Source organism: Triticum urartu, chromosome 2 (assembly GCF_003073215.2).
Source record: "Triticum urartu cultivar G1812 chromosome 2, Tu2.1, whole genome shotgun sequence".
Classification (NCBI taxonomy): domain Eukaryota; kingdom Viridiplantae; phylum Streptophyta; class Magnoliopsida; order Poales; family Poaceae; genus Triticum; species Triticum urartu.
In genome coordinates, this window is record NC_053023.1 from 661,197,807 (window position 1) to 661,268,842 (window position 71,036).

At 44.9% G+C, this 71,036-nt stretch overlaps 4 protein-coding genes and 1 pseudogene across 10 annotated transcripts; 1 reads left to right on the forward strand and 4 right to left on the reverse strand.

Annotated features, from left to right (window-relative positions):
- Positions 1-15,415: 15,415 nt before the first annotated feature.
- On the reverse strand, positions 15,416-18,284 carry LOC125539530 (putative RNA methyltransferase At5g10620). Of its 4 annotated transcripts, XR_007296892.1 has the most exons (8): positions 18,098-18,278; positions 17,923-17,963; positions 17,398-17,540; positions 17,058-17,124; positions 16,882-16,959; positions 16,583-16,728; positions 16,252-16,362; positions 15,650-15,783 (listed from the first exon to the last, which is right to left on the reverse strand). XR_007296892.1 is itself a non-coding variant. In XM_048703009.1 (7 exons), exons 1-7 carry the CDS (start codon positions 18,183-18,185, stop codon positions 15,600-15,602), a joined length of 747 nt encoding a protein of 248 aa, XP_048558966.1. In that variant the 5' UTR covers positions 18,186-18,284; the 3' UTR covers positions 15,416-15,599. The 4 variants fall into 4 exon arrangements, 2 of the variants coding, with proteins under 2 accessions (XP_048558966.1, XP_048558967.1); XM_048703009.1 differs by lacking the exon at positions 16,252-16,362 and having other exon boundaries at positions 15,416-15,783; positions 18,098-18,284; XR_007296893.1 differs by lacking the exon at positions 15,650-15,783 and having other exon boundaries at positions 16,130-16,362; positions 16,461-16,728.
- Positions 18,285-19,887: 1,603 nt separating this feature from the next.
- On the reverse strand, positions 19,888-25,728 carry LOC125539532 (leucine-rich repeat receptor protein kinase HPCA1-like). Its single transcript, XM_048703011.1, has 19 exons — positions 25,306-25,728; positions 24,794-24,926; positions 24,639-24,710; positions 24,419-24,493; positions 24,241-24,312; positions 23,972-24,133; positions 23,812-23,886; positions 23,666-23,737; positions 23,507-23,575; positions 23,333-23,401; positions 23,172-23,246; positions 23,016-23,087; positions 22,798-22,935; positions 22,271-22,689; positions 22,047-22,178; positions 21,734-21,873; positions 21,421-21,640; positions 21,004-21,239; positions 19,888-20,890 (listed from the first exon to the last, which is right to left on the reverse strand). The coding sequence occupies exons 1-19, from the start codon at positions 25,412-25,414 to the stop codon at positions 20,324-20,326; spliced, it is 2,907 nt and encodes a 968-aa protein (XP_048558968.1). The 5' UTR covers positions 25,415-25,728; the 3' UTR covers positions 19,888-20,323.
- Positions 25,729-28,494: 2,766 nt separating this feature from the next.
- Positions 28,495-30,279, reverse strand: LOC125539535 (probable plastid-lipid-associated protein 8, chloroplastic). The gene is made up of 4 exons (XM_048703017.1): positions 30,032-30,279; positions 29,709-29,832; positions 29,103-29,279; positions 28,495-28,936 (listed from the first exon to the last, which is right to left on the reverse strand). The coding sequence occupies exons 1-4, from the start codon at positions 30,197-30,199 to the stop codon at positions 28,746-28,748; spliced, it is 660 nt and encodes a 219-aa protein (XP_048558974.1). The 5' UTR covers positions 30,200-30,279; the 3' UTR covers positions 28,495-28,745.
- A 468-nt stretch (positions 30,280-30,747) lies between these two features.
- LOC125539533 (glycosyltransferase BC10-like) lies at positions 30,748-36,268 on the reverse strand. 4 transcript variants are annotated; one of them, XM_048703012.1, is made up of 12 exons: positions 35,933-36,266; positions 35,402-35,838; positions 34,788-34,886; positions 34,450-34,550; positions 34,298-34,369; positions 34,110-34,200; positions 32,344-32,424; positions 31,781-31,843; positions 31,559-31,681; positions 31,407-31,445; positions 31,186-31,283; positions 30,748-31,097 (listed from the first exon to the last, which is right to left on the reverse strand). In XM_048703012.1, the coding sequence occupies exons 2-12, from the start codon at positions 35,720-35,722 to the stop codon at positions 31,043-31,045; spliced, it is 1,143 nt and encodes a 380-aa protein (XP_048558969.1). In that variant the 5' UTR covers positions 35,723-35,838; positions 35,933-36,266; the 3' UTR covers positions 30,748-31,042. The 4 variants fall into 4 exon arrangements, with proteins under 4 accessions (XP_048558969.1, XP_048558973.1, XP_048558970.1 ...); XM_048703016.1 differs by lacking the exon at positions 34,298-34,369 and having other exon boundaries at positions 35,933-36,268; XM_048703013.1 differs by having other exon boundaries at positions 35,402-36,267.
- On the forward strand, positions 32,519-34,103 carry LOC125539534 (annotated as a pseudogene).
- Positions 36,269-71,036: the final 34,768 nt, after the last annotated feature.

Genomic DNA, 71,036 nt, shown 5'->3' on the forward strand with positions numbered 1-71,036 from the left:
CGTGGCTCCACCGACCTACTTCTTCCTCCTATATATACCTACGTACCCTGAAAACATCGGAGAGCACCACGAAAACCTAATTCCACTGCCGCAACCTTCTGTACCCGTGAGATCCCATCTGGGGCCTTTTCCGGCACTCCGCCGGAGGGGGATTGATCACAGAGGGCTTCTACATCAACACCATAGCCTCTCCGATGATGTGTGAGTAGTTTACCTCAGACCTTCGGGTCCATAGTTATTATCTAGATGGCTTCTTCTCTCTCTTTGGATCTCAATACAAAGTTCTCCTTGATTCTCTTGGAGATCTATTCGATGTAATCTTCTTTTAAGGTATGTTTGTCGAGATCTGATGAATTGTGGGTTTATGATCAAGATTATCTATGAACAATATTTGAATCTTCTCTGAATTATTTTATGTATGATTGGTTTATCTTTGCAAGTCTCTTCGAATTATCAGTTTGGTTTGGCCTACTAGATTGATCTTTCTTGCAATGGGAGAAGTGCTTAGCTTTGGGTTCAATCTTGCGGTGCTCGATCCCAGTGACAGTAGGGGAAACGACACGTATTGTATTGTTGCCACCGAGGATAAAAAGATGGGGTTTATATCATATTACATGAGTGTATCCCTCTACATCATGTCATCTTGCTTAAAGCGTTACTCCGTTCTTATGAACTTAATACTCTAGATGCATGCTGGATAGCGGTCGATGTGTGGAGTGCTACCTCTTGAGCACTGCGCTGGTTTTCCCTTGAAGAGGAAAGGGTGATGCAGCAAAGTAGCGTAAGTATTTCCCTCAGTTTTTGAGAACCAAGGTATCAATCCAGTAGGAGGCTACGCGTGAGTCCCTCGCACCTAAACAAAACAAATAAGTCCTCGCAACCAACGTGGTAAGGGGTTGTCAATCCCTACACGGTCACTTACGAGAGTGAGATCTGATAGATATGATAAGATAATATTTTTGGTATTTTTATGATAAAGATGCAAAGTAAAATAAAAGGCAATGAAAATAACTAAGTGTTGCAAGATTAATATGATGGAAGATAGACCCGGGGGCCATAGGTTTCACTAGTGGCTTCTCTCAATAGCATAAGTATTTTACGGTGGGTGAAAAAATTACTGTTGAGCAATTGACAGAATTGAGCATAGTTATGAGAATATCTAGGTATGATCATGTATATAGGCATCACGTCCGAGACAAGTACACCGACTCCTGCCTGCATCTACTACTATTACTCCACACATCGACCGCTATCCAGCATGCATCTAGAGTATTAAGTTCATAAGAACAGAGTAACGCCTTAAGCAAGATGACATGATGTAGAGGGATAAATTCATGAAATATGATAAAAAAACCATCTTGTTATCCTTGATGGCAACAATACAATACGTGCCTTGCTGCCCCTACTGTCACTGGGAAAGGACACCGCAAGATTGAACCCAAAGCTAAGCACTTCTCCCATTGCAAGAAAGATCAATCTAGTAGGCCAAACCAAACTGATAATTCGAAGAGACTTGCAAAGATAACCAATCATACATAAAATAATTCAGAGAAGATTCAAATATTGTTCATAGATAAACTTGATCATAAACCCACAATTCATCGGTCTCAACAAACACACCGCAAAAGAAGATTACATCGAATAGATCTCCACAAGAGAGGGGGAGAACATTGTATTGAGATCCAAAAAGAGAGAAGAAGCCATCTAGCTAATAACTATGGACCCGAAGGTGTGAGGTAAACTACTCACACATCATCGGAGAGGCTATGGTGTTGATGTAGAAGCCCTCCGTGATCGATGCCCCCTCCGGTGGAGCTCCGGAACAGGCCCCAAGATGGGATCTCGTGGATACAGAAAGTTACGGCAGCGGAATTAGGGTTTTGGCTCTGTATCTGATCGTTTGGGGGTACGTAGGTATATATAGGAGGAAGGAGTACGTCAGTGGAGCAACAGTGGGCCCACGAGGGTGGAGGGCGCGCCTGGGGGGTAGGCATGCCCCCCTAGCTTGTGGCTTCCCTGTTGGTTGCTTGACGTAGGGTCCAAGTCTCCTGGATCTTGTTCGTTCCAAAAATCATGTTCCCGAAGGTTTCATTCCGTTTGGACTCCGTTTGATATTCTTTTTCTATGAAACTCTGAAATAGGCAAAAAAAATAGCAATTCTGGGCTGGGCCTCCGGTTAATAGGTTAGTCCCAAAAATAATATAAAAGTGAATAATAAAGCCCAATAATGTCCAAAACAGAAGATAATGTAGCATGGAGCAATCAAAAATTATAGATACGTTGGAGACGTATCAAGCATCCCCAAGCTTAATTCCTACTCGTCCTCGAGTAGGTAAATGATAAAAATAGAATTTTTGATGCGGAATGCTACTAGGCATAATTTCAATGTAATTCTTCTTAATTGTGGTATGAATATTAAGATCCGAAAGATTCAAGACAAAAGTTTAATATTGACACAAAAATAATAATACTTCAAGCATACTAACTAAGCAATTATGTCTTCTCAAAATAACATGGCCAAAGAAAGTTGTCCCTACAAAATCATATAGTCTGGCTATGCTCTATCTTCACCACACAAAGTATTTAAATCATGCACAATCCCGATGACAAGCCAAGCAATTGTTTCATACTTTTAACATTCTCAAAAAATTTCAATCTTCACGCAATACATGAGCGTGAGCCATGGACATAACACTATATGTGGAATAGAATGGTGGTTGTGGAGAAGACAAAAAGGGAGAAGATAGTCTCACATCAACTAGGCGTACGGGCTATGGAGATGCCCATCAATAGATATCAATGTGAGTGAGTAGGGATTGCCATGCAACGGATGCACTAGAGCTATAAGTATATGAAAGCTCAACAAAGGAAACTACGTGGGTGTGCATCCAACTCGCTTGCTCACGAAGACCTAGGGCATTTTGAGGAAGCCCATCATTGGAATATGCAAGCCAAGTTCTATAATGAAAAATTCCCACTAGTATATGAAAGTGATATCATAGGAGACTCTCTATCATGAAGATCATGGTGCTACTTTGAAGCAAAAGTGTGGTAAAACGATAGTAGCATTGTCCCTTCTCTCTTTTTCTCTCATTTTTTTATTTGGGCCTTTTCTTTTTTTATGGCCTCTTATTTTTGGGCTTCTTTGGCCTCTTTTTATTTTATTTTATTTTATTTTTCGTCCGGAGTCTCATCCCGACTTGTGGGGAATCATAGTCTCCATCATCCTTTCCTCACTAGGACAATGCTCTAATAATGATGATCATCACACTTTTATTTTCTTACAACTCAAGAATTACAACTCGACACTCAGAACAAGATATGACTCGATATGAATGCCTCCGGCGGTGTACCGGGATATGCAATGACTCATGAGTGACATGTATGAAAGAATTATGAACGGTGGCTTTGCCACAAATACAATGTCAACTACATGATCATGCAAAGCAATATGACAATGATGAAGTGTGTCATAATAAACGAAACGGTGGAAAGTTGCATCACAATATATCTCGGAATGGCTATGGAAATGCCATGATAGGTAGGTATGGTGGCTGTTTTGAGGAAGGTATATGGTGGGTGTATGATATCGGCGAAAAGTGTGCGGTATTAGAGAGGCTAGCAATGGTGGAAGGAAGAAATGTACGTATGATCCATGGACTCAACCTTAGTCATAAAGAACTCATATACTTATTGCAAAAATTTACAAGTTATCAAAGCAAAGTATTACGCGCATGCTCCTAGGGGGATAGATTGGTAGGAAAAGACCATCGCTCGTCCCCGACCGCCACTCATAAGGAAGACAATCAATAAATAAATTATTCTCTGACTTCATCACATAACGGTTCACCATACGTGCATGGTACGGGAATCATAAACTTTAACACAAGTATCTCTCAAATTCACAACTACTCAACTAGCATGACTCTAATATCGCCATCTTTATATCTCAAAACAATCATCAAGCATCAAACTTCTCTTAGTATTCAACACACTCATAAGAAAGTTTTTACTAATCTTGTATACCTAGCATATTAGGATTATTTAAGCAAATTACCATGCTATTTAAGACTCTCAAAATAATCTAAGTGAAGCATGAGAGATCAATAGTTTCTATAAAATAAATCCACCACCGTGCTCTAAAAGGTATAAGTGAAGTACTAGAGCAAAACTATATAACTCAAAAGATATAAGTGAAGCACATAGAATATTCTAATAATTTCCGAATCATGTGTGTCTCTCTCAAAAGGTGTGTACAGCAAGGATTATTGTGGAAAACTAACAAATAAAGACTCAAATAATACAAGACGCTCCAAGAAAAACACATATCATGTGGTGAATAAAAATATAGCTCCAAGTAAAGTTACCGATGGAAGTAGACAAAAGAGGGGATGCCTTCCGGGGCATCCCCAAGCTTTGGATTTTAGGTGTCCTTAGATTATCTTGGGGGTTCCATGGGCATCCCCAAGCTTAGGCTCTTGCCACTCCTTGTTCCATAATCCATCAAATCTTTACCCAAAACTTGAAAACTTCACAACACAAAACTTAAAGTAGAAAATCTCGTGAGCTCCGTTAGCGAAAGAAAACAAAACACCACTTCAAGGTACTGTAATGAACTCATTATTTATTTATATTTTTGTTAAACCTACTGTATTCCAACTTCTCTATGGTTTATAAACTATTTTACTAGCCATAGATTCATCAAAATAAGCAAACAACACACGAAAAACAGAATCTGTCAAAAAAAGAACAGTCTGTAGTAATCTGTAGCTAACGCAAGATCTGGAACCCCAAAAATTCTAAAATAAACTGCTGGACGTGAGGAATTTATATATTAATCATCTTCAAAAATAATTAACTAAATATCACTTTCCAAATAAAAATGGCAGCAGTTCTCGTGAGCGCTAAAGTTTCTGTTTTTTACAGCAAGATTAACAAGACTTTCCCCAAGTCTTCCCAACGGTTCTACTTGGCAAAAACACTAATTAAACACAAAAACACAACCAAAACAGAGGCTAGATAAATTATTTATTACTAAACAGTGGAAAAAAGCAAGGAATAAAAATAAAATTGGGTTGCCTCCCAACAAGCACTATCGTTTAACGCCCCTAGCTAGGCGTAAAAAGCAAGGATAGATCTATGTATTGCCATCTTTGGTAGGCAACCCATAAGTGGCTCTCATAATAGATTCATAAGGTAATTTGATTTTATTTCAAGGAAAGTGTTCCATGCCTTTCCTTAACGGAAATTGGAATCTAATATTTCCTTCCTTCATATAAATAATTGCACCAATCGTTCTAAGGAAAGGTTTACCAAGAATAATAGGACATGAAGGATTGTAATCTATGTCAAGAACAATAAAATATACGGGCACATAGTTCCTATTTGCAACAATAAGAACATCAATAATTCTTCCCATAGGTTTCTTAATAGTGGAATCCGCAAGGTGCAAGTTTAAAGAGCAATCATCAAAATCACGGAAACCTAACAAATCACACAAAGTCTTTGGAATCGTGGAAACACTAGCACCCAAATCACACAAAGCATAGCATTCATGATCTTTAATTTTAATTTTAATAATAGGTTCCCACTCATCATAAAGTTTTCCAGGGATAGAAACTTCCAACTCAAGTTTTTCTTCATAAGATTGCATCAAAGCATCAACGATATGTTTGGTAAAAGCTTTATTTTGACTATAAGCATGTGGAGAATTTAGCATGGATTGCAACAAGGAAATACAATTTATCAAAGAGCAATTATCATAATTAAATTCCTTGAAATCCAAAATAGTAGGTTCATTAACATCTGGAGTTTTGATCCCACTTTCATCAAATTTAGCATCAAAATCTAAAAACTCCAAATTTTTGGAATGCCTTCTAGGTAAAGGTGGATCATATTCAGTCCCATCATTATCAAGATTCATATTGCAAAACAAAGATTTAATAGGGGACACATCAATAACTTTTAGATCTTTATCTTTATTATCATGGAAACTAGAAGAACACGCTATTATAAAGGAATCTTTCTTAGCACGCATCCTAGCGGTTCTTTCTTTGCACTCATCAATGGAAATTCTCATGGCTTTGAGAGACTCGATGATATCATGCTTAGGTGGAATAGATCTAAGTTTCAAAGAATCAACATCAAGAGAAATTCTATCAACGTTCCTAGCCAACTCATCAATCTTAAGCAAATTTTCTTCAACCAAAGCATTGAAATTATTTTGCGAAGTAATAAATTATTTAATATTAGATTAAAAATCAGAGGGAATCTTATTATAATTTCCATAAAAATTGTTGTAGGAATTACCATAATTATTAGAGGAATTACTAGGATAAGGCCTAGGATTAAAGTTTCCTCTATACGCGTTGTTACCAAAATTATTCCTACCAACAAAATTCACATCCATAGATTCATTATTATTCTCAATCAAAGTAGACAAAGGCATATCATTAGGATCATAAGAAACACTCTTAGTAGCAAATAATTTCATAAGTTCATCCAACTTTCCACTCAAAACATTAATTTCTTCTATCGCATGCACTTTTTTATTAGTAGATCTTTCAGTGTGCCATTGAGAATAATTAACCATAATATTATCTAGGAGTTTAGTAGATTCTCCTAAAGTGATTTCCATAAAAGTGCCTCCCGCAGCCAAATCTAAAAGATTTCTAGAAGCAAAATTCAATCCGGCATAAAAAATTTGTATAATCATCCACAAATTCAAACCATGTGTTGGGCAATTACATATCATTAATTTTATTCTCTCCCAAGATTGTGCAACATGTTCATGATCAAGTTGCTTAAAATTCATAATATCGTTTCTAAGAGAGATGGTCTTAGCGGAGGAAAATACTTAGATATAAAAACATCTTTGCACTTATTCCAAGAATCAATACTATTTTTACGCAAAGACGAAAACCAAACTTTAGCACGATCTCTAAGCGAAAAAGGAAATAGCTTCAATTTAACAATATCATTGTCCACATCTTTCTTCTTTTGCATATCACACAAATCAACGAAGCTATTTAGATGGGTAGCGGCATCTTCACTAGGAAGGCCGGAAAACGTAACTTTCATGACAAGATTCAGCAAGGTAGCATTAATTTCACAAGATTCAGCATCGGTAAGAGGAGCAATCGGAGTGCTAATAAAATCATTGTTGTTGGTATTGGTAAAGTCACACAATCTAGTGTTATCTTGAGCCATCGTGACAAGCAAGCAATCCAACACACAAGCAAACGAGGAACGGGCAAAAAGAGGCAAATAGAGAAAGAGAGGGAGGATAGAGAGAGGGCGAATAAAACAGCAAGGGTGAAGTGGGGGAGAGGAAAACGATAGGCAAATGGCAAATAATGTAATGCGGGAGATAAGGGTTTGTGATGGGTACTTGGTATGTTGACTTTTGCGTAGACCTCCCCGGCAACGGCGCCAGAAATCCTTCTTGCTACCTCTCGAGCACTGTGTTAGTTTTCCCTTGAAGAGGAAAGGGTGATGCAGCAAAGTAGCGCAAGTATTTCCCTTAGTTTTTGAGAACCAAGGTATCAATCTAGTAGGAGCCTATGCGCGAGTCCCACGCACCTACACAAAACAAATAAATCCTCGCAACCAACGCGATAAGGGGTTGTCAATCCCTACACGGTCACTTACGAGAGTGAGATCTGATAGATATGATAAGATAAGATTTTTGGTATTTTTATGATAAAGATGCAAAGTAAAATAAAACACAATGAAAATAACTAAGTGTTGGAAGATTAATATGATGGAAGATAGACCCGGGGGCCATAGGTTTCACTAGTGGCTTCTCTCAAGAGCATAAGTATTTTACGGTGGGTGAACAAATTACTGTTGAGCAATTGACAGAATTGATCATAGTTATGAGAATATCTAGGTATGATCATGTATATAGGCATCACGTCCAAGACAAGTAGACCGACTCCTGCCTGCATCTACTACTATTACTCCACACATCGACCGCTATCCAGCATGCATCTAGAGTATTAAGTTCATAAGAACAGAGTAACGCCTTAAGCAAGATGACATGATGTAGAGGGATAAATTCATGAAATATGATTAAAAAACCCATCTTGTCATCCTCGATGGCAACAATACAATATGTGCCTTGCTGCCCCTACTGTCACTGGGAAAGGACACTGCAAGATTGAACCCAAAGCTAAGAACTTCTCACATTGCAAGAAAGATCAATCTAGTAGGCCAAACCAAACAGATAATTCGAAGAGACTTGCAAAGATAACCAATCATACATAAAAGAATTCAGAGAAGATTCAAATATTGTTCATAGATAAACTTGATCATAAACCCACAATTCATCGGTCTCAACAAACACACTGCAAAAGAAGATTACATCGAATAGATCTCCACAAGAGAGGGGTAGAACATTGTATTGAGATCCAAAAAGAGAGAAGAAGCCATCTAGCTAATAACTATGGACCCGAAGGTGTGAGGTAAACTACTCACACATCATCGAAGAGGCTATGGTGTTGATGTAGAAGCCCTCCATGATCGATGCCCCCTCCGGCGGAGCTCCGGAACAGACCCCAAGATGGGATCTCGTGGATACAGAAAGTTACGGTGGTGGAATTAGGGTTTTGGCTCTGTATCTGATCGTTTGGGGGTACGTAGGTATATATAGGAGGAAGGAGTGCGTCGGTGGAGCAACAGGGGGCCCACGAGGGTGGAGGGTGCGCCTGGGGAGGGGGGGTAGGCGCGTCCCCCTACCTCGTGGCTTCCCTGTTGGTTGCTTGACGTAGGGTCTAAGTCTCCTGGATCTTGTTCGTTCCAAAAATCACGTTCCCGAAGGTTTCATTCCGTTTGGACTCCATTTGATATTCTTTTTCTGTGAAACTCTGAAATAGGCAAAAAAATAGCAATTCTGGGCTGGGCCTCCGGTTAATAGGTTAGTCGCAAAAATAATATAAAAGTGAATAATAAAGCCCAATAATGTCCAAAACATAAGATAATATAGCATGGAGCAATCAAAAATTATAGATACGTTGGAGACGTATCATGGAGTAATAGTAGTAGATGCAGGCAAGAGTCGGTCTACTTGTCACGGACGTGATGCCTATATACATGATCATACCTAGATATTCTTATAACTATGCTCAATTCTATCAATTGCTCGACAGTAATTTGTTCACCCACCGTAATACTTATGCTATCTTGAGAGAATCCACTAGTGAAACCTATGGCCCCCGGGTCTATTTTCCATCATGCAAGTTTCCAATCTATTTTATTTTGCAATCTTTACTTTCAATTTATATCATAAAAATACCAAAAAATTTATCTTATTATTATCTCTATCAGATCTCACTCTTGCAAGTGGTCGTGAAGGGATTGACAATCCCTTTATCGCGTTGGTTGCGAGGCTCTTATTTGTTTGTGTAGGTACGAGGTGACTCGCGCGTGGTCTCCTACTGGATTGATACCTTGGTTCTCAAAAACTGAGGGAAATACTTACGCTGCTTTGCTGCATCACCCTTTCCTCTTCAAGGGAAAACCAACGCATGCTCAAGAGGTAGCAGCAAGCCCCCCTTTAATCATTCTGATATCGTCCATTTCATTCTTTCTCATGCTTGCATTAGATTTTGCTACTGTAATTGATTCCTCCTATTCTGATGCATAGCCTACTTTTATAACCTGCTTATTGTTACCTACCTACTTATCATAAATTGCTTAGTATAGGTTGGTTAGTGATCCATTAGTGACCCCACCTTGTCCTTGTTGCCCCTGCTTCATCATCGACGACTCGATCAACATGATCGACGACCAGAGCCCGACACCTCACATCACATCACACCCCTTTTGTTGCTCGACTCTGCAGAGCTACTATCGAGTGCCGAGGGTGATACTTCGTAACGCACTCCTGATGATAATTCTGTAGTGTAGCTATTCGGTCGTGGTCAATGAGGGTGATTCCTCCTTCACCATTCCCGATACGGCTCTTTCGTGCAACCTCTCAAGTGTGGACCTCAAGGGTGATTCCTCCCACGTTCACCTTGATGATTACACCGAGTGGAATCCATCGAGGGTGATTCCTTTGGTTTCCCCCCCTTGATGTTTGGACACACGATTACCTGGACTTTACTTGAGACCTTTTTTTAAGTCGGGTCGGCCCTGAGGAGTACCCGCGAGTTGATGTGAAAGTCGGGCGGGCCCGTAGAGCACCCGCGAGTTTTCTATGAGGCAAGGTCGGGCATTCTAGGCCCTTGCCGTAAGTCCATGAGACGGGGCGATGGGGTCACATTATCGTGAGTCTCTGCTCATCTCCGCGAGCCCCCAATGCACTAACAGGTTTGGGTATTTGTTCTAAGTTGGCCTTTGGCCTTTACGCACTAACCACCACGCAGGAATAGTTATGGGCCTCAGCGTCATAGTATCAGTTGAAGCTTTGTCAAATGTCTAGTTCAGCATTGCGGCACAGCCTGGTCGGCACCCCAGTGGATGTGGCCTGGATCGCCCTGCGTGCAACGACCCGGAGTGCAACGGGCGATGGGCCTAAGGCCCCGGAGTGCTTAGGATGTAGATCGGCGGGGACCTCTCTGCTGAGCCTAGGTAGGGCTGCGACATGTTGATCTTCCAAGGCCGGGCATTGACTCGGAAAAGTGTGTTCGTCCAGAGTAATCAAGTGTGTCGGGTAACGTGGTGCACCCCTGCAGGGAAGTTATCTATTCGAATACCGTGTCCACAGTAATGGACGTTCAGACTTGTATCCTGATCTATTACAACTAGAACTGGTTACTTGAGACATGAGATGGATATGTTGGCTCCGGGATTGCTTTTTTGCAGGGAGTTGAGGAAGGATCTCTGAGCTTTAATGTTACAACATGCTTGTTTAATATTAAAATGCTATTATTTACTCTTCTACATGCTGCAAGATGCTTGGAGCTGCTAGCCTTCGATAGGCTATGCCTTCCCCTCTATTCTGGAATTTTGCAGTTTAGTCCACAGATACAACCCTCCCATTTGATATCAATGCATACTTAGTATAGATCTGATGCTTGCGAGTACTTTGGATGAGTACTCACGGTTGCTTTGCTACCCCTTTTCCCCCTTCTTTCTTCTTTCCGATTGTTACAACCAGTTGGTGGATCCCTGGAGCCAAATGGCACCGCCGACGGATACTACTACATGGAGGCCGCCGAAGACCAGGAGTAGTTAGGAAGTCCCAGGCAGGAGGCCTTGCCTCTTCGATCATTGTTGTTTTTGTGCTAGCCTTCTTAAGGCAGTCTTGTTTAACTTATGTCTGTACTCAGATATTGTTGCTTCCGTTGACTCTTGTGTATCGAGCTATGTATTCGAGCCCTCGAGGCCTCTGGCTTGTAATATAAAGCTTGTACTATTTTATTTGTGTTGTGTTGTGATATCTTCCCGTGGGTCCTTGATCTTGATCGTACACATTTGCGTGTATGATTAGTGTACGATCGAATCGGGGCGTCACGTTATCTTTTTTCCACTTATCTCTGGCTACTCATCTCGGACGACTTATCATGGGTGACTTATTCCTGGCTACTTATTTTTTTTCTCTCCCCCTTTCTGGCGACCCATGGACTCGCTTTATATAACAGCTGAGTCCATGGGGTTACAAGAGACTCCAGGTTATACCCGCAGCCGGAGTCCTACTCTGAGTGCTTAAAATCCTCCGTTTCTCCCAAGTTGAAAGTCTCCGTCTTGTATTTGGACTCTAGGTATTGTAGCAGGTCGGGTCTCATCGCAGGCCGGGCCAAGGTTGTAGCCCGCTCATTTGTCTCGCTTATATGTCCTGCTTATTATGTCCCGCTCATTTAACCGAGCAAACTTAACTCCATAGATGACTTGTCCTCGAAGATGACTCAAGTCTAGAGATGACTTATCATCATAAATGACTTAAGTCCAGAGATGACTTATCCTCAGAAATGAGTGAAGTCCATAAATGACTTATCCTCATGAGCCGGGTCTAGCCGCGGGTAACTCCCCTGACAAACCCCGTCAGGGCATGCGGCGGCTATGGGCTTCCCTAGGTCGGCCTAACCGCCCTTAGTACCTCGTGGATTCGCTGCCTCCAATCTTGAAGAACGAGGAGAAGATACAAGGAAGAGGGATAAAAATTAGATGAACATGAAAAAGTAGTAGATTGATTATTCGATTGTGTGTTGTGTTTTCAATCTGAAGGAAATATGCCCTAGAGGCAATAATAAAGTTATTATTTATATTTCCTTATATCATGATAAATGTTTATTATTCATGCTAGAATTGTATTAACCAGAAACTTAGTACATGTGTGAATACATAGACAAACAGAGTGTCACTAGTTTGCCTCTACTTGACTAGCTCGTTGAATCAATGATGGTTATGTTTCCTAACCATACACATGAGTCGTCATTTGATTAACAGGATCACATCATTAGAGAATGATGTGATTGACTTGACCCATCCGTTAGCTTAGCACGATGATCGTTTAGTTTGTTGCTATTGCTTTCTCCATAACTATACATGTTCCTATGACTATGAGATCATGCAACTCCCTAATACCGGAGGAACACTTTGTGTGCTACCAAACGTCACGACATAACTGGGTGATTATAAAGGTGCTCTACAGGTGTCTCCTATGGTATTTGTTGAGTTGACATGGATCAAGATTGGGATTTGTCACTCCGATTGTCGGAGAGGTATCTCTGGGCCCTCTCGATAATGTACATCACTATAAGCCTTGCAAGCAATGTAGCTAATGAGTTAGTTACAGGATGTAGCATTACGGAACGAGTAAAGAGACTTGCCGGTAACGAGATTGAGGTATTGAGATACCACGATCGAATCTCGGGCAAGTAACATACCGATGACAAAGGGAACAATGTATATTGTTATGTGGTTTGACCGATAAAGATCTTCGTAGAATATGTAGGAACCAATATGAGCATCCAGGTTCCACTATTGGTTATTGACCGGAGACATATCTCGGTCATGTCTACATAGTTCTCGAACTCGTAGGGTCCGCACGCTTAACGTTCGGTGACGATCGGTATTATGAGTTTATGTGTTTTGATGCACCGAAGGTAGTTCGGAGTCCCATATTTGATCACGGACATGACGAGGAGTCTCAAAATGGTCGAGAAATAAAGATCGATATATTGGACGACTATATTCGGACACCGGAAGTGTACCGGGTGATTTCGAAGAAAACCAGAGTGCCGGAGGGGTTACCGGAACCCCCCGGGGAAGTATTGGGCCTTAGTGGGCCTTAGGGGAGAGAGAGGGCAGCAGCCCAGGAGGTGGCGCGCCCCCCCAAGGGGAGTCCGAATAGGACTAGGGGAGGGGGCGCGGCCCCTCTTTCCCTCTCCCTCTCCCTCTCTTTCCTTCCCCCTTCCTCCTTCCTAGTAGGACTAGGAAAGGATGAATCCTACTCCTACTAGGAGGAGGATTCCTCCTTTCCTTGGGCGCCGCTAGGGCCGGCTGGCCTCCCCACTTTCTCCTTTATATACGGGGGCAGGGGCACCCTAGGACACACAAATTGATTGTTCCAAGCCGTGTGCGGTGCCCCCCTCCACCATAATCCACCTCAGTCATATCACAGTGGTGCTTAGGTGAAGCCCTGTTCCGCTAGCAACATCATCACCATCATCACGCCGTCGTGCTGACGAAGCTCTCCCTTGAAGCACTACTGGATTGTGAGTTCACGAGACGTCACCAAGCCGAACGTGTGCAGATCGCGGAGGTGCCGTACCTTCGGTGCTGGGATCGCGACGTACGACTACATCAACCGCGTTGTCATAACGCTTCCGCTTACGGTCTACGAGGGTACGTAGGCGATACTCTCCCCTCTCGTTGCTATGCATCACCATGATCTTGCGTGTGCGTGGGAATTTTTTTGAAATTACTGCGTTCCCCAACACAATCGGCCATCACCCCTTATGTATATAATAGGGAGATGGACTTACCTGCAAGGAAAGGTTAGAATTCGCATTCAAAACCCTAGTTTGGGTCCAACTCGGAATTCAAACTTTTTAAAACTGTTCGGTTTATAACCTGGCTGCACCTTGCGGGTCACTGTTGAGGCAGGAAATGACCTTCGATGAAAATGTGCCCAAAAGCATATTTACTTGTTTTGACGAGACGAACAACTTTCGTGTTTCACGTTTTTTGATTTGAGGCCATATGCAGGGCCAAATCGCTCGCGCAAAATATGTTATTATTCATGTGTGTCTGGTCTCGTGCGTCATATTTTGCTCACTGCAGGGTCGCGTTGTGCAGGCTCTAATTTTTGCATACAACCTCGTATTGGGATGATTTTTATATACTTAATCATTTCGATGAGACAAAAACAATTCGTGTAGATCAATTTTTCATATGAGGCTGTTTTGGGAGCGTAATCAGCCGAATAGTGTTCTAGATACAAAATCTCGATACTTCGAACACAACTTCGTTCTTAAAGATGAGATCGGATGGCTATGGCCCAAACATCAAAGTTTCTCCTTTTGACGATACGGAACTTTCTCACTTTGGGCACTTTTTCATTTGAGGTCTTCTTAATTATGTTTTTGACCAGCCAAAATCTGGTGCACTTTTGTAGATCTGAAACCCCACACGCGAGGGAGGAACCCCGTCAGAGCGCGCGGCGGCTATGAGCTACCCTAGTTCGACCCGATCGCCCCTAGGGCCTCGATGTTCGCCACCCTGCAACAAGAAGAATGAACGAAGAACGAGGAAGAAAAAGAACAAGAGATAAAAGTAAAGGTAAAAGGTGGTAGATGATTTTGTCGATTGTGTGTTGTTCAATCGGCCGTCACCTCTCATGTATATAAGAGGCGGATGGACTTCCTGTACAAGGAAAGGTTAGAATTCATGTTCAAAACCCTAGTTTGATTCCAACTCGGAATCCAAACTTTCCAAAATTGTTCGGTTTATAGCCTGGCTGCACCTTGTGGGTCACTTTTGAGGCAGTAAACGACCTTCGATGAAAATGCGACCAAAAGCATATTTACTCGTTTTGACGAGACGAACAACTTTTGTGTTGAAATGTTTTTGATTCAATACTATCTTCAGGGCCAAATCGCTTGCACAAAACAGATAATTATTCACGCAACTCATCAGACCTGGTCACATGTGTGTGGCTCGGGCGTCATATTTTGTTAACTGCAGGGTCGTGCTGTGTGGCCTCTAACTTTTGCATAAGACCTTGGATTGGGATGATATTTATATCAAAATCGATCATTTCGGCGGGACGAAGACAATTCGTGTAGATCAGTTTTCCATATGAAGCCATCTTGGGGGCGTCATCAGCCGAATAGTGTTCTGAATACAAAATCTCAGTACTTCAAACACAATTTCGGCTTTAGAGATGAGATTAGATGGCTATGACCTAAATATCAAAGTTTCTCCTTTTGACGATACAGAACTTTCTCACTTTGAGCGCTTTTTCGTTTGTGGCCTTCTTAATTATGTTTTTGACCGTGCCAAAATCTGATGTCAACAATACAGTGTATAAATTTCAGGGATTTAGAGGTGAAGGCTCATTTGCGACGAGCTCTACAACCTCAAGTAGACTTCACTCACACCACCTGGTAGGTTTCTCCTTCCCACTTGTGGCCCGTCTTCTTTTCTCCTCACGCCCTGTTGCGGCTCATCACCGTGCTTACATGTTTGCCAGGACGGCATACTTGCCGGTGTTCTCTGGCTGTAACTGAAAGAACCGACACACCGCGATCTCGATCAGTCGTACCTTTTGCGTGCTTTCTGCGGTCGCCCAACAATGTGCCATATAACAACGAGTGCTCCTGGCATACATACCTGGGAAGAAGAAAAGAAGAGGGACCACAAGTGAGAAGGAGAAGCCTACCGGGGGGTTCTGGCAAAATATTGCCTATGTGGCGTGGGTCAACGGGCCACGCAACCTAGTCAGACGCGGAAAGGACCCGCGGTGAACGACTTACAAACATATAGGACCTAGATGTGCGTTTTCAAATTTTTAGGACCTACTTGACACACTTGGAATACTTTTAGGTCCGCAGTGTATTTTACTCTTAAATGAATTGGTTTTCCTAGAATACATTCCGAATTATGAATAATGCACTTCACATCAATTTTTCAAGATAAATACTCTAATTTGATGATAATTGGTGTGGTTGAAATGGTATATAAATTTGATTCTTGCATTATGACACGTTAAATTACAAAATATATATTGGTAAAGACGTGCATTTGCACGTACACGTTTACTAGTCTAACAAAATACTAGAGAAGCAAAAAACCGCCTACAGCGGATCAAGTGGTCGAATTGGGAGGCCGCGTGTGCAAAGAGCACCAGATGATGCCATTGCAACTCAAATCTAGTGATGATACTTCTGTCCTTTGATGATTGTCCACGCCCTGCAAAATTATGACACCGAATGAACAATCGATTGATATCACAATTAGCAGCAAACATTTGCTGGCACTGATAAATATGCGTGCCAACCAAGATTTACCTGTGTTACACCGACGCTGCGTTGATTCTACATGCTATATCACTAGCGTTGACGTGGAAAATTAAGAAAGTATGTTCAAACGCAGAAATGGCATCACTGCGTTGCAGAGGCTCGTTGTTCACCTGTAGAGCTGCTCCATTAAAACTATTAAAGCGACTTGGTGGTTCAAAACCAGTGAGGATAGCCTAATTGTTGCATCAGCTCGCTCTCGTACTTGTATTCCAAGACCATATGGCCCGCCAATACAAAATGTGAGCCTTGACGATCCCTAAAACATTTGGACACATATTATCAGCGAGTATGTTCTCCCAATATTTTTTCAAACACAAAAAAAAATCTCCCAAGAAATTTCCAGCAGCTTGAACTTTAAAACTAAGTAGTTGGCTACTGAATATCGGATTAACCGAAGTGCAGAGCATACCGTGTTGCCAGCATCCCCAATGAGATCAGCTATCTGCTCAGATATGACATCCTTCCCGTTTTCATCCAACACAACAACCTAATCATGCACACTAACATCAGAACAATTAGACTGCTAGAACCTAATGGATGGGTGAGGTATTTATCAGGTAAATACAAGAAAGCACCGAAACATACAAAATCTTCAGCCTTGAGCTGCTGCATCATAGACGCGTCTTCTGCTTCAATTTGCACCTTAACATCGCTGAAAAGTGGAAACAACAGAATATCAGGGGCCAGCATCAACAATCAAATTCGTCAGGAACAATCAAACAAACAGCAGAATAAGAAGTTCACAGTTTCCAATGAGGTGTAAATTTACCAGTTGAAAGCCAGTCCACCAACAGCAGAAAATCTCACGGTACAGTAAAACAATATAGTGATAGGGAGCATGTACTAGGTAACCATAGAAGAGTGAGAAATAGCCTCTGGGGATGCATTGACCACAATGTTCATAGCATCATACAACATGTCATACCTTGTAAGTTTTGGGTTGGACTTGATAAGGGTGTCCTCAACGTCGCAGTAGTGACCGAGCTTCTCTTTGTACTCTTCAACAAGAAGTTGTGTCCCCTGAGACCTCTTCTTGCCGACTGTCAGCACGCGCATAGGCATTGCTCTCTGCAAACATGGACCAACGGAAACTGAATTTATAAACCTGATTGAACTCATAAATTTGGCCGTTATCTCGGCTATACGGTATGACCCTTTATATGGATGAAAGACAAAGTTCAGAACTATGCATCGGCCGGTGATGAGTCTAATATCTTCAGAGGATATACTGCAGAGTACAGATTGCAGAATATATACACCTCTAATTCTGAAATCATTTTCTTTTTTGCTGTCTTGCTCAATTAAATTCTACTGTGAACTTATGAAGGTAAGTGAGTAAGTCTAGATCTTCGTGCAAGTACCACAGGAGAAACAATTGCACAAAGTGGGTGATTTTTCTTGAGGATAACTGAACTGAAAATTTGCAGAAATTCTTCTCTGAGCTTCTTACCACAGATTGTCCCGTGTATTTGGATCTCCTGCCTCGGGCAGCTGAAGAACAGGGAGCATCAGGCAACGAAAAACAGCATTGGAGGGGGGGAATCAGGAAATGGTGAGAATATTAGGACAGCTCAGATTGAGAGAAGCAGCGAGCAGAGAAATGGTGAAGGGAATTGAGGCTGTACCAGGAGGAGGAGGACGCGCGGGCGCACCCCTGTTCTTGCTGGGGGTGGGGTTGAGTCCGCAGCGGCAGCTCCATGGCAAGACTCCCATGGAGGAGACGGGGGGGAGTGAAGCTCGCGTGGTGGGCGCGGACGACGGGTGGGGTTGGGTTTGCTGGGTGCACGCCGCCGTTCGGCTGGGAAGAAGATGAAAACCCGCAGAGACGTGTTTCTCTGCTTAAAACGTACTTTGCGGGAGGAGCCTTCGCGACGACGATGACGTATTTAGGGGTCGATTTCGGTGCTTCCACGGCGCAGGCTCAACACTTTTCACTTGCAAAAATGCTTGTCGACAGATGATGTCCTGCAACTGCATAGGACTGATTGAAACACAATTTACTGAAAGTATTAGTGTTATGACGAGTGCTCAGGCGTCACTAGTCTCGGGTGAATTGACTAGTTTGGTATCTGCAAGACTTGAGATGGCTATGCTAAAAATAAAAGGTTGCTAATGGGAGCATAAAGCATGGCAAATCAATAAAGTAAAGTATGTAGATAATCCTAGTGTATTAGTATTGTTGTCATTGGGTTCTTGCAATTATGTACCTACCAAATGCTTGACGACTACTTACAATGTACGTATATTCGTGTATGCAAACAAGATGTTTGATGAAATGTCAACAAGAACCACATCACCTTCCGAAGCCCTGCCACCACCATTGGCCACACACGGTTTGCACGGTAGCGGTATCCGGCGGTGGCGAGGGAGAGCGGCTGGAGAAGAAATACCCTAGGAGATGAATCCCGGCGTTGCCGGTGTTCGCCCGCCCCACCGTGTGAGTGTGACGCCGGGCAGTAAACCGGGGACAGGTTAGGAATTTTCTGTTGGAAATATTAGCACTTTTCCATTAGACTAATCCACGAGTAAACAGTAAGCATGGTATAAAAGGTATGCATCTCATAGCTATACCTAAGCATACTAGCACGTACAGAACATAGAAGCGAACCATCTATGAGCAGCACATATACGGCTAGCACAAGTACGAGTAAACGAGGGATGAACAGATCATACCCTCCGATTGGCCAGGCCAACGCGGCGGCGGCAACAGCTGCCTCAGCGTCATTCGTGGCCTTCTTCTTGGCGGTGGCGTCATCGGCCATGGAGTCGATACAGGGGAGGTAGTGGAAGCAGAGGCGGACGGAGTTGGGGACGGATCGGGAGCAGTCACGTCGAGACGCTCCCCAAAAACCTTATTGCCGTTCTCCCGGGCAGGATCTCGAATGACAGGGTTCTGGAACCTGCTCTCCCGACCAGCCGTGCACGCGATCGTCGGGGCCCATGACCGAGGCGGACGGAGTTGGGGACGGATCGGGAGCAGTCGCGTCGAGACGCTCCCCAAAAACTTTATTGCCGTTCTCCCGGGCAGGATCTCGAATGACAGGGTTCCGGAACCTGCTCTCCCGACCAGCCGTGCACGCAAGTCAGCCCACCTATTAACGTCTCGGATAGTGGCCCCACCTATTAGCGACTCGTTAATTAATCCCTTCATTACCGCAACCCGCGGCGGAGGAGAAGCGCGCGTGTACCACTCCTCTTCCCAAGCTCCCAATGACAAGTGGTAGAGCAACCTTTATAAAGGGGTCTCAGCTCTTCTCAACTAGCAAGGTGGGACTAAACTTCCCACCACCTGTCATCTCATACATGGGCCTCAAGATTAACCAGGGATTAGCGTCTTATATGGGCCTAAGCCCATCCATAATCCAACAATTTCTTGTACAAAACATCTTTCATGTGAATATGGGATAGCCTCAAATGATCCTTCAATTAATAAGATGTATTGTAATAAGTTCAATAACAACAAATATAGCCACGCAAATTCGTTGGCCACTCCATTATTTTCAATACCAGACTTTTAATTTTACCAACCATGTGCAGTGTACTATGAGTGCATTCCTGAATCCTATACATGTTAAGTATGCACTCTCCAGTTTCTCTCTGCAATTTGCACAATCTGATATTCTGCTAAAGTCTAAAAGCCTATCATCCTGTGTACATACACCTAAGAACATGCCTTCTTAGTTCCTATTTTTTTTAGAAAAGGTCTTAGTTCCTATTTGCTCCTGTTCTTCAAGCTGCCATGAGAAGGTAATACACAACTGACACGAATAAAAAAAACGACCGACCAAGGAGTCAACAACAGCGTACTAAACACATACAAATGGGGCCCACCGCACACCCAGCAGCCTCGATCAACCAGGAAGCCCCCGTTCCCGGGAGCTTCGAGGTTTAGGGGATGTGTTCCTGTTCTTCAAGCTGCCCTGAGAAGGGAAACCCCCACTGTACTCAAAGGCCCTGCTGTCCATCTGATACGTCGTGGACGGCGTCGATGTGCTGGAGTACGGATACCTTGGTGCAAACGTCCTTGTTGTCGAGTCCACGCTGAACGACGAGCTTGCCGACATCGAACCGGGTGTGAGCCCGTTGTCCTGCATTATCATCTCGATCTCCCTCACCACATTGTTCATCTTCGGGCGGTCAGGTCCCACCTCCTCCACGCATTGCAGTGCCATCGTCACGAACCTTGGGAATCCTAGGAGGCCCCCCATTTTGTAGAGAACTGGGTCCATCACATCCTTCAGCCCACAGTACATGGTGTCTTCCATGTCTAGTGCCGTCTTCACCTCACGGACAATGTACTTCTTCTCGTATATAGGTGGCTTGGCTACTATGAGCTCTAGTAGTACCACGCCGAAGCTGTAGACATCGCTCTTCGCCGTAAGTTGCTGCGTCATGTAGTACTCTGGATCTAGGTAACCCTGCATTGACGACAAGTGTTTAAGCTTAGAACTGAAATGGTAAGCATGATCTGCATGATATGGCATGGTTGATACCGAGAAACATTTAATTTTATACAGAAGGGCAAGCCTACCAGTGTTCCCTTGACATTTGTGCACAGCTCGCCTTCCTCGCTGTCTGATACCAACAAGGAGAGGCCAAAATCTGCAACCTTTGCGGTCATCTTCGAATCAAGGAGAATGTTGGTGGACTTGATATCTCTATGAATGATTGGAGGATTGGCATGGTCATGGAGGTAAGCTAGCCCTCTAGCTGAATCTAGAGCTATTTGAAGTCTCATACTCCAATCCAATTGTACTCCTTTCATACCTACAGTGAGCCATTGTGATCAGTCCAGCTGATAATCATGAAGGAAAGATATTTAGATTTGGAAGAACTGTGCCACAATATATATCTACTGCTTGATTCTGGAAGTTGGCCAAAAAAGGCACACGCCTCATATAAATCGAAGTTACTTCTGACAATCAGATGGAAGAACATGTTAACGTACCATATAACGCCTCACTTAGAGTTCCATTGGATATGAACTCGTAAACCAGCATCTTTTCGCCCTTCTCGAAGCAGAAACCAACTAGCCCAACCAAGTTGTTGTGATGCACCCTCGAAAGGAGCTCGATTTCTGTCTTGAACTCAAGCCCACCCTGCATGGACCCTTGCTTGGACCTCTTGATGGCTATGAGCTGTCCATCCAGAAGTTTTCCTCGGTACACCTGTTCCCATCGGAAAACAACATTTATAGAACTGTCCTAACTCCTAAAGATGATAAGAACCTTAAGTTGTCGAAAAGATTGTTGCTTAATTACCGTTCCATAGCCTCCTTCTCCAATTGCATTGATTTGTTTGAAGTCGTTTGTGCTAAGCTTGAGCTCTTCCAGTGTGAAGGCTCTAGCGCTCTTGAGTTTTGGCGCTTCACCAATATCTTCCGGCGTTGATCCCCATGAAGCTGAAAAATATAAACATTTAGATCAAAAGGGAGATAAAACAACATAATATTACCTCCGTCCAAAATTACTTGTCTTAGATTTGTCTAGATACGGATGTGTCTAAAACTAAAATGTGACAAGTAATTCGGGACGGTGGGAGTATGATTTAATCTGTATGAAATGTATGAGGTACCAAAAGGATTATTCTGGGAGACAAGCATCTTAGCCCGTTTCTTTTGGCGCACGGCGTAAAGTCCAATCAGCGCGAGCCCGACAACCAAAAGAACAGAGCCAGTCACGACACCAATCAAAATAGCTCGAGAAGCTGCAATACATCAACAGCTAAACATCAGCACAAATCAATATGCCAGCCTAACAAACTTCACCGCAAGAACCGGATCAGGCTCCATAAATCACCTTTGTCGTGGAACGGATAAGGATGTGATTTCACATAGTAAGGTCCAAAGTTCTCCGGTGGCTTGTAAGTCTGAAGTGTCAGATTAAAGCAGTTGAGCACCTGAGAGTAATTGAACCTCTTCTGGTTTACTGGGCACGCCTTGATGTCCACTTTCAGGTACACGTCATCAACGTATGGTACCAAACCTAGCTTGTTCGGGGTACAACTGCTCACTGTTCTCGACAGGTTGTCGTGCAGTTCAGGAAGGAACTTTCTGACATCGCCAAAGGAAGGAGAACGGAAGAATATGGTTTCAACAAATGGATGTGGACACTGTACATCAGAGAAGGGTAGCATGATTGGAAATTCGGCTAGCTGGTCGGTGCAGAGCAGCGTGTTTGACAGAAGAGAGTCGGTGCAGAGTGGGTTTCCTTCAAGCCTGGCAAGAACAGAGCAGCAGGATAATAGAGTAAAAATTTGAAGGAAATGGAACACATTTCTTTGTCAAAAAATAAGTCTCAAATGAGCAACCGCCAACAATACTCACTTGAGAAGCTTGCTGTCAAGGCTGCTGTACACTGTAACTGAGGTAATTTTGTTGTTCCGCAAGTCGACAAGGTCTAGTCCATCGTTGATGTTATTGCCCATGTCAAGCGTATCATTCAGTTCATTATCATTCAATATTCTGCCGTATGATTGACTAGTTAGTGCATTTCGATAAATAATGTGCAAGGTAGAGGTCCTATGGTTGTTGTATTGTCTTACACATGTTGCAAATCACGCAAGCCGAAAAGCTTCTGTGGTAGTTTCCCAGAAATCCCAACCGACTGCATTGTACTGCACGGCAAAACGAAAGAGTCCATCATTTGCTTCTCTTAAACTGCATCTTAACTATTGAATTCAGATAGCACTGTAACTTACAGGGTCATTAATCCGGGCAATTCTGTAAACCAACTTGGAACACCAGAAGGCGTGAAGCTGTTATTGCTTAGATCCCTGTGCATATAGCGCCGTATCCCTTGTCAATGATATTGAATGAGAGTTTGTAAATAATGCTGATTAAGATCACACTAATTTCTTACACATTTCCAAGACCATTCATATCAGTCAAATTCGGCATTGGTCCACTTAGCTTGTTATTTGACAGCATTCTGAGATTTCCAACAAAAAATACAAGTGATATATTAGTGCTTATCTCATCTAAGTATGCAAGAGTAGCATCAAATAAGATGGGAATGGTGGGTACGGCAACTTACAGAACATGGAGCTTAGTCAGGTTATTCATAGCCGGAACTCGGCCTGTGAAGTTATTGTTATTTAGACGACTGTATTCCAAAAGCACATCAAATAATTAGCTTGCCGCAAAAACGCTAACTCCCCAAAGTAATTCTGAAGCAAGCTGTGTGAACACTTACAGTACTTCAAGTGTTGGGATTAGCCCAATAGATGATGGGATAGTTCCACTCAAATTGTTCCTGTCCAGAAGTCTAGACACAACAAACCATTGTCAGACAAATTACGGTCCAAATGATACAGGGTGAAAGGCTATATCTGAACTTACATATGCTTGAGGTTCATGCTGGAGTTGAACATATATTCTGGGATAGGACCTTCTAGAGAATTCTGGTTAAGATGGCTACAAAAGGCAGAGCGGCCTATGAATGAGTGATAAACAGACGACACATATGATTAACAAGAAACTGATGTTAGGTGACACTTACAAGTGCTCTGCATTAAGAAGCTGGTCCAATCCAGCACCATTGTCCCTTGAGTTTGGGAGAAGTCCGGTTAACTTGTTATCAGCTAGGTCCAGCCATTTAACCTTGGAGAGCTTGCCCAGTGAGGGCGGGATTCTGCCCGTGAATTGGTTTGAGTTCAGACCGCTGCGGAAGGACATCGAGTTATGGAACCACATTAAGATCCACCAAATAGGGAATTCTTGCAAACAAAACTATGACATATTTTTTCAAAAGAACAACCAGAATCTTACAAGAATTCGAGTTGTGCCAGGTTGCCTAGTTCACTTGGAACAGTACCGCTGAAACTGCAACCTATTAATGCTCTATACATGGAAGATGGTAAGTCAGTAACTCAGGTGGAGACACAAGATTATACAGTTCATAGGCCTACCGCCTCTTTGTACAATAATGGAAACTGTTGTAACTTACAAATTTATAAGCTGAACTAATTCCCCAATGGCAGGTGTAAGTGGACCGCCTAGGTCTTTATTTGAGGATAAATCCCTGCAGTGCATTCATCAGTCAGTGATTAACTTTGTACTAGTAATTTTTTTCGAGAAGGAGGGTTGACCCCTGGCCTCTGCATCAATGGCTGCATATAGCCATTTTTAGTTCTCAAAAGGAAAAACAACATAATGGAAACACTCACAGGACCCTAAGCTCAGTCAGGCTTCCTATATCATCACTGAGAGTGCCTTTCATGTTCATGCCAAAAAGATTTCTGCCACATTGAAGAGGGTAAATCAAAACATAAGGATCTTGAACAGCTAGCTCCTAACAAATGGTGGTGTCAATTGTGCTCACAGTGATGTAACCCTTGAGTTGGCACCATTGCATTCGATTCCATCCCATCTGTCGCCGCAAGGATCGTTCGATTTCTTCCTCCAGCTAGCAGGCACATTTGACCATTTCCTCATCAAGGATTTGAGAGCAGCCGCTGCAAAGGCAGGAGAGAGAGAGAGAGAGAGAGAGAGAGAGAGAGAGAGACAGGGACTTGTGAACCAACTACTGGAAGTGGATACTCTTTTACTAATAAATAAAGAGGTTGGTTAACTGAAATTTGCTAGTAAGAAGTAGGAAATAGATTATTCTCTAACAAGTTGCAACTGAACAATCTGTTGGGAAAATGATCCCAGCAGAAAATTTCACAGCATCTGGAATCATGGATTACAAGATTTCCTATTCCTAGCTCACCCGAAGACCAAAACTGAACCTCCAAACAACCAAGCATATTTTCCGGCGCAGTCTGAATATACCTTTCCTCCTCCCCGAAGTTCGGAGAAGGGGAAGGAGAAAAGCTTAGCAAACATACATACCATCCTGTGGGTGGGTGGCGGCGGCGGCGATCCTGGACTGCGCCAAGAGGCACAAGACGAGCAGCAGCAGCAAGAGGGGGAGCCGCCCCTCCCTCTCCCCCTTGGCCATCTCCTCCCTCCTCTGCCCCCGGCCAAAACGGCAAAAGACCGACCTTTTTCCGATCCCGGTGATGTGCTTCAGTTCGTGGCGTTCTCCGCTGCGGTGCTGCCCCCCTGGAAGTGGAAGATGAGCGGCGCCCGGCGGTGGAGATGAAGGAATGAAGAGCGAGGCAGGACGCGGAGCTGGCCAATTCTAATCACACTTGGACCTGGGCAAAGCAACACGCGTGGCGAGGAAAATGGCGCTGGTTTGGTGCGGCTTACTAGTACTTGGTCAAATCCCTGAAATGGTATTTCCAACGTTTTGCATCTTGTCGCTAGTACTGCAACCACAGTTGTTTGGCTTGGCACTCTCCTGCTTGGGAGTATTTTTTTGGAGGGATGGGAGCATTACTATCTTACTATATGCTTGATTGGATGGCGGTTACCGACTACCGGGGTTTTCCAGAGAAAGAATGCAATGTGCAACTTTTGTTTATGCTTGACGAATGGCACGGCTCCAGAACCTGGCCAGGCAAACACGCTGGCACGACACCAAAGATGCATCCTACTACCGGTCAAATTAGTGATGTCACACTGAACAACAAGGATCCGCTTGGGCGTGTTTGGTTACCTGCATTTCTCAACAGGCTCGCCGGATGCATGGAAATTCACTCTGATTATATAGGATGTGCTGGTCCACACGCGCACGAAGCTTAAAGCAGCCCAAAGCCCAGCTCACTAGTAATGTTCGAATATGTTGTTCCCAACTAGTCGTGCTAAATTGAGCGCAAAAGGGGGCACGACATACGCGGCGGTGCAGGGGAAATCGGCATGGAGATGGCGGGAGACCAAAATCCCTGCCAACGCATGATGGTCCAAAATGTAGTCTCCCCCCCCTCCCTCCCCCTTCCCTACTCGCTCATCTCTAGCGGTAGGACATTGGTGCATCCTTGCAAACCGGGATTTGACTCTCATCGAGAGTGAATTTTCGTGATCTCAACCTGGTGGACTCTATCTTAATATATAGGGCATGGGCTACTCCCCAGTGGTTTTTTTTTTTAGCGGTACCAAAAATCCAGACTCGGTTCTTGGCACCAGTGACGACTCGGATCTACGGAAGCGACGACGGTCGTGACGACTTAAATCTCCAACACCAAGACCTGTTACTCTCCGCCATGAGATCCTTGTCCCCTTTGTCTCCATCTAGTCTGCCTTGTCTCTAGCATGGGTTGGTCGTTTGCTTCAATGGTGGTACGCAGGATACAACCACCCTCCACAGTTAGGTCGTTAGGGAGGGTGTACGGTCGATTTCCCCATTACTTACCACGTCATTGATTTCACTAGGACGAACTAATGAATCTGGTAGTTCAGACAGTAGCACTCATAGTTGTGATTCATGCATGGGTTATCTTAGTCACAAGAGAGCGGTTCATCACAATTCAAAACTATGGTCCATTGTTAGCCCGAGATTAAGATAGAGTCCACACTTTGGTTCTACCTATTGTCATTTAAAATGTAGGAACACAAATATTTTAAATGACAATAGGTCCCTACTTACCGCCGGTTTTCCTTTCAGATACAAAAATGACACACTTTGGTCTACTAAGATCCCCAACAAAATTCTGGTGCACTTTGTAGTAATTGAACATTTCTAACCCCATACTGCCTAATAAAGGAGTTCCTTCCGGTCCACAAACCATAAGGAGTGATCGTGATAGATGACAAATTACATGAATCAGAGACAGCCCCCCCCCCTCCCCCACCCCTCTTTTACCGAAAAAGAGTTTCCCCCCGCTTTGTATTCCAAAGCAACCAACATCGAGTATAGATAACGTTGTAGCGAGCAGCACAACACACCAAGAAAAAGAAGAAGAAACAAATGCCAACTACGGCAGCTTGGCAAAGCGCGGATGACCCGGCACCGCGGCGCCCACCGGACACAAATCACCACAGACCAAGGCTTTGATCCGCCGCGTACCAAGCAGCACCTCCAAGAAGGGATGCGACGCCGACGACGCTGCTGCCCGGACGAGTCCTCAGGTTTCCCCGGGCACGCGAAGGGAGGTGGGGGGTGGATACCACCGACACCCTCCAGGAAGGAATGGTGGCACCCACAGGTGTCACCGCGTCGGGGCCGAAGCCGGCAGGGAGTTCTCCCGCATTCCAACCCCAACCGCCCAACCGGACGGAACCGACCTGCCAAACCGTCGCCCACCATCACGCGCCAACGCAGTACCGCCGCCACCCACGCCGCCTCACTACGAACACCACCACGAGGCCAAGAGGACCGAAGAGAAGCTCACCACGACGGGAGCAGCAACACCGACGTCGAGCGGGAGGGAACCACCTCCACCGCCGTCGTGCGGGAGACCCGTGCCTCCGGCACCGTCGCGGTAGCCGTCCGGACGCGGCAGCGGGGCATGCCGGGCCACCCCTGGCCCAGCCAGGCCCAAAGCGGGCCCGTTAAGCCCCGCCGGCCGCGATGCAGCAGGCCGGCGTCGTCGTCGCCAGCACCCAGCCACTTGTAGCATCTCCTCCACCTCCCAGAAGCCACGCCGAAGACCATCCCCGCCGCCGGCCCGCCCAGGCCCAGATGGAGCCCGAAGGGCCTAGATCTGGGCCAAGCGGGCGACGCCAGAGCCCGCCGCCGCGCGCCCCGCCGCCAACGGCAGCGCCGCCGCCCAGCTGCTCGCCTGCATGCGCCACGGAACCCCGCCGCCACGCCAGACCGCCACCGCCTAAACGCACCCCCCGGAGCAGCTCCGCCCACGCCGGAGAGCGACCGGGAGGGGAAGGGCCAGGAGGCTGCCGACACCAGCAGCCCCGGGCCAAGCCGGCCGCGGGCGCCGGCGACAGCGGCGGGAAGGGAGGAGGGAGGGAGGGCCTGGAGGGAGGAGGCCTGGCGCGCGGCCGGTCGCCCGCGGGGGGGCGACGCGGTCGCGAGAGGAAAAGTCTTTTCAAGAACCGAGTCCTCCAGTTGTCAATTTCGGTCCCCCCCCCCCCCTCTCTCTTTTCTTCTTCCAATGTTTTTTAGGTGAGATCACATTTTCTTGAATTAGACTAATGTGCCCGTGGGGGCGTGTGTGAGAATCTAGCCAGAATACTCAGTATCTCAAACTATCATCGTCCTGCTCAAACCCCAGTGTGATCATAAGTACATCCGGGAACAAGATCAGCATGAGTACCGCAAACATTTTCGCTCACAACAAGGCAATCTGCTTCAGGTAGAAATTAATATCACAAGAAACTACTTTGCGGGTTTTATCTCTGAACTTACGTCTGCAAGCAGTTGTGCAGACATCCATATAGCTGATATACCTTGTGGCATCGAGCACATGCAAAATATGCAACCTACCCTTCTAATCTTGTCTCAGGAAGACGAAAAGCGAGCCTCGGGATCCTTTCCCAAGCCTGATCTTCTCGTCGACATAGGTGATTTCCAGCTTGACCTCGCTCTCGCCACCGTATTGGAAACCCAAGGGGCCTACCTTCAGTTCCGGGGGCTCAAATATGACCTGAATCCACTTGCTGTCCAATACATTCAGCTTGCCTGCAAGACACCCACAGAGTTGAGATCACTGGCATATTACCCGCAATCTTATATTTCTGATATTTGTGTCAACAATGCAGGGCTTGAAGCCAGCCTGGGGCTAGCCAATGAGTGAACAATATGCACGATGTAAACTGAATGAGTGAAGAACCAACATGTGGTTTACCTTTCAAAGACACCGCACCATCGAGGCCGAAGATGGAGAAGGACACCTTGTTCCTGACGACGTCGGGGGCTTCCACCACCTGAACCATGTCGTCGGTCTTGAACACCAGCCGCCCGAGAGGGGTCCGGTAAATCCCTCCGGGGGACGTCGGCACCGAGCAATACACCACGTCCCAGTCTGGTCAGGCACCGCACAAACTCAATCAAGCAACTTAATTCAGGTGGCATGAGGAACTGAACAAGGTAGATACATCTAACACTAGAGATCTCCAATGCGACCGTACCAACAGAATACCAGATGCAAGTCTCAGTGTATTACTTCCTCCGTTCCTAAATATAAGTCTTTTTAGATATTCCAACATGGACTACATACGAAGCAAAAAATGAGTGAATCTACGCTCTAAAATATGTCTATGTACATCCATATGTAGTTCATATTGGAAATCTCTAAAAAGACTTATATTTAGGACGGAGGGAGTACTACATGTTTGACAAAGTTGGTCATTTTTACATTGTGTCAGCAAGTGGCACAAGCACAGCCACAGCAGAATACCGGATAAGATGGAGTTGTGGTTTGGTTTGGCGAGGCAGGGAGGGAGGGACTCACCTCCGAATATAAGCGGGGACTTGACGGGCTCGTCGATGCAGTACTTCCCCAGCTGCTGCGCGACGTCGGCGACCTCCTGGTGGCCTTCCTCCGGTAGCAGCACCCCCCGGTCAGTCCCCTTCACCTGTCGCCAACATGCTAACTTGCTAAGAAATCACGCCGAAAATCGAAGCAAACTTTAGTTGGGACCAAATTTAGTGGAAAACGCTAATTTTTGGTGGTTTCTTGCCATATTATCCATGTTATAAACTTGCTTAGCAGGATTGCAAAACCTAGGACGAAGATTGGAGAGGGGCAAAGGAGCTAGTAGATGTGAGCGTCACCTTGGAGAGGATGGAGTCGACGAGCTCCGCCGGCGCCCGGAGGCCGGGGGCTGCGGCGAGGGAGCATCGGGCGGAGGCGACGCGCCGGCGGCGTGGCCGGCGGAGAGCGGTCGGTGAAGGTGTGGAGCAGGAGATGCGGACGCAAGGGGGCGCAGCAGAAGCCGCCATTTCCTTCTCGAGTTTGTGTGGCGAGGCGATAGCTTAACTGAAGCCCATTGCTCCCATTTTGTATTTCTTTTTCTTTTTATAAGAAACAGTTCCACTGGGTGTCCGGTCGCTGTTATCTCTGTCCCTCCGTTCGGAAATAACGTGGTTTCAGTTCAAAGTTATTTCCGAACGAGGTAATATTTCTCAAGTTCAAATATTCCTGAGGTGCTAAATTTTACTTCGTTTTAAAATGTATATGGTGCATTAAGTTTTTAAAAAAAATCAAAATTATAGATGCTTAACCAAATTTATAGAAAAATATATTAGCATCTCAGTAGGGAATAATTAAAATATATTTCATGAAGGATCTAATTTGGTATATAAAAAAGATATCAGCATCTCAGTACCGAAATAATAATAATAATAATAATAATAATAATAAAATATATTCCATGAACAAAAGTACACCATGAAAAAAAATTCTATATAAATCTGGTCACAAAAGAAATTAGACTTTCCAAAAAAAAATGCACCTTCTATTTCAAAATCAAGCAAGTACCGTGGAAATATGAAATGCAAAAACATGACAGCCACTTGAACAAGCGAAATGATTCGACGGAGCTTTGAGCAGACTCAGTGGTATTAGTGTAACCAATAATGGACATCATCTAATGGCTTTTCCGAGTTACAGTAATCTTACTATACATCACTGAATCAGTGACAAAATCTGTTAAGAAACTAGTAAAAAGACATGGTCGTCCTAAATATGTGATGTCCTGGAGCGAGTTAAAATGGCCTGAGATGGAGATGGGATTGGGAACCACTCGATTACTGCAGCGAATGCCTTCTCCTCCGTATTTTCTTCTATATCCACCAACTTGTCAATAGATCTAATGTCCTTCCAAATGTACACATGTTTCTATAGCAAAAATATCTCCTGTAAATTCCTGTAGTATGTGGGATGAGCACAGCACACTCAAAAGAGGGTGTAATTCGAGAATAAGTACATGAGGTTGTTCATGGACTCAGGGTAGAACTTCCTTGCGAACAGGTAGCATGGTTTCTTCACTCCATTCCATAAGCAAGGGTTCTGTGTAACCACTTTCTGTAACAACAAGGAAACAAATCAAGTATCTCTGTATTAGTTCCTTTTCTTCATCACTTTGAGTTTGTCAGGTAAATGTGCACGTGAATCATTGAGAGAGAGAGAGAGAAGAGAGACAGAGACCTTGATATCGCTTGTAACATGATGGCTCACGTCGATTGACTGCAGCGAGATCAAAGAATTGGAATTAGAACCATGTTAGAGATGAACTTAAAGGACCTCTGACAAGTAGACATGACACGAGATAAATCTACAAGTGTAACACAGAAACATACAGTTATATTCTTGAGGAGCCCATGAGTGACATCTTGCGCCCGATAAGCTTTTGGATGCCACTTTCCTTCTGACCAGTCAACATGAGTTACGGACCAATTCGCTATTCCATTTGGATCCATCATCTGTTTTGTGCAAATACAAGTTCCCATAATCGCAAGTGACGCAATGGTTATTACTGATGGAGATAAATGTCAACATATAAAAGGCCCTCGTATACTTACATTGAATAGTGTTGGCATATAATGCTCATCGGCATAGCAATTGCGTCCACCTTCCATTCCTGGCTGCAAACAGAGCAAACACATGTCATACATCTGAGCCCACTATGGTAAACTAAAAGAAATGATGTGTGATAAAACCACTGATAATAAATTCGTAATTAGCTCATTAATACCTAAAACACAACAATACATGCACATATACAGTGTAAAGCAACTGTAGAACATATACAAAGATCACGGACATTTTATTTTATTTTTGGAAAGTTTGTCATCTTTCGGTGAATGAGACAGAACAGGTTTCCTTTGCTACAAAAGCAATAGTAAGTACAACCTCATAGATAATAGATAGTTCAATAGTACACTATATCATCCAATGAAAAATATCAAACTAGCAAAGGACGTGATATTGTGCCACATGATCCTCAAGTTTAAGAAAAATAAAGTATGAAATGAAGTTTACCATATAGTGCATATACCAAATCTTATATGCTGTGAGACAACTGGGCAGAGATATGTCTGACAACTGTATATGGGAAAGGAAAGAGTAAAAGGGCATGGCATACCTTACAATAAAGCTTGAACTTTGTATAGTAAAGACTGTCCGCGATTGTCATCAATGCATGTTGCCGCTTGACTGAGAACCACTGAAATATTTAGAGACTTTGTTGAGATGCAACTTTCTATATGAAAATACATATCAACAAAATAGAGTAAAAGATGAGGAGGGAGGGGGGGGGGGGGGGGGGGGCAAACTTATGTGACCGAAGGATTAACTTTAGTAATATATTGGAAGCTAGCCCCCGCGTCGCTCCCAGGGGCGACTCGGGAGGCGAAACCCTAGCCGCCGCCCAGGCTCCCCTCCTTCCCCTCCCTCCCCTCGCCGTCGCCGGAGGATGCCGGCGGGCAAAGCCCTCACCGGTGGACGGCGGCGGCGGGGCCCTCGTTCGTGTGCTTGCGCGCTGCTGCTGGGCGCGCTGGAGCGGCGGGAGCGCGCGGTGGCGCGGTGGGCGGCCGTCTGCTCGCGGGGAGGTCGAGATGGCGTGGACTGCGTGCGCGGTGGCGCTGCCATGGCGGCCGCCGGCCGCTGATGCGTGCGGCAGAGTTGAGGGCGCCAGATCTGGGCCGCACGAGCCCACCCAGGCCGGCGACAATCACTCTGCCCCCACCCACCCCTCTCCCTCCTCCCACCCCTCCCGGCCGCCGCCGGCGGTTGCCGCTGGGTTAGTAAGCACGCGCGCAGCGACCTTGACGGTTGCTGCTCCGCTGTGCCCCAGCGGATCCTGGTGGCGGAGGCTGCGGGCCCGCGCGGCGGCGGCGCGGTGCAGGTGGCTGCTGCCGCCTGCTGGACGCGCTCCCGGCGGTGGCCGGCCTGCTGGAGCTGCGCTGGTCGGTGCTCACTCCTGCGACGACAACGTTTCTAGGCTTCCCCCATGTGTGTTGGTCTTCTCCGACGATTCTTCGCCATGCCCGGTCTGCCATTGCATCTGAGGTCTTCGTCCTTGGGTCGGGGCGAAATCCCCGCGCGGCGACGGCCTGCGCTGTCAACGGCGACGCCCGAGGGTGCCGTCACCTCCTTGGAGGCGTTGGCATGACCCTGACCAGACCTCCTCCTCGAGCACCGGGAGAAATCCTAGGTCCGGCCTCCCGGACCGGGCAGCGGCGGCGTCTCAACGCCGTTCCCCTCTTGATGGCGCTGCTTTGGCTGCAAGTGGAGTACTTGATGCGGCAGATAGTGGTTGGCGATGCATTGCTCTGGCGTAGACTGCTACACAAGGAGCAGGTCGCAACGTTTGCCTGCGCCGGCGCTCCCCAATGAATGCTACACCAGTTCCAATCAGGCCCTGCTTTTCACCCGCCGACTCTCTAGGCACATGGGTGCGAGGTACGTCGGCTTGGGCGGTCCTGAAGCTGCATTCGTCCCTGGAAGTGCCTGGCAATGGCAGTGATGCTGCCCTGTTGCTCCGAGTCTCGGTGCTTCGCCATTTTGGCTGGAGGCAAGGCTGGGCGAGGCCTAATGTCGTTGCGTGTCTGTAGTTGAGGGCACCTCCTCACCTAGCTGTAGTCACTTTGTGAGGACGGTCGTGTGTGTGTGTGTGTGTGCGTGCGCGTGTGTGTGTGTCCCTCCTTTCTGGAGGTTGTACCCCTGATGTCTTCCTGTTCAATGCAATGAAACGCAACTCTTTTGCGTTTTCTCGAAAAAAAACTTTAGTAATATTACTGTCTGGAGATTAAAGGCTTAAAATTTAGACACAAAGTCATGCTGTCTTGAAGAATCTACTGTGCAAAATACTTTTGGCCCATGAACTTAATAGATAGTTCAGTAAATTACCTGTGAACCCTTCCTGAAGTCAGACTCTCTAACCTCAGGTAACATATTTTGCGAATATCTAAAATTTCCGTGTGGTCCAGGATCATAGAAGCTGACCAAGGAATAAATAAAATGGAAGTAAGAAATAGAAGCTCCAATAATGTTAAGGCTAGTTCTTGAGAAAAAATTTAAGCAGATATTTGATTTACAAGTCAATAAAACTGAGATTTGTTCCCATCAGGTAGTCATACACATAGTCAAAATTGTGCAAAGGTACGCAGCTGTAACAGCACAAGAGTTGACGTCAGATAGAATTTATCATGAAGGAAAATCAGATGTAAGCAAACTATACTCTGTGGACCTGTCAGAAAGCAGCACAAAATGCTGGTTGTCAATGTCTTGTAGAGCATTCGCCAACAACCTCCTCTCAGCATCAACCATAGAAATCTGACCCCACTGTACCTGCAATAAATATATATATCACCCAAGGCGTCTTTAGCTTCTGAACACTGTTGCAAGACATGGTCTATATGGCAAATATCGATACCGATCAAGGAATAACAGTTTCAATTTTTCAAAAGCATAGACATAATGCTGAAATTAATTTGTGTTTTGTATCACCAGCTGATAAATTAATATGAACAGTGCATGACTTGTTATAACAGCTTTCAAACTGTGCATTATTTACAATGTCATTACCTTGTCACTGTGTATATCTCGACCAATAAATAAGCGACTGACATGTTCTGGCTTCTCCCTCGAGGCGTGAACATATATGGTATATCTTCCCTCATGACCCTGCGGAGACAGCAGCAGAAGACATAAAGAGACAACTTTGAGCAAAATGTGATGACACTGAGAACTACGCTATCGTTCAAAAGATCGATGGTTCTCTCCGTGATGCCTTAAATCAACAAAATGGTCACAAAGTGTAATTGTATCTTTAACGGTACGCAGTTTTCAGAGAAAGTCCGAAATTCCAATGAATAGAAAACACTGGCATAGCATGTTAATATCAATTAATTCAGGCTATCTTAGCGATGGAGATAATGGAGCAATAGATGTGCATCAAGACCAAGCAATCCACTTCTAGATCTTGCTTATTAGCTAGCCGGAAATGGTTATGCACTCAAACTATATGTCATTAATCCTTACTGTATAATTTCCAGCTTTTTCTATAGCTTGGATGTAGTTTAATTAAAAGCTGTTGTCCACTTGGATACAAGGGCCAGTAACAAATACGTACGTGTAATCGATCGTATGGCACCAAAATCCTGACCAAAAGAACAATACTTCGTGCATCCGATACGCACCTCGAAGAATTTCTCCCATAGTTTTTCAAACGGCAAGTTGCCCGGGGTGAGGAACATGAAGGCAATCTTGGACCCCCTGGACCGAACAGGAGGTGTGGAGAGCATGTGGCCGAAGACGACGCGCGAGGCCCTCTCGTCGTCGGTGAGCTCCCTGTCGGGCTCCACCGGGAGCAAGTTGCTGACGGGGGAGGCGTAATGCCGGGGCGGGTAGTGGTAGGCCCAGACCACCACGACGGAGACGATGGCCGATACGGCGAGTATCCACGCGCGCCGCCTCGGAGAAGCCGCCGCTCTCGTGCGGGGCAGCGGCGCGGCCTTCATGTCCCCGACGACGGCCGCGGCCGGGCAGCAGCTCGCGAGGGGTCGCCGTCAGAGCCGAGATCGATCTTGATTGGCGGAGAAGACGGCGCCGCCCGACCAAACGAATCGGCCGCCGCCTGCACGGAGAGGGGAGAGGGCTTCGGTTCTTGATCGCTCGAACTGCCGGAGCAAAAGGGGGAGACGAAGAGCTGACCAGCTAGGGTTCCTTACCGGCAGGAAGGCAATCAATCAGCCCGCAGCCAGAGCACCAGCTGGCCTGGCTCGGCGCCGCCGCCGCCGCCGCTGCAGCGGATTTCGGCTGGGGGAGGATGGCAGCTGAGGAGCGCAGGGAGGGGGCCGAATCCGGCGGGTGGGGAGAAAAGAAATCAGGGGAGGCGGCGCGGGGAGGGGAGGAAGAATCACAGCGCGGATTGGAATTGTTGGATGGATGGAAAGAAAAAAGGCGGAAGCTTCAGAGGATCGGCGGGCGCCCGCGTCCGGTCTGTTGGGGGCGTGTCGGGGGGTTTTCGTTCCGTTTGTTTGTTTGTTTGTTCCTGAACATGGAACATGGGATGGGACGGGAGTTATGGAAGCCGATCGGAGGTGGCTGGAACATGCCATTTTTCTCGTCTCAATCAAAGACTAGTAGCAGCAGGAGCAGTAGTAGGAGTAAAACAACGGAGGCGTGCCGGATTTTGTTTGGTAGCTGACGCGTCCGGCTTTCGGTCCCCCGGCTTGGCGACTGCCCATTGGATGTTTGGCATGGGGTGACGACGCACGCTTCACAGGAGCCGCCGGATTGGTTTGATCGGACAGTTTCAGATCGTTCAGAAACAAATGCCCCATGCGTTTCTATTTTATAACCGGGGATCCTCGGAATCCAAATGTATTTATTGTAGAATTGTGCATGCTTTCAGTTACATGTACCGATTACAAAAGAATTACTAGGAATATATATTGTGGAAGACTTTTTTTGCTCATCTCTACTACTATGTGTAAATGCAACAACCCCTCCCTCCCTCCGGGATTAAATAAGCTGGCGGCTACGGATCTATCACGGAGGATTTCAGTTTTATTCCAATTCACTAGGCCGCGTGCGCAAAACCTCTTCCGGTTGTTGGGTTTTATCTTTTTCCATCCTGGTGATGCACCTTGCCTCCCGCGTGAGTAGCTATGAGGTTTGTGTGCAAGTCACTGGGCAGGATGACGCTCGCTTTTGAGGAGCAGAAGCCTCGCTCCTTTGCTGTTTATTCCAGGTCGACTTGGATGGCGCTAATTGGCCTATTTCATCATCAATTGTTACGCATATCTTTAGCTTCAATTTTTTTTTCTCATGCCTTCTTCGGAATTTATCCTTCAAGCTCACCAAAGAACGGTCACCTCGCAAAAGCAAATTGGAATGACATGAACAATGGTAGTGTAATGAATATGAGAGATAAAGCATCCTATTGTGTGTGTATTATTTTATCACTATAGATTTAAGCTCTCGTGACAAATATTATCAAGCACAGTACTATTATGGTTTTGTTATCGCTGGTGTGGAGCCCTAGATATTAAAATTGTTAGATTAAATAGAGGTCATTGTCGTTGATGGCGGTGAAGGTGATATGCGAGTCCTAAGAAGCTCACTCAAGAGTTCAACAACGAGAATGCTCTTCTTGTCAAGATTGCACGAATGGACAAGCTAGATGGCCAGGCTAAGGGGGAAGGATCACGCAAGGGAGATGCCATATGACATTGAGGATTGCATCTATGTCTTCGTGCATGGCCTTGAAGTACAAATGTGCAGCCACTGAGTTTCTCAAGAATATTGTTGAATACCTTAAGAAGTTGAAAATGCGCCATCAAATCACCAACAATCTCCAGTGCACCGAGGCTCATGTACGGTGCATGAGGCATAAACTTGATAAGTACATCCCTACCTCTATTTTTTTGCTTGTTGGCCCACGAGCACTCGCCATTTATGCGGAGACCGCTAGTCTACTTGGTAGTGGCGAAGCTTAGTGAGGGCCAACATGGGTCCCCCCCATCCCAGTCAGAAGATTATCTGTGATAATCCCTTAGTAGTTGGCCCATATAAGCAGTGAAATTGGCCCAACCCATTTTCTGGACCCCCCTGGTCCCATTGCCCCTCCAACATTTTGACCCAAGATCCACCACCGCTTGTGGGCAAACCTTTTTATTGTGTGTATATTATCGTATCTATATAATTTTTGTGGTTTATTGTCGTTGATGTGATATGGGGGCACAAGCCTTGTTTGGTTAAACGGAGGTCCTTGTCGTTGCTGATGATGAAGGTCATACGCGATTCCTAAGAACCTCACAAGGGGTTCAACAACATTAATGTTCTTTTTGTCAATATTGTATGAATGGACGAGGTAGATGACGACTAAGGTGTGGAGGGATCAAGTGAGGATGATTCCATATGACATTGATGTTTCTTCCCCTCTTGACGTCTATATGTACTTCTCCACCTGACAAGATTTCTTTCTTTAGAGCAACTCTAGTACTGTTGCCTGATCGACCCAATCGGAAAAATAACGGCATGACCAATTTGACCGAAAAGGCCATTCTAGTAGAGCCATCATCCGACCCCGAGTCGCCATAGATTATGAAGGGTGCTCCATATACTGTTGGGGAACGTAGTAAAACGTAGTAATTTCAAAAAAATTCCTACGCACACGCAAGATCATGGTGATGCATAGCAACGAGAGGGGAGAGTGTGATCTACGTACCCTTGTAGACCAATAGTGGAAGGGTTAGCACAACGCGGTTGATGTAGTCGTACGTCTTCACGGCCCAACCGATCAAGCACCGAAACTACGGCACCTCTGAGTTTTAGCACACGTTCAGCTCGATGACGATCCCCGGACTCCGATCCAGCAAAGTCTCAAGGAAGAGTTCCGTCAGCACGATGGCGTGGTGACGATCTTGATGTTCTACCATCGCAGGGCTTCGCCTAAGCACCGCTACAATATTATCGAGGATTATGGTGGAAAGGGGCACCGCACACGACTAAGAAAACGATCACGTGGATCAACTTGTGTGTCTAGGCGTGCCCCCTGCCCCCGTATATAAAGGAGCAAGGGGAGGAGGCCGGCCGGCCCTATTGGCGCGCCAAGGAGGAGTCCTCCTCCTAGTAGGAGTCTTACTCCTACTATGAGGGGGAAGGAAGTGGGCAGGGAGAAGGAAAGGGCCCCCCCCCTCTCCTAGTCCAATTCGGACCAGGGGAGGAGGAGGCGCGCAGCTCACCCTGGCTGCCCTTCTCTCTCTGCACTAAGCCCCATATGGCCCATTACTTCTCCCGGGGGGGGGGGGGGGTGGGGAACCCTCCGGCTCTCCAGTTTTCTCCGAAATCACCCGGAATACTTCTGGTGTCCGAATATAGCCGTCCAATATATCAATCTTTATGTCTCGACCATTTTGAGACTCCTCGTTATGTCCGTGATCACATCCGGGACTCCGAACTAACCTCGGTACATCAAAACTCATAATATAACTGTCATAGAAACCTTAAGCGTGCGGACCCTACGGGTTCGAGAACAATGTAGACATGACCGAGACATGTCTCCGGTCAATAACCAATAGCGGAACCTGGATGCTCGTATTGGCTCCCACATATTCTACGAAGATCTTTATCGGTCAGACCGCATAACAACATACGTTGTTCCCTTTGTCATCGGTATGTTACTTCCCCGAGATTCGATCGCCGGTATCTCAATACCTAGTTCAATCTCGTTACCGGCAAGTCTCTTTACTCGTTCCGTAATACATCATCTCGCAACTAACTCATTAGTTGCAATGCTTGCAAGGCTTATGTGATGTGCATTACCGAGAGGGCCCAGAGATACCTCTCCGACAATCGGAGTGACAAATCCTAATCTCGAAATACGCCAACCCAACATTTACCTTTGGAGACACCTGTAGAGCTCCTTTATAATCACCCAGTTACGTTGTGACGTTTGGTAGCACACAAAGTGTTCCTCCGGCAAACGGGAGTTGCATAATCTCATAGTCATAGGAACATGTATAAGTCATGAAGAAAGCAATAGCAACATACTAAACGATCGGGTGCTAAGCTAATGGAATGGGTCATGTCAATCACATCATTCTCCTAATGATGTGATCCCGTTAATCAAATGACAACACATGTCTATGGTTAGAACATAACAATCTTTGATTAACGAGCTAGTCAAGTAGAGGCATACTAGTGACACTCTGTTTGTCTATGTATTCACACATGTATTATGTTTCCGGTTAATACAATTCTAGCATGAATAATAAACATTTATCATGATATAAGGAAATAAAATAATAACTTTATTATTGCCTCTAGGGCATATTTCCTTCAGTCTCCCACTTGCACTAGAGTCAATAATCTAGATTACACAGTAATGATTCTAACACCCATGGAGCTTTGTTGTTGATCATGTTTTGCTCGTGGAAGAGGCTTAGTCACGGGTCTGGCAACATTCAGATCCGTATGTATCTTGCAAATCTCTAATGTCTCCCACCCTGGACTAGATTCCCGGATGGAATTGAAGCGTCTCTTGATGTTCTTTGGTTCTCTTGTGAAATCTGGATTCCTTGCCAAGGCAATTGCAGCCAGTTATTGTCACAAAAGATTTTCAATTGGACCCGACTGCACTAGGTATAAACACCTAGATCGGATATGATCCTTCATTCCAGACCCTTCATTTGCTGCTTCCAAAGCATGCTATGTACTTCCGCTTCACATGTAGATCCCGCCACAAACGCTTGTTTAGAACTGCAACCAACTGACAGCTCCACCCTTTAATGTAAACACGTATCCGGTTTGGCGATTTAGAATCGTCCGGATCAGTGTCAAAGCTTGCATCAAACGTAACCATTTACGATGGAGCTCTTGTCACCTCCATAATACGAAGAAACATATCCTTAGTCCTTTCACAGGTATTTCAGGATGTTCTTGACCGCTGTCCAGTGATCCACTCCTGGATTACTTGGTACCTCCTTGCTAGACTTATAGCAAGACACACATCCAGTCTGGTACACAGGCATTGGCATACATGATAGAGCCTATGGCTGAAAGCATAGGGAACATCTTTCAATTTTCTCTCTATCTTCTGCATTGGTCGGGACATTGAGTCTTACTTCAATTTCACACCATGTAACACAGGCAAGAATCCTTTCTTTTGCTTGATCCATTTTGACTTCTTCAAAATTTGTCAAGGTATGCTTTGTGAAAGTTCCAATTAAGCGTATCTGATCTATCTCTAATAGATCTTAATGCCAAATATGTAAGGCAGCTTCACCAGGTCTTTCATTGAAAAACTCTTATTCAAGTATCCCTTTATGCTATCCAGAAATTCTATATCATTTCCGATTAGTAATATGTCATCTACATATAATATCAGAAATGCTACAGAGCTCCCACTCACTTTCTTGTAAATACAGGCTTCTCCAAAAGTCTGTACAAAACCAAATGCTTTGATCACACTATCAAAGCGTTTATTCCAACTCCGAGAAGCTTGCACCAGTCCATAAATGGATCGCTGGAGCTTGCATACTTTGTTAGCTCCCTTTGGATCGACAAAACCTTCTGGTTGCATCATATACAACTCTTCTTCCCAGAAATCCATTCAGGAATGCAGTTTTGACATCCATCTGCCAAATTTCATAATCATAAAATGCGGCAATTGCTAACATGATTCGGACAGACTTAAGCATCACTACGGGTGAGAAGGTCTCATCGTAGTCAATCCCTTGAACTTGTCGAAAACCTTTTGCGACAAGTCGAGCTTTGTAAGACAGTAACATTACCGTCAGGGTCAGTTTTTTCTTGAAGATCCATTTATTCTCAATTGCTTGCCGATCATGGGGCAAGTCAACCAAAGTCCAATACTTTGTTCTCATACATGGATCCCATCTCAGATTTCATGGCTTCAAGCCATTTTGCGGAATCTGGGCTCACCATCGCTTCTTCATAGTTCGTAGGTTCATCATGATCTAGTAGCATGACTTCCAGAACAGGATTACCGTACCACTCTGGTGTCCGAGATCTTACTCTGGTTGATCTACGAGGTTCGTAGTATCTTGTTCTGAAGTTTCATGATCATCATCATTAGCTTACTCACTAATTGGTGTAGGTGTCTCACTGAAGCTGGTTTCTATGATGTACTACTTTCCAATAAGGGAGCAGGTACAGTTACCTCATCAAGTTCTAATTTCCTCCCACTCACTTCTTTCGAGAGAAACTCCTTCTCTAGAAAGTTTCCGAATTTGGCAACAAAAGTCTTGCCTTCGGATCTGTGATAGAAGGTGTATCCAATAGTTTCCTTTGGATATCCTATGAAGACACATTTCTCTGATTTGGGTTTGAGCTTATCAGATTGAAGCTTTTTCACATAAGCATCGCAGCCCCAAACTTTCAGAAATGACAACTTTGGTTTCTTGCCAAACCACAGTTTATAAGGTGTCGTCTCAACGGATTTTGATGGTGCCCTATTTAACGTGAATGCGGCTATCTCTAGAGCATATCCCCAAAACGATAGCGGTAAATCAGTAAGAGACATCATAGATTGCACCATATCTAGTAAAGTACGATTACGACGTTTAGACACACCATTACGCTGTGGTGTTCCGGGTGGTGTGAGTTGCGAAACTATTCCGCATTGTTTCAAATGTACACCAAACTCGTAACTCAAATATTCTCCTCCATGATCAGATCGTAGGAATTTTATTTTCTTGTTATGATGATTTTCAACTTCACTCTGAAATTCTTTGAACTTTTCAAACGTTTCAGACTTATGTTTCATTAAGTAGATATACACATATCTGGTTAAGTCATCTGTGAAGGTGAGAAAATAACGATATCCGCCACGAGCCTCAACATTCATCGGACCACATACATCTGTATGTATGATTTCCAACAAATCTGTTGCTCTCTCCATAGTACCGGAGAACGGTGTTTTTTCATCTTACCCATAAGGCACGGTTCGCATGTACCAATTGATTCATAATGAAGTGGTTCCAAAAGTCCATCAGTATGAAGTTTCTTCATGTGCTTTACACCGATATGACCCAAACGGCAGTGCCACAAATAAGTTGCACTATCATTATCAACTCTGCATCTTTTGGCTTCAACATTATGAATATGTGTGTCACTACTATCGATATTTAATAAGAATAGACCACTCTTTAAGGGTGCATGACCATAAAAGATATTACTCATATAAATAGAACAACCATTATTCTCTGATTTAAATGAATAACCGTCTCGCATCAAACAAGATCCAGATATAATGTTCATGCATAACGCTGGCACCAAATAACAATTATTTAGGTCTAATACTAATCCCGCAGGTAGATGTAGAGGTAGTGTGCCGACCGCGATCACATCGACTTTGGAACCATTTCCCACGCACATCGTCACCTCGTCCTTAGCCAATCTTCGCTTAATTCGTAGTCCCTGTTTCGAGTTGCAAATGTTAGCAACAGAACCAGTATCAAATACCCAGGTGCTACTGCGAGCATTAGTAAGGTACACATCAATAACATGTATATCACATATACCTTTGTTCACCTTGCCATCCTTCTTATCCGCCAAATGCTTGGGGCAGTTCCGCTTCCAGTGACCAGTCTACTTGCAGTAGAAGCACTCAGTTTCAGGCTTAGGTCCAAGTTTGGGTTTCTTCTCTTGAGTAGCAACTTGCTTGCTGTTCTTTTTGAAGTTCCCCTTCTTCTTTCCTTTGCCCTTTTTCTTGAAACTAGTGGTCATGATGACCATCAACACTTGATGCTCCTTCTTGATTTCTACCTCCGCAGTTTTCAGCATTGTGATGAGCTCGGGAATAGTCTTATTCATCCCTTGCATATTATAGTTCATCACGAAGCTCTTGTAGCTTGGTGGCAGTGATTGGAGAATTCTGTCAATGACGCAATCATCTGGAAGATTAACTCCCAATTGAATCAAGTGATTATTATACCCAGACATTTTGAGTATGCTCACTGACAGAACTGTTCTCCTCCATCTTGCAGCTATAGAACTTATTGGAGACTTCATATCTCTCAATCCGGGCATTTTCTTGAAATATTAACTTCAACTCCTGGAACATCTCATATGCTCCATGACATTCAAAACGTCGTTGAAGTCCCGATTCTAAGCCGTAAAGCATGGCACACTGAACTATCAAGTAGTCATCAGCTTTGCTCTGCCAGACATTCATAACATCTGGTGTTGCTCCTGCAGCAGGCCAGGCACCCAGCGGTGCTTCCAGGACGTAATTCTTCTGTGCAGCAATGAGGATAATCCTCAAGTTACGGACCCAGTCCGTGTAATTGCTACCATCATCTTTCAACTTTGCTTTCTCAAGGAACGCATTAAAATTCAATGGAACAACACCACGGGCCATCTATCTACAATCAAACATAAACAAGCAAGATACTATCAGGTACTAAGTTCATGATAAATTTAGGTTCAATTAATCATATTACTAAAGAACTCCCACTTAGATAGACATCCCTCTAATCCTCTAAGTGATTACGTGATCCAAATCAACTAAACCATGTCCGATCATCACGTGAGATGGAGTAGTTTCATTGGTGAACATCGCTATGTTGATCATATCTACTATATGATTCACGCTCGACCTTTCGATCTCCGTGTTCCGAGGCCATATCTGCATATGCTTGGCTCGTCAAGTATAACCTGAGTATTCCGTGTGTGCAACTGTTTTGCACCCGTTGTATTTGAACGTAGAGCCTATCACACCCGATCATCACGTGGTGTCTCAGCACGAAGAACTTTCGCAATGGTGCATACTCAGGGAGAACACTTCTTGATAATTAGTGAGAGATCATCTTATAATGCTACCGTCAATCAAAGCAAGATAAGATGCATAAAAGATAAACATCACATGCAATCAATATAAGTGATATGATATGGCCATCATCATCTTGTGCCTGTGATCTCCATCTCCGAAGCACCGTCATGATCACCATCGTCACTGGCGCGACACCTTGATCTCCATCATAGCATCATTGTCGTCTCGCCAATCTTATGCTTCCACGACTATCACTACCGTTTAGTAATAAAGTAAAGCATTACATCGCGATTGCATTGCATACAATAAAGCGACAACCATATGGCTCCTGCCAGTTGCCGATAACTTGGTTACAAAACATGATCATCTCATACAATAAAACTTAGCATCATGTCTTGACCATATCAATCACATCACAACATGCCCTGCAAAAACAAGTTAGACGTCCTCTACTTTGTTGTTGCAAGTTTTACGTGGCTGCTACGGGCTTAAGCAAGAACCAATCTTACCTACGCATCAAAACCACAACGATAGTTTGTCAAGTTGTGCTGTTTTAACCTTCGCAAGGACCGGGCGTAGCCACACTCGGTTCAACTAAAGTTGGAGAAACTGTCACCCGCTAGCCACCTTTGTGAAAGCACGTCGGAGACGGTCTCGCGTAAGCGTACGCGTAATGTCGGTCCGGGCCGCTTCATCCAACAATACCGCCGAACCAAAGTATGACATGCTGGTAAGCAGTATGACTTATATCGCCCACAACTCACTTGTGTTCTACTCGTGCATATAACATCAACACCATAAAACCTAGGCTCGGATGCCACTGTTGGGGAACGTAGTAATTTCAAAAAATTCCTACGCACACGCAAGATCATGGTGATGCATAGCAACGAGAGGGGAGAGTGTATCTACGTACCCTTGTAGACCGACAGCGAAGCGTTAGCACAACGCGGTTGATGTAGTCGTACGTCTTCACGGCCCGACCGATCAAGCACCGAAACTACGGCACCTCCGAGTTTTAGCACACGTTCAGCTCGATGACGATCCCCGGACTCCGATCCAGCAAAGTGTCGGGGAAGAGTTCCGTCAGCACGACGGCGTGGTGACGATCTTGATGTTCTACCGTCGCAGGGCTTCGCCTAAGCACCGCTACAATATTATCGAGGATTATGGTGGAAGGGGGCACCGCACACGGCTAAGAAAATGATCACGTGGATCAACTTGTGTGTCTAGGGGTGCCCCTACCCCCGTATATAAAGGAGCAAGGGGAGGAGGCCGGCCAGCCCTATTGGCGCGCCAAGGAGGAGTCCTCCTCCTAGTAGGAGTCTAGGACTCCTACTAGGAGGGGGAAGGAAGTGGGGAGGGAAGGAAAGGGGGGCTTCGAGACTCCTCGTTATGTCCGTGATCACATCCGGGACTCCGAACTGTAAGTGCATCTAGTGCCACCCCTAGTTGGTTTTGGAGTATTGACGGCAAACCTAGTTGAGGGACTAATGTGTTTGTGAGAATTGCAGGATAACACAGGTAGAAGTCCCTCATTGATTCGGTTTTCCTACCAGAGATGACCCCTAAAAATGTATGAAGACATTGAAGTCAAAGGTGGTATATGAAGATACTCACATTGAAGACTATGACAAGAGAAGACACCACATGAAGCCTATGGAGCTCGAAGACTTAGATCTTTCGTAGTTTTCTTTCTTCTGTGTTGAGTCATAGGAACCACCATACTGTTAAGTGGGGTCCAAGAGAACCAGTCAGAATGACTGAAGTGATGCTTAAACAAAACCTATGTCTTCGAGTGAAGACTTTGAGAGCGAATCTTGTCCAGACTCGGGCAAGTCAGCTTTGATTGAAGCCCAAGTAAAGTTGCCGTGTGAGTTTGAAATCTGACCATTGGAACACGTGTCAGTTCCTTAGTGACCTAGGGTCATTTCGGACAAATCAGGTCAGGTTGCCAAGTGGCTATAAATAGCCCACCCCCTACAACCATAAACGGCTGGCTGCTCAGATTCAGAGTACGGCTTTTGTCGTTTGAGAGCAACCCACCTCGAAGCCTTTGAGAGAGAATTCCTTGCGAGGATAAAGCCCTAACCACCCAGAGCCAAAGAGAATTAGGCATCACTTAAGTCTTCTTGTCTGTGTGATCTGAAGACTTATTACACTTGAGGACTGTGCATCCTCCAGCCGGTTAGGCGTCGCGTTCTGAGCATCCAAGAGACATTGTGGATTGCCTGTGAACGAAGTCTGTGAAGGTTTGGGAGTCTACCTTGAAGACTTACCAGAGTGATTGGTCGAGGTCTGTATGACCTTAGCTCAAGGGGAATACGGTGAGGACTGGGTGTCCTGAGCTGCGTGTTCAGGACTGGGTGTCCGGGACTGTGTGTCCTAAGGTTTAAATACCTAGCCGCCCTAACCAGACGTACAGTTGTCACAGCAACTGGAAGTGGTCCAACAAATCATTGTCTTCAGCGAGTCACTGGTTTCATCTTCCCTTCCCTTTACTTACTGTTACTCCTTGTGAAGTCATTGTATATTCGCACTATCTTTTGTCTTCACTGAGTGACTGCGTGTTCTGTGTGGCTTCACAATATCTTCCTACCTGATCCTTACTACATTGCTGCTATTAGTCATTGTGCTTTCACTCTATTGAATACTTGACTATGGCTTACCTAGTGTAGTCTACCTTTCGCTGTAGGGTAATAGGTTTATTTCTATCGTTTGTCTTCATAACTTCCACGTTTTGAAGACTTTCATAAAAATCGCCTATTCACCCCCCCTCTAGTCGATATAACGCACTTTCAATTGGTATTAGAGCAAGGTGCTCCCTTGTTCTGTGTGATTCGGTTTAACCACCTGGAGTTTTAGCTATGTCGACTGCAGGGATAATTAAAGTCTCCGCTGCGTGCCCCGTCTTCGATGGAACTGAATATCCCTACTGGAAGAATAAGATGCGCATGCATCTTGAAGCCATTGACGTCGACCTATGGTATGTCGTCAAGAACGGCGTTCCCAAGGCTGGAGAAGGTGTCACTGCTGCTGATGTCAAGAAGTTCGTTCAACTGGACTCTACTGCCAAGAATATCATCTGTGGTCATCTGACCAAAGGACAGTATGGCCGTGTGAGTGCTTTGGAAACATCTAAGCTGGTCTGGGACTGGCTCTCCAAGGTAAATGAAGGCGTCTCAACCCAGAGAGATCAGAGAATCAGTGTCCTTCGCAACCTCTTCAACCGCTTCAAGCGAAATGACAATGAGAATGTCCAGCTCACATTTGACCGACTCACTGACATCACAAATGAGCTTCAAGCCCTCGGTGCTACTGAAATCACCAAACATGAAGTCGTCAAGACACTACTGAGATCACTTGATAGTTCGTTTGACACCCTAGCCCTGATGATTCAAGAACGTCCTGATTTCAAGACACTCGATCCGTCTGACATACTTGAGAGGCTCAACACACATGAGTTTCAGCTTTCTGAGAAAAGAGATATCTACGGTCCAAACTATGGGCGAACTCGTGCCTTGAAGGCAAAAGTTGTCTCCTCATCTGAAGAAGAATCTGACAGCAGTTCGGATGATCCTGAAGACATTGGAAGGGAACTTGCTATGCTTGTGAAGAAGTTCCAAAAATTCACCAAGAAGAAAGGTTTTAGAAAGTCTTCCCGATCAAGCTCAAGGAATGATGAAGCTTCTGCTCACGACTACAAGAAGTGCAAGAAACCTGGCCACTTCATCTCTGAGTGTCCACAGTGGGACAATGAGAACAAAAAGAAGAAGAAGAGCAAGGAATATGACTCTGACGACAAGAAGAAGAAGAAATACTCAAAGTCTTCTTCCAAGTCTTCCTCAAAGTCTTCATCACACAAGAAGAGCTCATCTGGCAAGGCACGTGCGTTTGTTGGCAAGGAAATGGATTTAGAGGAGGAGTCCGCTTCTGAGGAGGCGGAGGTGAAGTCTGAGGAGGAGTCCGATTCAGGCGTCGCAAGTCTGGCTACAGCATACGTTGCCAAGTCCATCTTCAACACTGAAGACAATGACTTCATCACCGACACCGATGCAAATGACAAGGACTACTCCGCTTCTACCTACTGCTTCATGGCACGCGGTGCCAAGGTAAACACACGCACTACTCACTATCAAACATCTAGTGACGATGACTCTGATTGTGGTTCAAAACCCAGCTACAAAACACTTGCTAAAATTGCAACTGAACAACAGAAAGCTATGGAACATATTCAAAAACTGTTAGAGAGAAGCAATGATCTGTTAGGTGCTGAAATGACTCGATCTGAATCCTTAATTGAGGACATAAAAAATCTTCACGTTAAGTATGAGGAACTTGAAAGTCGTCATGAAACTCTCTCAACAACTCATGAAAATCTTTCCTATGATTATCTTCAAAGGAAGCAAGATCTTGAGAAATTGAGAGCGGCTCATGAAGATCTTCAAAAGGAAAACGAGTCACTTCGCGCCGAACAGATCAGCTCGGCTCAGGAAGGATTTGAACCACCATGTCTTAAATGCATTGAGCGTGATAATGCTACTACTGTTGCTGAATGTTCTACTGCTGCTACTGTTGCAATATCTTCAACTGTTGATGTGGGAACTAACCCCTCTGCTGAGGATTTCACTGCTATTGCTGATGAGAATGTTAGGTTGAAGACATTGCTTGAAACAGGGATGTACAAAAGTCTTAAAGGGCATCAGACACTATGTGATGTCCTCAAAAAGCAGATTTTGAACCGAAACCCGAGGAAAGAGGGTGTTGGGTTCGTAAGGAAAATGAATGCTGATGGCTCTTACTGGAAACCTGAGCAGTACCCCAAAACCACATGGGTTGCTGCAAAGGAATTTTCAGTAGATCCATCCACTCTATATGGGTTCACTTGTGCTAACCCCATTGTCATTGATGAATCCTTTGATGCAAACTATAAACTGTTTAAGAATCAGAATGGTGAAGTGTTTGCCAGGTACATTGGTACTAACTGCAGGAATGGACCGCCTATGAAGAAGATCTGGGTTCCGAAAAGGTGTCTGGAGAATCTTCCTGTGAATGTAATCATCACACCTCACGTGAAGAAGACAAACCTCAGACCAAAGGCTTCATATGGTCCAAAGGCTTCATACAGACAGAGGACTCACCTGAGTCGCACTAACGCGAATGTTTTGCAGGGAAACCATACTCAGGCATATGAATATGAGAGCGGTTCATCAAACCGCCATGTTCATAAGACCAAGAACTATTCTGCTTATTCTTATGAGTATTATTGTCCGCCTGCAAGACTGTTTGCTAGGGCTCCAAAGCCAAAGTTCTCAGATGCTGCACTTAGACTTATTGCTTCTAAGCCACCCTTGAAGATGTGGGTGGCTAAGAAAGCTTAACTCTCTTCTGCAGGAAAAGGTCTCCAGCAGAAAACCAAAATCGTCTGACGCTATTGCTGGGGACCTTAAACATCTTGTAGGGCGCAAGATCAAATGCCCGAATGGTCTTACTATGTACTTCGTTCCTGAATCGCTTGCTACTCTCCCTATTAGTCCTAATCTGGATCTAAGCTTTCATAACCCACTGGTTCGTCAAATGTTTTTGCTTCACAATGCTCTTCGTGAAGCCTATCCCCCTAACTGCATTGTAGGGTACGACACCAGCGTCTTCAGAATGGATTATTGATAGTGGGTGTACAAATCACATGACTGGCAAAAGAAGCCTTCTTATGGACTCAACCTTACGTCCATCCGATAAGAGCCACATCACATTTGCTGACACTGATAAAAGTAAGGTATTGGGTCTAGGTAGAGTTGCAATCTCAAGGGATCAACACATGGATAAAGTCATGCTTGTTGAATCCCTTGGCTTCAACTTAATGTCTGTCTCAATGCTTTGCGATTTAAACATGATCATAATGTTTGGAAAATATCGTTGCCTTGTTCTAATGGAATCTGACAAGTCTCTAGTATTTGAAGGGTATCGAAAAGATGATTTGTACATGGTAGATTTCTCAGCAGGACCACAGCTTTCCATATGTCTTCTAGCAAAAGCTTCAGAATGCTGGCTCTGGCATCGGAGGCTTGGGCATGCTGGCATGAGGAACCTCCACACCCTGGCAAAGAAGAAGCATGTCATAGGCATCGAGGGCGTCAAGTTCAAGAAAGATCACTTATGCAGTGCCTGTGAGGCAGGAAAGATGACGAGGGCCAAACATCCCTCGAAGACAATCATGACCACTACTCGACCCTTCGAACTGCTTCACATGAATCTTTTCGGTCCCACTCATTACTCAATTCTCACTACTACTTCTTGTCTCTATGGCTTTGTCACTGTTGATGATTATTCTAGATATACTTGGGTGCACATAATCCTTTACAAGACTGAAGTGCAGGATGTCTTCAGACGCTTCGCCAATCGAGCAATGAACAACTATGGCGCCAAGATAAAGCATATCAGAAGTGACAATGGCACTAAATTCAAGAACACTGGCCTTGATACATATCTTGATACCTTGGGCATCACACATGAATTCTCAGCCCCGTACACGCCACAGCAGAATGGGGTCGTCGAACGCAAGAACAGAACACTCATTGAGATGGCCAGAACAATGCTAGATGAATACAAGACTCCAAGAAAATTCTGGCCTAAAGCCATTGATAATGCATGCCATACAATCAATCGTGTTTATCTTCACAAGCTTCTGAAGAAGACATCTTATGAGCTCCGTACTGGCAAGAAGCCAAATGTCAGTTACTTCAGAGTATTTGGCGCCAGGTGCTGGATCAAGGACCCACATCACACCTCAAAGTTTGCACCAAAAGCACATGAGGGTTTTATGCTTGGATATGGAAAGGATTCGCACTCCTACAGAGTCTTCAATCTCTTTCATTACAAAGTGGTTGAAACAGTGGATGTGCGGTTCGATGAGACCAACGGTTCACAAAGAGAGCAACTGCCAAATGTGCTAGATGAAGTTCCATCCGGTGAATCAATCAAGCTAATGGGAACTGGAGAAATTATACCTTCTGAAGCTCATCCTGAAGAAGAACTTATCATCTCAGCACCTGATCAACATGAAGACAATGCTCAGCCTGAAGACATTCCTTCTAACAACGACAATGATCAACAAGAGCAAAATCTTCGCCCTGTACATCCTCGCGTTGCCAATGAAGTGCAGATTGAAAAAATAATTGATGGCATCAATGCACCCGGTCCACTCACTCGTTCAAGGGCAACCCAGGAAAGTTGAAGAAGCCTTCATGGAACCTGAATGGATTCAAGCTATGCAAGACGAGCTTCAACAGTTTGAGCTGAATAATGTATGGGAACTGGTCAAGCGTCCCGATCCTTGGAAGCACAACATAATAGGCACCAAATGGATATACCGCAACAAGCAAGATGAGCATGGTCAAGTTGTCAGAAACAAAGCTCGTCTCGTTGCTCAAGGATATACTCAAGTGGAAGGCATTGACTTCGATGAAACATTTTCTCCTGTGGCTAGACTTGGAGCCATACGCATACTGCTGGCCTATGCAAATCATCACAACATACTTCTTTATCAAATGGATGTGAAGAGCGCCTTCCTCAATGGCAAGATTGAAGAAGAAGTGTATGTTGCACAACCTCCTGGCTTTGAAGATCCAAAACATCCTGACATGGTATACAAGCTCAACAAGGCACTATATGGCCTCAAACAAGCCCCTCGGGCCTGGTATGACACACTCAAATACTTACTGAAGAGCAAAGGCTTCATACCTGGTTCTCTCGACCCCACTCTCTTCACGAAGACATATGATGGTGAACTGTTTGTGTGCCAAATATATGTGGATGACATTATCTTCGGTTGCACCAATCAGAAGTACAGTGAAGAGTTTGGATATATGATGCAAGAGCAATATCAAATGTCTATGATGGGAGAGCTGAAGTTCTTTCTCGGTCTTCAAATACGACAGCAACGCAACGGCATCTCCATATCTCAAGAGAAGTATCTCAAAGATTGCCTGAAGAAGTTCGGTATGCAAGACTGCAAAGGCTTCACGACGCCAATGCCAGCCAAGCATCATCTGGGTCCTGACGACAATGGTAAAGAGTTCGATCAAAAGGTATACCGCTCCATGATTGGTTCTTTACTTTATCTATGTGCATCTAGGCCAGATATTATGCTTAGTGTTTGCATGTGTGCTCGATTCCAAGCGGCACCAAAGGAGTCGCATCACTTAGCTGTGAAGCGAATTCTTCGATATTTGGCTCACACCCCAACTCTAGGATTATGGTATCCAAAGGGTTCAGAGTTTAATCTGGTTGGATTCTCGGATGCTGATTATGCTGGTGACAAAGTTGATCGCAAGTCTACATCAGGCACATGTCACTTTCTGGGACGATCACTTGTATGTTGGTCTTCAAAGAAGCAGAACTATGTATCTCTCTCCACTGCTGAATCTGAATACATTGCTGCTGGATCTTGTTGTGCTCAGCTTCTGTGGATGAAGCAAACACTCAAGGACTATGGCATTCATCTAAAGCAAGTGCCACTCTACTGCGACAACGAAAGCGCCATCAAGATTGCCAACAACCCAATTCAGCACTCGAAAACAAAGCACATTGAAATTCGTCATCACTTTCTCAGAGATCATGTTGTGAAGGAAGATATTGATATCATACACGTCAACACTGAAGAGCAATTGGCAGATATCTTCACTAAGCCCTTGGATGAGAAGAGACTTTGCAAGTTACGGTGTGAGCTAAATATCCCGGAATCCTCAAATGTCCTGTGATCAGGCACACATCCTAACCCTTATGCATATTGATGACTTAGATGTGCAACACACGAAGTAAAGTATATCTTCAATCAATGAAGACATACATTCTAAGTGTGAATACATTAATGTGGAATTTGACTTCGGAGCGCCACGATAATTGTGCGCCGTGTCTGGGTCTAATACTTCCTATACGATGGGTAACGCCACCACCAAATGTTCTATTTTAAGTGTTTCACTCATGGCGTTACCTTGCTATGTCTTCACATTTGGTTTGGCTTCAATCTCAACATGTCTTCATGATTATCTTCACTATGTTGATTATATATATATATACTAGTGTTCTGTCCTCTACAGCATTCACTTATAGCTATGTCTTATTGTTGAATCTTTTGAACTAAGTGAATGTGATCGGACCCTAACCTCTTTCTGCTATCTATCTCAAACTCTATCTCTCCAAATCATATGCATTCTATTGAAACTGTCGAATGTCTTCTCTGCGTCCTTGTCAGCAGAAGATACAAAGACAAACCTTAAGTCCACTTTCAATGCTCATTCCTCCACATGAAACCCGGAGAAGTAGGAACGACCACCCGACAATCCAAGCGTGCGTGGGACGTGGAACAAACCCCAAAATTCTGCATGATGGCCACGTGTTCCTCATATGCGAATCGCCAGGGGCACCTATGTAATAACGCAGTGCCACCCCTGTACCTATAAATACACACTTCACGGCGGTCATTATCTCTTCTTCCACTCTCGCACGAACCCTAGCGCCACTGCTAGCCCTCGACGACGCCGGCGACGAAGCGCTTCGCTGCCGCAACCTCTCCGACACCGTCTTCACGCCGACCGCGGACATCGTCCTCTCCGCCATCGCCGTAGGTGTCCTCCGTCGCCAAGTTAGGGCACGGAAGATCGAACTGCTCGGCCTCATCTTCCACTCCGTCTAGCAGTTCTTAGTGTGGTAAATAAAACTTCCTTTTTACGGCACCGTTGATCCTATGGCTTTGTCACTTTCTACCACAAGCAGTTTCTATTCACACAAGTTAGATCTCTCTCATACTGCATCTCATAACATGCCTAGTATATTCACTTATGCTTCACAAAGTAGTTAGATTCCTCACTTGTACTGATCTCTGGATTCGTACAAATCTGGAACCAACTCCTTATCTATGAGTGAATGTCTTTGCACGATGAGGTCAATGTCTTCTAAACTGATTTATATTCAAAATCTTCTGAGAATGCATATGACCTCTTCCCCTTCCCTCGCACCTTAATGCTGTCACAGGTACATGTCTGTGGGAGAATCCCTTGGTTCTCATAGTCTGCATTCATTTGCAGAATTCTTACAGCATCATATAAATTCTCCTGAAGCAAGTTCCTGTTTGTCCAGCAAGCGAAAATCTTTGAAGCCTTTGAACGTGTTGAAGCCTTTCAGTTTAAAGTTCATGGCTTCAGAGAAATCAGCAAGGAAGGGTGGCAGAAAGCGTCGTGGAGAAACATCTAGAGATTTGCCAGATGACCTCTCAGAACTGTACAAGACAGATCCTGAAGAGGATTACAATCAGCGCAAGACCCGAATCCAATGGATTCGAAGATATTGGGCAGAACAATGGTTCAAATAACGATTGGTAACCCAGAAATATGCTGAGAAAAATGCCATCAAGAGACCGTGGGGAGACATCCTATACAAGAATCTTCAACCCAGGTCCAGAGATGAAGCCATTGAACAAGACTTCTATCCCTGCATGGTCCGTGGGCCACGGCCTACTGATGCACACCCATCGTCACTACTATGGTGTCGTGACGACATTCTGTTCAAACGCAACTTCCAGTTTGCCCAGAACTCAGTGAAGCAAAACAAGAAGACATTGGGACTAGACTTCAACCCTGGTCCCTCAGCTCCAAGGGCTGATGGCACACGAGATGCAGAACCCAATGTCGTCGGTCCTTTCTACAACCTTGAAGGCCTCATCACCCATATCTTGGTTCAAGGGACTGCAGTGAATGAGCCTGCAGCTGACGCTGAATCAGATGAAGCGCCTGCAGCGCCGAAGCCAAAGAAGTTGAAGAAGCCTAAAGCTTCAAAGCCTGCCCCTTCACCAAAAATCTCACGGGCGAAGCCACTGGCAACTGCACCTCCTGAAGACAGCGTGAGGGCCTCGGCCATGGCCCAGCAACTGGCTCCGTGCCTCCCGGCGGTGCGCAACCCGCAGTCCGCGCCGACGAGCAGCTGCTGCATGGGTGTGCGCAACATCAACATGAGGAGCCCCGGTTGCGTGTGCTCCGTCATGTCCGACGTCTTCAAACTGGCCGGACTGAAGCCTCAAGTCGCAATCGCAATCCCCAAGCGCTGTGGCATTGCCGACTGCGGAGGTACGTACCTAGTACTGCGTACGATGCGTAGGCGTATGCTAGTAGTATACGTATACTTCTCAACGAATAATATGTGTGCTACTAGCTTTTCTTTCTTGGAGCTGATGAATAGTGTTCTGAAACTGTTGGCAATGGAGTATAATGATTCTTTGATTTCGCAGGTAACACGTTTCCTTGATGGCCTACTTATAAAGATTGAACGACGTGCGTGCGTGGAAGGCTTTGTGTGGGAATAAAAAGTCCTGCGGATGAATGGAATTGGCGGCGGATGTTACGCCATTGGCCTGCTCTGTTTCATCCTTATTCAAACTTGTAACAATGGATGTCTTTTTATATATTACTCCTTTCCAATTTAGAAGGTTTCACATGTACCTCACGTTGACGATTTAACCAACATAAGGATAGTTCTATATCACAAAAGCTCTATTATCAAAAACTCCAAATGTTCTATTTTGTAATGGTATAATTTTGGTGATATACAGCTTTTATTAGATCGATTAAATTAGCAATTTAGAGATACACGCAGGCCTTTAAACCAGAGAAGAGGGAGTAAAATTTTTCCTTTTCAAATCAAAAAAGGAAAAAATGAGTCCTGCACATGTATGCTTCTATGAGTGGACGGAGCCCGGTACAACATACGTGTTGCATGTGCTGCTCAGTATGACACACGCCACCATCGTTCCTCCCCACATGCAGCTTACATTAACGATGATTATGGTCAATGATCGCTTTTCCGTTATTCCTCTATCAGTTGCTCCGGGAAGGAAGGGAGGATATTATTGTCGTCTCTTCACCTCTGCATCCCACCATTGCAATGATAGTTAAGGGCAATTGTTGAGTGGTCGACTTCATCTAAGATCAGAAAGATTATTAAGATAAACAGACAAAAGATGATGTCGAATCCTATCGGCGTTCAACACCTAAACATACTAGGGTCCCTCTATCCCCGAGGACAACGAGTTTTACTTAGACATAGAGACAACAAGCATAGAAGGGGTAATCATGGTAATGATGGGTGATAGAGGGGGGCCAATGATGATGATAGCGGTTGATGTTGAAGTCTTCTTGACCAGGTTGATGTTGAAGTCTTCTTGACCAGGTTGATGGCGTAGCGGAGCCCTTCCATCCTTTCCCCCCTCCGGAGCCCTTCCACAGGCTAGGTTTATTGGTTTTGGTGGAGTTTCTGATCTTGTGTCTCTGTTGTGTGATCCGAAGTCATCGGGGTAAAGTAGTCGACCAGGGGTGACTCATTTGGCGCCGGCGAAAATATTCCTTCATATTTATTTTAAGGATTTCCGAGCAACATAAAGGCAGTGGAAAGAAGTCCCATGGAGCCCACACGTCCAAGTCCCTAGCCATACCGCATGACCATGTGGGGCCCAAAGGGCTGCCCATGAGAAGCCAGGTGCCTCTGAAAGCTTCCTGGCTCAAAACATTTTTGTAGATTTTTTTTTGGATTTTTTGGGTTCCTTAAAATTGATTTTCCTAAAAGAAAGACAAAACAGCAAAAAAAAGGCAACTGGCCCTTGGTACTGAATTAATAGGTTGGTCTAGAAAAATAATAAAAATTGATGCCAAAATAATATAATTGTAGCACCAGACAAGAAAAAGTATATATGTATCAGCATCCCTAGGTTCAATACCTACTCATCTTATGAGTCATTAAACAACAACAAAAAAAAATTATATCACTAAACATAAAAAATATAGATACACAGTGGTGGCGGCGGCGTGAGGCAGCGTGCGACGGTCGTGACTCTCGATGTGGCCCTGCATCGCCATGGCGAACGACAACTTCAGCAGCGAGCCAGTGACGTGAGAGCCCATGGTGGATGGTAGGGGTGGGATGAACCATGAGGACCCATTCCCGGGGTGGGATGAACCATGAGGACCCATTCCCACGACATTCGAGGGCGTCGGCGGCGCCGGGTCGGATGGGAGCTAAACGGGAAATGGGAAGGGTCGAGCGGATTCCTTTTTTTTTATGAGTAGTATCTTTTATGGAACAAGTTTGCCCTAGTGGAGGAAACTTTGAGGAGGAAAGCTCTTGTTTAGGTCCCTAAAACTTTTGGGGGAAGGCTAGGTGGATGTTAATCCCCCAAACAAGAAAAAAGGGGGCACTAGGGAAGGCTCATGGATGCTCATAAAGCATACACTCAGAAGACAACATATATTCCTAAGAAAATGTGATGAAATCGACATTCCTTGGCTGCTCACCGGTTTAACTGCTTTCTTAGCTGCTCGTCCTTTAACAAACTCAAAAGGATAATTATTTCTAAACTACTTGTCCTCTTAACCAAGATTCATAATTAGCGGGCGATTGTCCCCACGAATAAGTCTGATAAATATATTTTTTAAAAGAAGGTTAAACCCTTGGCCTTCATCATTGTGATACACACAACCATTCTTTTTTTTCGAAACGGACACACGTCCATTCTTATTCATTATCAAACAAGGTAAAGAACAAATGTAACCACAATAAAACCATTACAATACATAACAAAAACACCTATAACTATGTCGACGGCTTCTGCAACAACGTGTTCAAAAAGAAATAAGCGTCCTCGCATCGCCGTCGTTATGTCCGGGCCGCAGAGGAACGAGACAAGAATTTTTCGTCCCCGTTCGCACGCGTTTTACTGGTTTCTCCTAGAGAAATTTCTGTAGCGTCGAGTTTCAACCCAGTTCGGGTTGTAGCTTAGCATCATGGAGAAGGTTTGTTTCACATGAATTTTTTAATTAGATATCTCCCCAGAGTGTTAGTGCTGCTCCTGCTGGCTTATAATAATCTATAATATCTAAATAGTTCATCCCCATTATGCTATTTTTCTAGACATGCAGCCTATCCACCTCAGCAAACTGCCACATCAGCGATTATTTTCCATTTTAACCAATTTTTATTGACATTTTTATATGCCGCTTCGTTGCTCCGTTTTCCAGGCTTAAAGTGCATACGAAGCCCAATGGTCTCCAAACGCAAACATAAGAAAGAAGCCCAACTGTCTGTCCCCACGCCCACGGCATACCCTTCGTTTCCACCTCCCGGCCGTAATGTCAAAACAAAAAATGCAGCAGTCGCACCCGCTGCCGCCCGTGATGGCGGAGGGGGCGGCGGCCTGCCCGGGCCGGCAGAGGCGCCGCGGCCGTACGAGCTGGTGTTCGCGGCGGCGGAGCTCCGCTCCATGGACTGCAACCTCTCGGCGCTCTGCGACAACGTCCAGGCAGAGGGATTCGGCTCCGGCGGCTTCTCCAATGTCGTTGTCAAGGCCATGGGCGTCACCTACCGTCTTCACCGTCTCCTCATCTCCCGCAGCACCTATTTCAGGTGGGCTTCCTTCTCGAATACAGATGCGGCGACCGAGTATTTAGGATTCCATATACTGTCAATGCATCAGTACGTCTATTGGGCTGCGCCATGTGGATGTTTCAGTACGTCTCATCCCCTCCCTTCAGCAAGCAGCACACTGTACATGAGGAGATTGACCCCAAAGTCCTAAGTTGGCTATGGTTATCCCATCCTCAAATCCCCAAAAGTATGCAGTTTCCATTTTCCTTTGTCATGTGCATGTCAACAAAAAAGAGATTAGTGTTAGATTCTCATGTACCAGATTCAGTTGTTTGCCTTGAAGTTGTTTATATTTATGAGGAGGAAGAGGTCAGTCTTTCCCATCCAAACTTAATTGAGTACAATTTCGAATTTTAATCTTCCCAAGCCTGCACAATGAATGATAATGGTTTTTGTGATACATGAGCCAGTACCATCGCTCATCTTGATCTGCTATTTGGATGACAACACTTTGGTGGAATTGTACTTCTCTCCATGTTGTTTGCAGGCAAGCCAATGTTACAGATCCAGCCAACTTGACTTCGGTGGACATGTACTTCTCTCCGTGTTGTTTGCAGGCAAGGCATTGTTACAGATCTAGCCAAATTAAATTAACATGTTTGTTCTCCTCATATTCCCTATCTAATGGCTGGTTGTACGTGGGATGTGGCTTGGGCAAAATATTATTTTCGTAATTGTTCAATCATTTGAATGTTTATGGCACATGTAATTGTTTGTACACAAGTATCAACTGCAGATAGTGTTGATGAAAGTCTGAGGTATGTTCTCCACATTAAAAAATATAGATAAGTTCAATTGAGCTATCTGGATTGATGTCTTTCTTATATTTACAGTATGTATATCATTGTATCATGACCCGTGTAGCTGTATGCCCATGAAATATTTGGTAATAACAGTATTGAGCATCCCTAAGTGATCTTAGATATGCCTTTGCAGGTTGTGCTTTACGATATACCAAGTGAGAGATTCGACAAGAACTGGTATTTTCCAATCGGAGAGGTTTCTTCATCATTTTGTGGGAAGTACAACATTTAACATGTGTTTGTCTTGGTTATGTTTCCAACCAGTGTATCATCGAGTAATTTCTATTCCAAAAGTGTCATAGTTTTCCCTTGAAAAAAGAACAATTCTACTTAATCGACAACAGTGGTCATAGGCTAGCATTCAAAGATGTGCTTCCCTTTTAGCTTTTGCCAAATATCTTCAGAATTGTACCGTCACTCACCTGAATAATCTTTTGATCTCCATAGATGCTATGTTTGTCACCATATTTAATCCCAGTCTACTACTCCCTCCTTCCCAAAATAAGTGACTCAACTTTGTATAGCCATTCATCGGCCCATGCTTTGCTGATTGATTCAGATCAAGTCCATTGTTTGCTTGAATTTGTATTGTGAGAAGTTTCGAAAGAAGACAAGTTCTTCTTAACCCATTTCAGTTGAAAGTCAACTCCCATAATTCAGAGGGAAAAGGAATAAGTCTTCATCAGTATCGACTATCGAGGCACCGTTCCATACGTCAATCCTCTGGTACACTATTGTAGTGCAATTTAGATATATCAAATCATGTTGACACTCAAGAATTGTTAATACAATAAGATCGAAAATTGATATCTATACTCTGGCCGTGCATCCATTAAGACTCTGTCTATTACCAGTGAAGAACCTATTCTCTTTGCTATTAAATTGTAGACCTTGGAAATTTTAGTGCTGATTTGTGCTTCTATTTAGTTGCAATGCTGCTTTTAATGACTACCAAGAGATCCCGCAGCAACGCGCGGGGTGTCATCTAGTATATGAAACGAACAGGCCGCTGAGACGTTGGCACATGCACAGAGACTAGTGGAACCATACTTGCAGGCACAAATTAAGGGCCACCACCACGAAGACTAGTGGAGCCACACTTTTCTGGTGCATGTTGCCCAAGGGCATTTCAACTCCCTGAAGAACAGCCGCAAAACAAACAAACAAAAAACTCCTTGAAGAACCCATATGAATGCACTGAATTTGCATTCTGAACACGAACGGCTTGGAGCCACACATCGGTCGTCGGGTTGCTGCGGCCTCTAAAACTGAACGTCGCCTCTGTAGAGCACGTGCGGCTCTTAAAAAAATGAGACCAACCTAAAAGCTAACCCTCGTTGACTTTTTTTATATGAGAAACTCCGTGAGCACCGTGCGTTCATGTCGGGACTCGAACTCGAGTGGACTGGCAGCAACGGGTCGACGCCCCATCCTCTCACGTGCGGCTCTTGAACCTTGCACGAGGCCCGCCCGTAAACGGCCTGCGACTCTCCCCTGACTGACTAGTCGCACCGCGCCTGTCTGTTCCTGTGGAGTACCTGTCCGCAGCAAGAAAACTCAGGCGAGTTGCGATCACGAGCCGGTTTTCCCTTGACGATGCTGAACCGGCGGGAAGCTTCCCTGGTGGCGTTCAGTGCGCGCGTAGCTTTTCTCCGCCGTACGTACGATCGCTTGCTCCCACGCCTGGGTCTGTTCGGCACGCACGACGGCGGCTCGCTTCGCTGTCGTGCGGTCACTGCGGTGGGCGAAGCTATCGGGCGGGGAGTCGACCCGATCGACGGCGACGGGTGCCCGACCCGGTAGTCGCCGTTAATCTGGAGGCTGGTCGTCGCGCGACCGCGGCTTCTCGGGGAGCTTTGCGCCGGTCAGATCCCCGAGGTGATCAAAAGGAAGGAAGATGCGCCGATCCGCGTGTTGACTGATAGTCTAGTGCAGCAGGAGTAGTATACTCGCCGCATTCCCTGTGATGCGCCACCGTAGGGTTGGACGAAAATCGATTATGTGGCACAACTACAGTTAGTATATATAACATTATTGTATTGTAAAATACCTCTGTAATGCGTATCATAAATTAGCATTTTAGATAATCTAATTTATTGCTATGTGGACATAGGAGTAGCCTAAACGAGTTCTTCTGGGATGATGGACTCGTCATGCGAGACCGATACTTCTCCACTTGTGCGAACATACTGTTAATCCTCACGGTACTATGATCATTAAATTAAACAAAATTTGTGACTAAGAGCAACCCTAACAATATCATTATATCGGCGATTGCCTATATAGTTTTGGTCGTATATGACTTTATTATCTGTTGGCGTGTTTTTATGAGCGCGTGTTGGTGTTAGCTGTGTGATTCCTAACTATACAAAGGTCGGGTGTGTATTCACTGTGTTTGTGTCCTCTTTGTGCTTTATTGTAAGCCAATAAAATTCATCCTTTGTCCAAAAAGATATGCATATGAAGAGTGACTAGGCGATACACGCAAACTCAGAGTCATCAAAAGGCTACCGCCATAGCATGGGATCCACTCCTCACTTGCCAGTGGGACATCCACCCCCTCCCCCATTCTTCGATACATAATTAGTTGAACACAAGCACGAGGGCAGGGGTTTGTACGACCACAAGCAACATGTCGAGGACGATTCCGGCAGCGACTTTGGGGTATTGATTCTGATTGCGTCTATGTTTGGACGGTGATGTTTAAAATTATGATGAGCATTAAGGCAGGCATCCACGCGGATGTCCCACTTAATGCTTATCAAAATTTTGAACAACAATGTCATTTTTGGGGGCGCACGCTACTCAATTTTGGTGGCCTCTCACGTTTCAAAAAATTGGCGCTGATTTCACTCTCCCTGATGATAAAAATTATGCAAACATTTAGGGGGACACATACAATATTCTCTACGGAGATCATTAAGCGTCTCCCCAAATGGTTGATATAATTTTTACCGACACCTCACCTTCGAGAACAACACTGAGTCCGTCGACGGTGATAGTGAAAGCCGTGGGCAAGTAAAAGGGGAGAGGGATTTTTTATAGCCGCGGGCGGCAAACAACGGGAAAATAGGGCGAGCGGGGGGGGGGGGCATGGCGGAAGACATGGAGAGTCGATGCTAAATCCGACATATCTCGAGGTAGGGGTCCTAAGCTAGACGTCTTGGAACGATGGTAACATGGACACCGGATTTTACCTAGATTCGGGCTCTCTCCAAGAGATAATACCCTACGTTCTGCTTTTGATTGTATTGATATGAGGGATGAAAGTGCGTTATATCAACTAGAGGGGGGTGAATAGACGATTTTTACAAGTTCGTCACTGAGGAAATTCAACTTGAGGAATTTGCTAAGCAGCGAAATACATGCAACGGAATAAGTACTCAGGTGCAAGCATAACATGGCAGTAACACAGTCATCATGATAATATGACACAAGCACAGAGCATAGATAGCGTGTAAACAGGATAAGCATGCTGAAATAAGATGAATGAAGAATTAGGATTGAGGAAATTGATAAAGTCTTTAGCCAAAGTCTTCAAACAGTAACGATCAAGTTCATCAACACATGAATGAGGAAATGAAAGGGTTGAGAAAATAGAACCGGTAGCTTGGTGAAGACAATGATTTGGTAGACCAGTTCCAACTGCTGTGACAGTTGTACGTCTGATTGGAACGGCTAGATATTTAAACCTGAGGACACATAGTCCTCATCGTATTCTCCTTGAGCTAAGGTCACACAGACCTCTCTCAATCACTCGTGGTAAGTCTTCAGGTGACTTCCAAATCTTCACAGACTGGGTCACTCGGCGATCCACAATTCCTCTTGGATGCTCTAGACCATGACGCCTAACCGTCTGGAGGATGCACAGTCCTCAAAGGTAACAAGCGTCGGTTCCACACAAGAACAATCTCTTCAGTGATGCTCAATCACTTTGGGTTGTAGGTGTTTGGGTTTGGTTTTTTCCTCACTTGATGATTTTCGCTCAAAGTCCTCGGAGGATGGGATGCTCTCAATGACAAGTGTCAGTTTCTCTCGGAGCAGCCAACCAACTAGTGGTTGTAGGGGGCGGCTATTTATAGCCGGGAGCAGTCTGACATGATAAGACATAAATGCCCTTCAATGATATAATTGTTAGGTGGATAAGATATTTTGGGACAGTTAGCACGTAGCACAGCAACAACCGGAAATTTGAGCTCTCAAATTCCTCAGGGCTATCATGTTCCTCACTTGTAGGAAATCCGCACTAGCGAATTCCTAACTCCTCACTCAGAACAAATTCCTCAGAGACAGAAAATCTTTGTCTCTGTCACTGAAGAAATTGACTGAACTGTATGAGATCTTCAATGGCTTCACTCGAAAGGACTGGGTATGTGTAGGCTTTGAGATGAACATCACTTGGAAAGTGTTTCCTTAGTTTTACCTCGACCCCTTTAATAGTACGGTGTTTCCTATGACTCAAGAAAGAGAGTATGGAACTACGAAAACAAAAGTCTTCACGCTTCATACTCCTCGCATCAATATCAAAATCTTCAAGGTCACACCAATTTCCTCATTTTCAAAGTCTTCAAGAAAACCAAAGTCTTCAACTGAAGACATTCATTTTTAGGAGTCGACTTTCTTCATAAATATCAAACTCCTCAGAGACTTATAGAACCTGTGTACACTCATAAACACATTATCCCCTTAACCTATAAGTCTTCAATACACCAAAATCACTAAGGGGCACTAGATACACTTACAAGGGATAGTACATAGTATAGGTATCTACCACAAGATTGTTGTGTATGATTCTAATGATCTAGAATATGATCTATCAACTAGCTTGGCCTCGGTTTATATAATGCACCAGAGGCCTAGCCTTCTGCATCAACTCTGGTGGAATTTTCCTTGTATACGTCATGGGCTACCTGAAGTGACCCATTAGTGAACCGCCATGGCGGTCCTCGGCCCGACCCACCTGGTCGAGAGACGACGTGATGAATACCTCCTAGTCCAGAACTCTATCAAGGAGGGAGCTGCAATTTCCCTCCCACTCGAGCGGTTGGTCAATGACGCACTCCATATCCAGGCCCCTAGCAACCAAATATGGAGGCTCGCGGGTTGTATATGAAGGAAATATGCCCTAGAGGCAATAATAAGTTATTATTTATTTCCTTATATCATGATAAATGTTTATTATTCATGCTAGAATTGTATTAACCGGAAACGTAATACTTGTGTGAATACATAGACAAACAAAGTGTCACTAGTATGCCTCTACTTGACTAGCTCGTTAATCGAAGATGGTTATGTTTCCTAACCATAGACATGAGTTGTCATTTGATTAACGGGATCACATCATTAGGAGAATGATGTGATTGACATGACCCATTCCATTAGCTTAGCACCCGATTGTTTAGTATGTTGCTGTTGCTTTCTTCATGACTTATACATGTTCCTATGACTATGAGATTATGCAACTCCCGTTTACCGGAGGAACACTTTGTGTGCTACCAAACGGCACAACGTAACTGGGTGATTATAAAGGTGCTCTAAAGGTGTCTCCAAAGGTACATGTTGGGTTGGCGTATTTCAAGATTAGGATTTGTCGCTCCGATTGTCGGAGAGGTATCTCTAGGCCCTCTCGGTAATACACATCACTTAAGCCTTGCAAGCAATGCAACTAATAAGTTAGTTGCAAGATGATGTATTACGAAACGAGTAAAGAGACTTGCCGGTAACTGTTGGGGATCGTAGCAGAAATTTAAAATTTTCTACGCATCACCAAGATCAATCTATGGAGTAATCTAGCAACGAGGGGGAGGGGAGTGCATCTACATACCCTTGTAGATCGCTAAGCGGAAGCGTTGCAAGAACGCGGATGAAGGAGTCGTACTCGCAGCGATTCAGATCGCGGTTGATTCCGATCTAGCACCGAACGGACGGCGCCTCCGCGTTCAACACACGTACAGCCCGGGGACGTCTCCTCCTTCTTGATCCAGCAAGGGGAGAGGAGAAGTTGAGGGAGAACTCCAGCATCACGACGGCGTGGTGGTGGAGCTTGTGGTATTCCTGCAAGGCTTCGCCAAACTCTACGGAGGAGGAGGAAGAGTTGGAGGAGGGAGGGCTGCACCAGGGAAGAGGTCATGGCTACCCTCCCACCCCTCCACTATATATAGGGGCAAGGGGAGAGGGGGAGGCGCCCTAGGGTTTCCCCTAGGGGGCGGCGGCTAGGCAGATTGGATCTCCCTAGGGAAAATCCTAGGGAGACTTGCCCCCCAAGCCAAGCAGGTGGAGGCTTGCCTCCCAAGCCAGGTGGAGGCGCCCCAACCCCCCAAGTAACGTGGGAAAGGGTGTGGGGGGCGCACCACCCCTTAGTGGGCTGGTTTGCCCCTTCCCCTTTGGCCCATGAGGCCCTCCAACACTTGTCGGGGCTCCCGAAACACCTTTCGGTCATGCTGGCCATAGCCTGATACCCCCGGAACACTTCCGGACTCCAATACCCTTCGTCCAATATACCGATCTTCACCTCCGGACCATTCCGGAGCTCCTCTGTCATGTCCGGGATCTCATCCGGGACTCCGAACAACCTTCGGTAACCACATACTATTCCCATAACAACTCCAGCGTCACCGAACCTTAAGTGTGTAGACCCTACGGGTTCGGGAACCATGCAGACATGACCGAGACCACTCTCCGGCCAATAACCAACAGCGGGATCTGGATACCCATGTTGGCTCCCACATGCTCCACGATGATCTCATCGGATGAACCACGATGTCGAGGATTCAATCAATCCTGCATACAATTCCCTTTGTCAGGTATGTTACTTGCCCGAGATTCGATCGTCGTATCCCCGATACCTCGTTCAATCCGTTACCGGCAAGTCTCTTTAACTACGTTACCGTAACACCGCCCAGGCCCGGCCCAAACGGCGCGATACCCGTCATTGACAGGAGACACCCAAATCCATCCCGATACTTTGTTCAATCTCGTTACCGGCAAGTCTCTTTTACTCGTTCCGTAACACATCATCCCGTGATCAACTCCTTGGTCACATTGTTGCACATTAGGATGATGTCCTACCGAGTGGGCCCAGAGATACCTCTCCGTTTACACGGAGTCAAATCCAGTCAGTCTCGATTCGTGCCAACCCAACAGACACTTTCGGAGATACCTGTAGTGTACCTTTATAGCCACCCAGTTACGTTGTGACGTTTGGCACACCCAAAGCACTCCTACGGTATCCGGGAGTTGCACAATCTCATGGTCTAAGGAAATGATACTTGACATTAGAAAAGCTTTAGCATACGAACTACACGATCTTGTGCTAGGCTTAGGATTGGGTCTTGTCCATCACATCATTCTCCTAATGATGTGATCCCGTTATCAACGACATCCAATGTCCATGGTCAGGAAACCGTAACCATCTATTGATCAACGAGCTAGTCAACTAGAGGCTTACTAGGGACATGGTGTTGTCTATGTATCCACACATGTATCTGAGTTTCCTATCAATACAATTCTAGCATGGATAATAAACGATTATCATGAACAAGGAAATATAATAATAACCAATTTATTATTGCCTCTAGGGCATATTTCCAACAGTCTCCCACTTGCACTAGAGTCAATAATCTAGTTCACATCGCCATGTGATTAACACTCACAGGTCACATCGCCATGTGACCAACATCCAAGAGTCTACTAGACTCAATGATCTAGTTCACATCACTATGTGATAAACACTCAAAGAGTTCTGGGTTTGATCATGTTATGCTTGTGAGAGAGGTTGTAGTCAACGGGTCTTGCCATATTCAGATCCCTATGTATTTCGCAAAACTTTATATCGTAGATGCTGCTACCACGTTCCACTTGGAGCTATTCCAAATTGTTGCTCCATTATACGTATCTGGTATCTCTACTCAGAGCTATCCGGATAGGTGTTAAGCTTGCATCGACGTAACTCTTTACGTCGAACTCTTTATCACCTCCATAACCGAGAAACATTTCCTTATTCCTCTAAGGACAATTTTGACCGCTATCTGGTGATCCATGCCCAGATCACCTTTGTACCCTCTTGCCAGTCATGTGGCAAGGCACACATTAGGTGCGGTACTTCAGCATGGCATACCGTATAGAGCCTATGACAAGAGCATAGGGGACGACCTTCGTCCTTCCTTTCTTTCTTCTGTGGTCAAGCTTTGAGTCTTACTCAACTTCACACCTTACAACTCAGGTAAGAACCCCTTCTTTGGACTGATCTATTTTGAACTCCTTCAAAAACATGTCAAGGTGTGCGTTCTTTGAAAGTATCATCAGGCGTCTTGATCTATCTCTATAGATCTTGATGCCCAATATGTAAGCAGCTTTATCCAGGTCTTCCTTTGAAAAACACTCTTCAAACAACCGTTTATGCTTTCCAGAAATTCTACATTATTTCGGATCTACAATATGTCATCCACATATACTTATCAGAAATGTTGTAGTGCTCCCACTCACTTTCTTGTAAATACAAGTTTCTAGCAAACATTGTATAAACCTAAAAGCTTTGATCACTCCATCAAAGCATGTATTCTGACTCCGAGATGCTTGCTCTAGTCCATAGAAGGATTGCTGGAGCAAGCATACCTTTTAGCATCCTTAGGATCGACAAAACCTTTTATTGTATCACATACAACTTTTCTTACGGAAACTGGTAAGAAAACTTGTTTTGACATCCATCTGTCAGATTTCATAATCGAAAAATACAGCTAATGCTAACATGATTCCGACGGACTTAAGCATCGCTACGGGTGAGAAATTCTCATCGTAGTCAACTCCTTGAACTTGTGAAAAGACTCTTTCCCACAAGTCGAGCTTCATAGACGGTAACATTACCGTCCACGTCCGTCTTCTTCTTAAAGATCCATTTATTCTCAATGGCTTGCCGATCATCGGGCAAGTCCACCAAAGTCCATACTTTTTCATACATGGATCCTATCTCGGATTTCATGGCTTCAACCATTTGCGGAATCGGGCCACCATCGCTTCTCCATAGCTCGTAGGTTCATTGTTGTCTAACAACATGATATCTAAGACAGGATTACCGTACCACTCAGGAGCAGTACATATCCTTGTCGACCTATGAGGTTCGATAGCAACTTGATCCGAAGCTTCATGATCACTATCATTAACTTCCTCTTCAACAGACGTAGGCGCCACAGAAAACATCTTTCTGTGTTGCATCACTCTCTGGTTGAAGTAAAGGTTCGACAACCTCATCAAGTTCTATCTTCCTCCCACTCAATTCTTTCGAGAGAAACTCCTTCTCGAGAAAGGACCCGTTCTTAGTGACAAACAATTTGCCCTCGGATCTGAGATAGAAGGTATACCCTACTGTCACCTTTGGGTATCCTATGAAGATGTGTTTGTCCGCTTTGGGTTCGAGCTTCTCCGGCTGAAGCCTTAAGCATCGCAGCCCCAAACATTAAGAAACGACAACTTTGGTTTCTTGCCAAACCAATGTTCATCCGACGTCGTCTCAACGGACTTAGATGGTGTCCTATCTAAAGTGAATGCAGCTGTCTCTAACGCATAACCTCAAAATGAAAACGGTAGATTGGTAAGAGACATCATAGATCGCACCATATCTCATAAGGTTCGATTACGACGTCCGGACACACCATTACCTTGTGGTGTTCCAGGTGGCTTCAACTGTGAAACAATTCCACAATGTCTTAAGTGATTGCCAAGCTCATAACTCAGAAAATCCCATTTTGATCAGATCGTTGGAACATGATCTTATTGTTATGATGATTCTTAACTTCACTCTGAAATCGCTTGAACTTTTCAAACGTTTCAGACTTGTGCTTCATTAAGTAGATATACCTATATCTACTCAAATCGTCAGTGAAGATGAGAAAATAGCGATATCCACTGCACGCTTCAATTCTCATTGGATCACACGCATCAGCATGCATGATCTCCAACCAGTCACTTGCCCATTTCATTGTACCTCAACATGGGGTTTTAGTCATCCTGCCCATGAGGCATGGCTCGCATGTGTCAAGCGATTCAAAATCAAGTGACTCCAAACATCCATCGACATGGAATTTCTTCATGCATGTTACGCCAATATGACTTAAGCGTCAATGCCACGAGAAAGTGGTACTATCATTATTAACTCTACATCTTTTGGCGTGAACATGTGTATTACCACGACCGAGATTCAATGAACAATTCACATAGGGTGCATGACCATGAAAGGTATCATTCATGTAAAACAGAATAACCATTATTCTCTAACTTAAATGAATGACCGTATTGCAATGAACATGATCTAATCATATTCATGCTCAATGTAGACACCTGATAACATGTATCTAGGTTCAATACTAATCCCGAAGGCAGATGGAGCGTGCGATGGTGATCTCATCAACTTTGGAAACACTTCCAACACACATCGTCACCTCGCCCTTAGCCAGTCTCCGTTTAGTCCGTAGCTTTTGCTTCAAGTCACCAATAATAGCAACTGAACCGGTATCCAATACCCAGGTGCTACCAGGAGTACTAGTGAGGTACACATTAATAACACGTATATACTTTGTTGAAGCTGCCAACCTTCTTATCTACCATGCATTTGGGGTAATTCCGCTACCAGTGACCGTTCCCCTTACAATAGAAGCACTTAGTCTCGGGTTTGGGTTCAACCTTGGGTTCCTTCACTGGAGCGGCAACTGGTTTGCCATCCATGAAGTTTCCCTTTTACCCCTTGCCCTTCTTGAAACAAGTGGTCTTGTTAAACCATCAACACTTGATTCTCCTTCTTGATTTGTACCTTTTGCGGTCTTAAGCACCGCGAACAGCTCCGGGATCAACTCCATCCCTTGCATGTCATAGTTCATCACGAAGATCTAGTAGCTTAGTGATAGTGGCTAGAGAACTCTATCAATCACTATCTTATCTGGAAGTTTAACTCCCACTTGATTTAAGTGATTGTAGCACCCAGACATTCTGAGCACATGCTCACTAGCTGAGCTATTCTCCTCCATCTTGTTGGCAAAAGAACTTGTCAGAGGTCTCACACCTCTCAACACGGGCATGAGCCTGAAATCCCAATTTCAGCTCTTGGAACATCTCATATGTTCTATGGCGTTCAAAACGTCATTGGAATCCCGATTCTAAGCCGTAAAGTATGGTGCACTAAACTATCAAGTAGTCATCAGGATGTGTCTGTCAGGTGTTCACAACATCCACAGACGACGTTGTAGGGGTTTGCACATCGAGCGGTGCATCAAAGAC

Excerpts from the sequence above, each read along its gene's own strand:
- LOC125539533 (XM_048703013.1), bottom strand. The coding sequence starts at position 35,722 with ATGAAGGCCGCGCCGCTGCCCCGCACGAGAGCGGCGGCTTCTCCGAGG. Across the intron at positions 34,551-34,787 it reads GAGATATACACAGTGACAAG|GTACAGTGGGGTCAGATTTC; the intron begins GTAATGACATTG and ends TATTTATTGCAG. Across the intron at positions 32,425-34,109 it reads ACTTCAGGAAGGGTTCACAG|TGGTTCTCAGTCAAGCGGCA; the intron begins GTAATTTACTGA and ends TAAATATTTCAG.
- LOC125539530 (XM_048703009.1), bottom strand. The coding sequence starts at position 18,185 with ATGGGAGTCTTGCCATGGAGCTGCCGCTGCGGACTCAACCCCACCCCC. Across the intron at positions 17,964-18,097 it reads CGCGCGTCCTCCTCCTCCTG|CTGCCCGAGGCAGGAGATCC; the intron begins GTACAGCCTCAA and ends CCTGTTCTTCAG. Across the intron at positions 17,541-17,922 it reads AATACACGGGACAATCTGTG|AGAGCAATGCCTATGCGCGT; the intron begins GTAAGAAGCTCA and ends CCATGTTTGCAG.
- LOC125539532 (XM_048703011.1), bottom strand. The coding sequence starts at position 25,414 with ATGGCCAAGGGGGAGAGGGAGGGGCGGCTCCCCCTCTTGCTGCTGCTG. Across the intron at positions 24,313-24,418 it reads TTAGTTCAGCTTATAAATTT|AGCATTAATAGGTTGCAGTT; the intron begins GTAAGTTACAAC and ends TTCCATGTATAG. Across the intron at positions 21,240-21,420 it reads TCTAAGTGAGGCGTTATATG|GTATGAAAGGAGTACAATTG; the intron begins GTACGTTAACAT and ends GGCTCACTGTAG.
- LOC125539535 (XM_048703017.1), bottom strand. The coding sequence starts at position 30,199 with ATGGCGGCTTCTGCTGCGCCCCCTTGCGTCCGCATCTCCTGCTCCACA. Across the intron at positions 29,833-30,031 it reads TCGACTCCATCCTCTCCAAG|GTGAAGGGGACTGACCGGGG; the intron begins GTGACGCTCACA and ends TGTTGGCGACAG. Across the intron at positions 28,937-29,102 it reads TGGTGCGGTGTCTTTGAAAG|GCAAGCTGAATGTATTGGAC; the intron begins GTAAACCACATG and ends GGTGTCTTGCAG.